Source organism: Xenopus laevis, chromosome 6S (genome assembly GCF_017654675.1).
Source record: "Xenopus laevis strain J_2021 chromosome 6S, Xenopus_laevis_v10.1, whole genome shotgun sequence".
NCBI lineage: Eukaryota > Metazoa > Chordata > Amphibia > Anura > Pipidae > Xenopus > Xenopus laevis.
The window spans coordinates 107,535,947-107,608,035 of NC_054382.1; the positions used below are offsets into that span (position 1 = coordinate 107,535,947).

At 37.2% G+C, this 72,089-nt stretch overlaps 1 protein-coding gene across 2 annotated transcripts; it reads left to right on the forward strand.

Moving 5' to 3' along the window:
- Positions 1-2,370: 2,370 nt before the first annotated feature.
- On the forward strand, positions 2,371-49,019 carry LOC108695355 (hepatocyte nuclear factor 4-gamma). Of its 2 annotated transcripts, none has more exons than XM_041567924.1 (10): positions 2,371-2,560; positions 31,231-31,402; positions 33,534-33,628; positions 35,191-35,297; positions 40,871-41,026; positions 41,824-41,911; positions 44,434-44,586; positions 45,633-45,869; positions 46,312-46,434; positions 48,709-49,019. In XM_041567924.1, exons 2-10 carry the CDS (start codon positions 31,257-31,259, stop codon positions 48,828-48,830), a joined length of 1,227 nt encoding a protein of 408 aa, XP_041423858.1. In that variant the 5' UTR covers positions 2,371-2,560; positions 31,231-31,256; the 3' UTR covers positions 48,831-49,019. The 2 variants fall into 2 exon arrangements, with proteins under 2 accessions (XP_041423858.1, XP_018079303.1); XM_018223814.2 differs by lacking the exon at positions 2,371-2,560 and adding an exon at positions 26,243-26,414.
- The last annotated feature ends 23,070 nt before the right edge of the window (positions 49,020-72,089 follow it).

The window sequence follows — 72,089 nt, forward strand, 5'->3', positions numbered from 1 at the left end:
ACACATATATTTTGTCCAAATGCATTAAAGTCAATGGGTGTCCAAATAATTTCGACGAACAATAATTTTTATGCGTGTAACGAATCCATTACCTGGTGGTCTAGTGGGGGGATGGCAGGGACCCCCGCCGCGTTGCACTGTTGTTAGGCCGCAGGCGTCACTTCTAGTGATGGGCGAATTTATTCGCCAGGCGCGAATTCGTGGCGAATTTGCGCGTTTCGCCGCCAGCGAATAAATTCGCGAAACGCCCGCGAAAATTCGCGGCAAAAACGGGCGCCGGCGTCGGAAAAATGGGCGCCGGCGTCAAAAACGGGCGCCGGCGTCAAAAACGAGACGCCGGCGCCGTTTCGCGAATTTTGCGAATTTTTCTGCGAAGCGAAACGGCGCAAATTCGCCCATCACTAGTCACTTCCTAGGCCGCAGGCGCCGGTTTCATATGAGGCGCGCATCGCGCCTCTGTGTAATTAAAAGGCGCAGGCGTGTGACGTCAACACGCATTGGCGCAAATTTCAAATACTATTTAAAGCACAGTGGGGCTTGTGATCGTTGCCCGTTATAGGATCTTGTTCCTGGTGCTTTGTGCTTTTGAGCTTCTATATTATGATTCTGATACCCGTTTTGACTCCTGCCTGGCTTTGACCATTCTACTCTCTGTATCCTGACCCTTGCCTGTTTACAAACTCCGATTCAGCTTAACCCTCTGATTGACTTCCTAGTTTGACCCTTGCCTGCCTGACTACGAATACTCTCTGCCTGCCCTGACCCGGCCTGATCTGACTACGATTCTGTCTATAAACCTTGTACCACGACATATCTAGTATAGGTCAATCTAAAAACAACTGGACTTGCTGAGTAATCAATGAAGACGTTTCACTACTCATCCGAGCAGCTTCTTCAGTTCAACTGACTGGTGTGGCAAATTCTCGTCATATAAACTCTTCCACTAATCCATTTACAATGGCACATTGTAACTCTTCAAAGAGGTGACATCTGAAGAAATTTATAGAGGTGTTGATTCTGTGTAGTTGTGATAGGATTATCCAATGTGTCATGCAACTCCTAGATACAGGTGTTACTTGTGAGAGTTGCATGAATGGATGTGTGAAGTGTTCTGAATCCGCCGGGGTACAGATGTTAGAACAGCATTGTATGTAGCAGACAGGTGGTGTCGAAGGCCCCCACCTCTGTTCAGAGATGGTCTCTCCACCTTGACATGAATCGCCTCTTTCACGCCTCGTTCAAACCAGCGGTCTTCTTTATCCAAGATTTGGACCTTGCTGTCTTCAAAGGAGTGTCCCTTGTCTTTTGTGCGTAGAAAGACAGCTGAGTTTTGCCCTGTAGAGTTCTCCCTCCTGTGCTGAGCCATTCGCTTGGAGAGCAGTTGTTTTGTCTCCCCAATGTATAGATCTGTGCACTCCTCGCTACACTGGACTCCGTATACCACATTGCTTTGTTTTTCTTTTGGTGTTCGGATGAGTAGTGAAACGTCTTCATTGATTACTCAACAAGTCCAGTTGTTTTTAGATTGACCTATACTAGATATACTATAACCTGGATGAATGAAAATCTTCATAGTCATCTTGTACCACGACCTTCTGCCCAAAGACTTGCTTAAAGTTGTGCCCCTTTGTCTGCCCAGAACCCCTCGCCTAGCATCTCTCGTTTTAAGACCTGGCGGCATCTGAGTAGCTGAGGGCTTCTCCCGAAGCCAAAGGTGGCTGCTACAGGCAGAAGCACGAGCCGAGATCAGGGTGCTTGGAATCGGTCCTGGGTTTAGGGTGCCGACCGTTACAGTGCGACTATTCTGATGCGCGCCCGAATCTTTTTGACATGGCAGATTTTTCGCCAATTAATTTTTGCTGAAGTTTCGCAAAACGCGGAAATTCACCGCAAACTCACGCCTGCTGAATTTATTCTGCCATCACTACTAGAAAATCATTTTATATTAAATAACCCCAATAGGCTGTTTCTGCAGTAAATTAAAATTAAAAAAAATTAAAAAGTAAATTTAGTACATATGGTAACTTAAGTCTAGTTTAATAAGTATTTATTTTGGGTTCAACCTTTCCCAAGAATAAAAGCTATTGCTGTAAGTGCAAACCTTACCTTGCAATAGGACAGGCTTTCTAGCTTGGTATGCAGTAAAACACATGTAAACAATAGTAAAAGTGATTTAAATCACATACTTATGCTTGAAAATAAGCACTTTTTCCCTCCCCTCCCTTTGTGTGAGGGACAAGAAAAGCTTTCTCCAGTAAAAATACTATGACAAACAGGTAGCTTTCAGTTTTCAGTCTGGTTTACTACAGTAGTTACTGTTTAACATCCCCACCCACGTTTTTAGTTTGTTTAGTAAATCGATCTGATGGAAGGCAGCCCTGTCGCCACTGAGCAAAGCTAATATTCTATAGCATATGGCTGAGACTCCTCCAGTGAATTGAAAAATATAGAAATCCCGACTGGGAAAAGTTGTCTCCTGAAACAAGGACTTGAATTTGGACTCTGTAATCAGAGGAATGAAGTTGTGGTGATCTCATATTACCGGATCAGATCTAAGAGGGTAAGTGCCGTACAAGCAGTGCTATAGTGGTGTGTAGAGACCAAGCCAAATGCATACGTTCTAGGAAAATCCCACGATTTATAAAGTGGAGGGGGAAGAATATGCCATGGGTAATGTATTTAAACAAGCACTTTCCAAGAACAGTTTCAGGCAGTTCTATTTTCTGGGGGGGTCATGTGACACCCTGTCACTGAGCGTGAATTTCAGATTTCAGTCTGGTAGATTCGTTATGAGTAGTGTGAGATGTGGGGAGGGGAATATCATTAGTGTTATTTATTGTCATGAGCTTACACCACACTGTGCCTACTTAATTAAATAATGGCAGATGTGTTTTGTGATAGCATTTCTATTATGTCATAGAAATATTACAGCTATGCTATTATGTTTATTGTTATTTTTGTCTAACGTGCAGTGGGTTTGTTAACATATTGTAATGAAAACACATTGGCTGTGAAATATATTTTGTCAGGGAGAAGCTCAATTTTCCCAAAAGTATTAGTGAGGCAGTGACATTAAATCTCCATTGTAGCTTATAAGACTTAACTGGAACTTTGTAGATATAAAATATTAATTAGATTTATAAGCCATACAGTTTTATAAACCATACCATTATTCATTGATATAATTAAAGTATTTAAATAAATAAATAAATATATAAATATTTAATAAAAACGAATTTTGGGGTAATTTTTTGAAGGGCCACAAAATTTTGCAAGACATGCAGCCCCCAATTATCACCTGTATGCATGCAGGTCATTGCACACACAAGGCAGATTTCATTTAGAAGTTGCTGGTAAGGTATGGGATCTGTTATCCAGAATGCTTGGGACTTGGGTTTTTCAGATAATGGAGTTTTCTATCATTTGTAACACTAGACCTTAAAGGCATACTGTCATAAGAAAAAAATGTTTTTTTTTCAAAACACAATAGTTAATAGTGTTGCTCCAGCAGAATTCTGCACTGAAATCAATTTCTCAAAAGAGCAAACTGATTTTTTTTTATATTTAATTTTGAAATCTGACATGGGGTTAGACATATTGTCAGTTTCTCAGCTGCCCCATATCATGTGACGTGCTGTAATAAATTTGAGTCACTCTTTACTACTGTACTCAGGGGCGTAACTACCGGGGGAGGAGGGGGTGCAAATGGGCCAGGGCCTGCACCGGCTGGAGTCGGCTGCAGCGGCAGAGAAAAATCGAGCGGACGAGGGTGGGGGCGGGCCCGTCTGCACGGCCCGCACAAGGGCCCGCCCCCACCAAGTTATGTTACTGACTGTACTGCAAGTTGGAATGATATCACCCCCCTCCCTCCCCCCTCCCACCAGAAGCCTAACAACAGAACAATGGGAAGGTAACCAGATAGCGGCTCCGTAACACAAGATAACAGCTGCCTGGTAGATCTAAGAACAGCACTCAATAGTAAAATCCAGGTCCCACTGCAACACATTCAGTTACATTGAGTAGGAGAAATAACAGCCTGCCAGAAAGCAGTTCCATCCTAAAGTGCTGGTTCTTTCTGAAAGCACAAGACCAGGCAAAATGACTTGAGATGCACTTACACACAAATTATTACAATTAAAAAAAATACACTTGCTGGTTCAGGAATTAAATTTTATATTGTAGAGTGAATTATTTGCAGTGTAAACAGTATAATTTAGAAATAAAAACTACATCACAAGTAGAAGTTACTGCTTTATTATTACAGAGAAAAAGGAAATCATTTTGATAAAAATGCAGTCTATGGGAGATGACCTTTCCTTGATTTGGAGATTTCTGATAACAGGTTTCTGGATCATGGATCCCATACCTATATGTCCATGGTTGAAATCTGCCAACCCCCATGCATTGATTAATCTAATTTATTTTTGCCAATGCACACACGGGGCAGTTGCTGACTGGATCTACTTAATCTCTGATGGCAGAAAAAAGACTCACCTGTCATAAGCCTAATGGGGGAATGTAATAAAAGTTGGTAAAATGAAAAGTTTGCCTTTGCTTGAATTTAATATAGCTTTTGTGACCCCACAATCTGTTTAGTGCCAACTTCCGACTGTGGAAGAAAGATTGCAAATGTTATAGTTTGCTCCAGTGCACAGTGTATGCAATAAAACTTCTTACTGAAAAAGTCGTTATGTTTGCTCTAAAAGATTACGCCACCTTCAAGCACTTCTTAAAAGTGCGCATTTAAAATTTGCAATGCAATAACAGTCTAAGGAAGAATATTATGAAATGCTAATTTATATCCATATTTTTTTGCAAATTGATTTTCTCTTTTTCCTAAGGGTGCTTGTGCAAGCTGTCATAATGCAAATACAGGTATAGAGCCCGTTATCCGGATAATTTTAAAAATGATTTGCTTTTTCATTGTACTGTAAATAATAAAACAGTACCTTGTACTTCATCCCAACTAAGATATAATTATTCTTTATTAGAGGCAAAACAATCCTATTGGGTTTAAATGATTTGAAATATTTTATTTGGTTTTCACAATAAACCATAAAAATCAATATGATAACAAATAGTATGCAGAATAAGAAGATTAATACAATGACATATTATACAGAATGTATAACTTACAATGAAGTAAAATGTAAAATAAAATAGAAACGAACAAGAACTAACTATTACTAACTAAGCCAGTGGACGCATAGACATTCTTAAAAGAAAAATAAGAAAGAAAAAGCCCATTGTCTTGGGAATGTCAGATAACCCACCCATGAACATTTTACAATTGAAGAAACTGAGATATTTGACTTCTGGTATTGGAGTCACAGAACTCAAAGTAAGGAGACCATATAGGTCTAAATGTTTCTTTGGAATTATTTCCTTTAGTTTTTACTAATAAAGCTTCCTGCCAACTAAGCTGGTTCATATAAGCCATTGTGTCTGTCAATGAGGGAGACTCATTTTGTAGCCAACAGTTAAATAAAGCCTTTCTGGAGGCAGCCAAAAATAAAATTGTCAATATTTTATTTTCTTGGGACTTAAATTCTATATTAAAATTTGAAGAGAGCCTACTATCATCTAAAAGCAACAAAGCAAAACATGGAGATAATTTAATTTTTATTTTCAGATTAATGTTTAGAAAACTGGTAACTTCCTTCCAAAATATACTGATCTTTGTCCTATTGGGTTTAATTCATATTTAAAAGATTTTTTAGGAGACTTAAGTTATGATGATCCAAATAACGGAAAGATCCCTTATCAAGAAATGCCCAGGTCCAGAGTATACTGAATAATAGACCCTATACCTATATTGTATAATGAATGCATGTTAAATGTGCTAAAACATGGATTTACTGTAGATGCAGGTGGGTACAAGCAGGTCCGGACTGAGAATTAAAATAGGCCCTGGAATTTCAGGATCACTGAGGCCCAAACAGCCCACATAGAGGCCCAAACAGCCCCCACCAGCCCACTAAATACTGACTTTCTATGGGACCTTATAGCAGCCCCTCTGGCATTTGCCAGAACCCACAGATTGGCAGTCTGGGCCTGTGTACAAGCATGCAGCATAAAATGAATCAGTTAGGACATGTGATCTCAAAAACATAACAACAGCACATAGCTTGTGTGTAAGATCCCTTTCTGCTCAAAAATCATTTGAGCCTACTATTTCCAGCAGTGTATTTGGGATTATTTGGGGTGTAGAGGACAGCAATATTAGACAATTGTCATCCATCATGGCATATTAAGTACAAAGTATAAGGCTCCCTAGTATCTGCATCCCATTGTTTTCCTGGCAGCCTAGCTAAAAAAGCAGCTAGAAATGTTGTACATTATGTTTTGTGCTTCTGTACCAGCCCAAGGCAACCACAGCCCTTTAGCAGTAAAGATACAAAGATGCCCCAGTAGTTCCACATCTTCTTTTCTGTTGATTCACTGCAAATGCTCTGTGCTGCTCTCACTTACTGAGCTTAGGGACTGACTCACAATAAACTGTATTTACAGAATAGAAATGTCACAGTATAAGGCTGATTAGTCCCAGCAATTTTGAGAGGGACAGACCCGCTTTGACAGCTCAACCCGCAGTCCTGCTTTTGAACTGGAAAGTGCCAATTTCTCTGCACTGAACAGCCAAAAAAGATACAATGTTACTTAATTGGCTCTTGGCAGAGAGCCCAGAATAGATACGTTAGATACTTTTGTAACAGTTTTGTCCATTGTCCCTCCTTTTTTGAAAATGAGGGCCATTTGTTGCCAACTCTTCTTATGACTTGTAGAAGTACTTTTAAATAGTACAAGAAGTAGTTTTAAACAGTACAAGACAGCAGTGCCTTTAACCCTTAAAAATTAATAATTCTCATCCAAATAGAAAGGAAATTAATAAAACAAATCTAAGCAATACATATATTAGTGATATAGTAGTCATATTTATATAGCGATATAAGTAATAAGAAAATGCGTGTGTGTTAGCAATCTGCTACGGAGGAACTGTAAAATATATAAATAATGGCTAGGGACAGGTGGTAATGTCAATCAAAAAGAAGGAAGGGAGGATGGCTGGGAACAAAGGCACACCTTCTCCCATATATTTAACCATAAGCAATTTAGTTCACCAATATGACAGCTGCTATTTATGGATGTTGTGATCATTTGTTCTTTGTTCAGTTAAGACAAAAGAAGCATTCAGATTTATTTTGTTTCTCTATTACAGCCAGTTCAACTGCAGCTCTTTTAGTTACTTCCTTGCCTAGCATGTAGCCCTGCCCCTTTTATTTTCTGAGCACTCCTTCTCTCCCAGACTATGAAGACCTCAAAGAGGTGTCTACTGCAAATGCCTGATTAATTTCCATTGGAGCAGGACAATAAACATGTCCATTAGCAAATCAATCATGCATGCGCAATAGATACCACTTAGAGGTCTTCATAGTTAGAGAAAGAAGCAATGCTAAAAAAGCAAAAGGGAAAGGCACTTCATGCAGGGGCGATTCTAGCCATTATGCCGCCTGAGGCGGCTTTCTTTTGCCGCCCCTGCCCCTCCTCACGTCACTCACGTTTAAAGCACCGGAGAGGGCAGAGCAGTCCATGTCGCTTAGTGCAGAGAGTGCAATTACATGTTGAATTCTGCTCTTAGTTACCAGGAACGGCATTTTTGCTGCCCCAGGCAACCGGGGGGTGCTGCCGCCTGAAGCGAGTAGGTCAACTTGCCTCATTGGTAGAGAGCCCCTGGCTTCATGCTAGAAAGTAACTAAAAGAGTATCAGTTGAACTGGCTGTTACAAAGAAACAAAATAAAAATCTGAATGCAGGGAGAAAGGTATGTTATTTTGGTGGCTGTTTAGAGTACTTTTAGGAAATTTTAAAATAAAAGACTTACTTATCCTTTAAAAGCAAAGGATTTACTAGGAGGAACATTCCTTTTTTTGCAGGGATATAATTCCCGGTTAGGCAATTCTTGCATCTTTAGCATTTCCCTAGGCTATTCTGGTGTAGCTAAAACAGGAAATATCATGTATATATTATTAATATAGATTTTTATGCAATAAATGTGAATTGATTTGTTTCAGACCAATTTTTGTGTTCATTAATCTTGGAGGCATTCAAACAAACTTATATTGGCTTTCTGTTGCAAATTAATTACATGCATTATTTTAGAATAGTATTCATATCAGCAGTAACCTCTTCTAGGAAAGTTTAGCATAAGAAAAGGTCATTGATGTTCTACTTCTTATAATTTTATTCTAAGGTATTTACACACTATATTTATTTTGAATATAGGACACATCTAAGCAATATTTTCTTTATTAAAACTCTATTTAAAGGGGTATATGTCTTAGAAATCTAACTTCCAACGTAAGAATATATATTCGAAGGATTCCATTCAAAGAGCCTGTAGTGACATAAGCAATCTAAGGCACATGACAATATATTAAATAAACAGGAACAAAACCACTGGTTGTATCCAGATGGAACAGAAACTGGTGTCTGTCAGTTCCCGGAGATCATAAAATTTTAAAGATTATATACTTTTTAAAAGGTAGCTATTACCCCTGTAAAAAAGTAGTGGCTGGTGGTGTAACAATCTAAAGGGAAGAACATTTTCTATGAGGGAATCCCTAGAACACACATAGTCATGCAGTGTCCTTCATTCTCTCCAGTCTGCTGCTGTATGTCAATAGCCTAGTTCAGTGTAACCTCTCTCTAGGCCTCTATAGAAATATACACTTTTTACATGCCCAATTATAACAGAAAAGGTGTAAGTGGAAACCTGTTTGATGAAATGTTTGAGAAACAAGAAACCGCTGGGTAAGATATCTTCATAGGGCATCTCTGTTCACCTGTAGTGTCTGTTTCTTGTAACACCAATAACTTTAATGAACAAAATAATGCCCTCTAATTAGTCCACACCAACTGCTTGTTGGAATCTGCTTCCACCTCTTCCATTCTCCGTGTAACTTTTTTTTAAAGATTTTTATTTTTTTGCTTTTCAAGGGAAGGGGATACAAGGGGAGAAACAAAAAACAAGACAAAATATAACATGGTTCACTCATACAGTTAAGTAGTACATATCATATTTCAGTGTCACAAAATAACATCATATAGTTCCTGTCTTGTCAAGGAAGGCCCTACTCTGGGATCTCCACCAAGTGTACATCTAACCATGGGCTCCATATTTTATCGAATTTGGCTGGGCAGCCCGGGCCACTTAAGTGAGTTTAATAGAGGGTAGCACTTTATTTACAAATTTGACCCATACATTCAAAATTGGAGCATCTTTCCCCATCCAGCTCATAATCACCACCTTTTTCGCATAATATAACAGTATCCTCATGAGTGAATGGGTTCTATTCAGGGGGAGCAGATCCTCAACTAGTCCCAGCAGACAGACTTCAGGGGAGCACACTTGGGGTAGGTTCAAGTTATCTGCTAAGTATTTAATAACCTTCCCCCAGAATCTGTGTACTGGGGGGCAATTCCACACCAAATGTAGAAAGTCCACCCCTGCTTTTGCCCGCACAATGGGCAGTTACCTACAGTTTGTCCTCCCATCTAGGGATGTAGCGAACCGCCGAGTATGTGTTCGCGAACGCCGTTCGCGAACACCTGCAAAAAATGCGAACAGTTCGCGAACTGTTCGCGAACTTCGAACATTCCGAAAATCGTTCGATTCGAACGATCGTAGGATTTTTAATCGTTCGATCGAATGATTTTCGTTCGAATCGACCGAAAATCGTTCGTTTTTAGCGATCGAATGGTCGAACGATTTTGACACGAACGCCTATTGGCGAACGTCGCGCGACGTTCGCGAACTTGCGGCGGACGCGAACAGCCGATGTTCGCGCGAACAAGTTCGCCGCAGAACAGTTCGCTACATCCCTACTCCCATCCTCTGAATTTTTGCTGGAGTAATATATAATTGGTGAGCAAACTTAAATTGAACCAATCTGTCTCTCAAAGATATTAAGTCGCTATACAGTGAGTCTGTGGTTTCAACCCATTGCTCCTCACTTAGAGCTTGGAGAAATTGTTGCCATCGTCTTTGAGCCTTGTTAAAGGGAGGGGGAATAGTGCATGATATAGCCTTGCTGATATAGCCTTGCTGTTAATTTAGTTGACTCCGGATTATGTAGGATTTGTTCCACTAGGGGGGTAGCATATGTTATAACTAAAGAGGTGAATTGAGCTCTGAAAGTGTGACAAAGTTGTAAATATCTGTATAGTTGTAATTGTGGGCTTTCAAGCTTTAGTTTAAGCTGTTGATAGGTAGGAAAAGATTGATCTACCAGGACATCTCCCAGAAACTTAAGGCCCCTTAGTGGCCAATATGAAAAGTCTTGGAGGGCTCTGAGGTGCGGTAGGTTAGAATTCCTCCAAAGAGGTAAAAAGGGGGAGAGTGTTGGCGGCACATGTCCAGAGATTGTGCAAGCAGTTCTCCAGGCTCTAAAGGGGGTGGTCAATGTAGAGGGGCAACCTTCGTAATCTCTTAGTTTCCTATATGGCACGTTCTTACAGCCTCCAGCAAGCCCACTCTGCTGGCGAATAGTAGAAGGGTAGGATCATCTACATCACTTTGTAACCAGGTGTGTATGTGGTGCATTTGACTTGTCAAGAAATAGTAACGTAGATGGGGCAGTGCAAGACCTCCTTTATGGATAGGGGCTGTGAGGGAGTGCCATGCTATGTGTGGGGACTTATTGGCCCAGAGCAAGGGAATGGAGGATTGAGTTGAACCTTCGGAATAGGATTTCTGGAATCCACACAAGGGAGTTATGCAATTTATAGAGCAGTTTAGGTAGATAAATCATCTTGTACAAACTCACTTTGCCCCAATATGTAATAGGGAGCTTAGACCATACTGCTGTTGCTACCTTAAATTGTTCAATAACTGGGTCTAGGTTATTAGCCATATATGCGGAGAGGTCAGGTAAGATAACAATGCCTAGGTACTTGAATTTGGTTACCCATTGGATGCCCGCAGTATCAATTGGGACTTGGGGTGATGGATCTAGACCTGTGTAACTTTTTAAATAATTTTTCTTTATCAACACGGTCATATAGACAACACTATACAATTCAGTTCTAAGCTGACCCTTGTGGAGAAAAGCATTTCCTGGCTCTAAGCCATCTACTAGTTGGCACCTCCAAAAATGTTCACACCCCAGTTGGAAACCTAATACAAATGTTAATAGAAAAGGAATGTGCAAATAGAGTGCCCTAAACTTACAGTACCGAATATTATATCTAACAGGGAAGCAACACTTTTTCTTTTTTTACATCTACATCCTTGTGTCACTTCACAAACTATAATACTCACATTGGGCCAGTGTAGCCGTCATTCACTCCAATTTCCATTTACCTAATACATATAAAAGGTGCAAGATTATGATATTACAATAGCAAGAATAACTTGAATGTGTGATAGTTCTTTAATATTCAGATACAGATCTGTCAGTACAATAGTCTTTAGACATTTTCTGAACATTAAAATAAGAATGTTTCTACTGCAAAGCAATTTGCTTGATAAAACATCATAATAAGGTGGTGGCAATATACTACATGGCATTTAGTATAGAGTTATTTTTTTTTATTGTTTTGATTGAACTAAGAGTTAATCTGTTGCTTTTATTGTAGTATAGGTCAGCACAATTTTAGGGATGGCATGTCACCCAGCTGCATTCCCTTTTGTTCCAGAGCACTGGAGAAAGTACATGCAGTTGATTTAATAGCTATTTTAATCTCCCACTCACCAATTCCCCAGTGTTATGGGGCCTAAGAAGGAGAGCCTGCATGTGCAAGTGGGGTGATGTGCGGGCTATGGATGGTGAGGGTGACAGTGGCTCTGGCCTAGGGGATCACATTTGTAAATCCAGGCCCGATCAGCCAAATATCTCCCACCATAAGATGGACATGGTGGTGAAAGATCTACTCATTTAGTGACCACACCAAACATGCAGATGTTTACACGTATGGCCGGCCAATGCCAAAGAAGTAGGTCTGAGTTAAACAGGATGCCACCAGTACGTCATAAATCAGATTCACAGTGGCAGAATCATATTGGAATCAGATAATCAGCTTACCCAACTAACAACACTCATGTTAGGTTATGGCAGCCCATGTGTTTGTTGTATCCACATCATTCAGCCTCTTTAATGGACTCAACATGGAATGCCAAGAATGTTCTCTTAAGATTTACTTGCTGGATATGAACTTCTACTATTGTGTAGGCATTGGCATTTTCAGAGAATGGTCTGCCTGTCTTTTTCTATTTTTTTTTAAATTAACTGTAGTCTTCAGATTAGTATTTTGGTCTGCAGCTATCAAGTATGACATTTGAATTGTTATCTAGTTTCTGGAGTCCCACTGACTCTTGTAACCAACAACTTATTAGAATACTGCGTTGGATGGTATATAGGGACTAAAGAAATATATATATATAAAAATTACATTGGTGTCTAGCATTGGTGTCTATTTTCCTCCATTGTATGTAACATTAGACATAAAACTGGAATCACACTGGAAGGTGTACATTCAAAACATCTAACACCCTGGTAGCTCCTGACTGGAGGAATTTGTATTCAATATGCAAGCTTTTCAGAATAAATATTATTGTACTAGAGTAATGAAAAGACGTAGACAAATTTTAATATTATGCCCTTATGCCCCACTAATATATAGACTACCTCACCCACACGGGTCATGTCATGTCATGGGAAAACGTGTTTTTTTCAAAATGCATCTGTTAATAGTGCTGCTCCAGCAGACTTTGGCACTAAAATCCATTTTTCAAAAGAGCAAACAGATGATTTTTTTATATTTTATTTTGGAATCTGACATGGGGCTAGACATATTGTTTCCCAGGTGTTCCCAGTCATGTGACTTGTACTCTGATAAACGTCAGTCACTGTTTACTGCAAGATAATCCCTTTAAATAGTGGTTATTTCATGATGATCAATATGATAGGTACAAACTGTAATGTGATTGCCTTGGTATTAGATGGAACTATAGAGGAATTCTGAATATGGCACACAACAATGATACTTTGCTACTCCTCATTTTATGCCACTGCTATTTAAGGGATAATATAGTTTGAACAGCAAATATAATAGATATGCACTGTGCACTAATAACTATATGCTACTGATAAATTAAAAAGTGACTTTTTAGAATGACTTCCGAAAACAGTGGGGATCATTTATGACGTGAAGGACATGGGGAAAAAAAATTGTATGGTCTGCCATGTTTTCTGCACTTTGTATATTGCCCTGAAGTATGGAATGCTGCTTGTGTTTAGTAGCACTGTATTAAGAGGAGTGAGCAGGAAGGAAGCATGTAGTTGTCTGTTTTCCTGCCTTGTAGATTGTACATAATTTGTATGTACACCCATGGGCACAGGCTTCTACAGGGTCCTGTACTTACCACTTACAATTTTTTTATCTGGCATGAGATGCAGAGTGCAGTACTATACAGGTATGGGGCCTGTTATCCAGAATGCTCTGGATCTGGGGCTTTCCAGATAATGGATCTTTCCATAATTTGGATATTCATACCTTAAGTCTACCATAAAATTCACCCAGTAGGTTGGTTCTGCTTCCAATAAGGATTAATTATATGTTAGTTGGGATCAAGTTCAAGGGACTGTTTTATTATAACAGAGAAAAAGGAAATCTTTTTAAAAAATTTGGATTATTTGCATAAAATGAAGTCTATGGGAGACAGCCTTTCTGTAATTTGGAGCTTTCTGGATAACGGACTCCATACCTGTGCATCCAAAGTTAATGAGCACTAAGATGTGCACTTTTGCACTCTCCTTAGTGCTACTTTTGCATGCCCCTTAGTGCTTCTAGGAAGTAGTCTTTGACAAAATAAGGGTAATGAAATCTATATCATACAGCAGATGAATATATAGGAAGCCTTAAGTCCTATGGGGGAATGTAATAAACGTTAACAGAAACAAATATTTACAATATGAAATATTATTCATTTGTGCAAACACTTTTTCATTCAAGAGAATCTGATATAGCTTTCGTGAACACAGAAAGTATTTAGCGACCCCCATTATCAGTGGAAGACAGACTGTGAATATTATGGTCTGACCTATTGTGCAGTGCACAGTATGGAGTAAACTAATTACTGAAAAGTAGTCATATTTGAGACAAAAGAATACGCCACAATTGCACTATTCACAATTAAAGTTAAGAATGTGAAATTTTTTATTTTTTTTCCAGGTTATGACTTATACATTTACTTTTATATCTATTACTTCATTCAGTCTAAACTAGATGCAATATATTTTTCCTACCCCTTTTCCAAGTGCCACTGGATATGGTGTAGATAATGACAGGACTAGCATTCCAATGACATTCAAAAGAGAAGACAACAGTTAGTAGAAGAAATGGGTAGAACACAGTGAAATAATTGTTTTGTAGAGGTAAAGAAAGTAGTGTCCATAAAGGGTTGAAGGAAAAGGAAACCACCTGGACAGGCAGTGGTCAGAAGACAAAGGATCAGGAACTTGACCAAAAGACCATGTTAAAAGGAGACAAAAATGTTGATATTCTTTTTGTCAAAAACCTCAATCTTTTAAATGGCTGTGAATTAATTTAATGTTTTAGATCTTTATCAGATCTTGTTAAATCCTTTGACATACTAAATATTTCTATCCAGTACAAAAATATTTTTAAGGACCAGAAGTCCCATTTTTATTGCACTGTTGTTTAAAATATATGAGAGAAACAGGTACCTAAGATTATATTTTTTTACTTGGATAGGGATCCCAAAAATAGCAGTTCATAATGTGTCAACATATGGCTAATAACATACACCTATTAGTGTCCTTTTTAGGAAAGGCTCATCCACGGAACTGCTGGTTGAGGAACACTTTGAATATAACTTTGGAAGATTATGATTAGATAGATACTAAAGGCCAGATTCAATTCATTGAGAAAAAAGTTATCTCATGATTTATTATATGAAAACTAATGGACCAGATTCAATTCCAGGAGAAAAAACTTTTCTTCAAATTAATTTTCGGTTTTTCCCATAAAATTCAATAGAGTATTTGTCACGGTTCGCACCCTAAATTCAGAAGCGATGTGCCATTGCGCACTGACATAAGCACTCCAGCGCACATGCGCCCTAGTACTGCGACTTTCAGGAAGAAGAGGATACCGCTCTCGGCGGTGTCCCCGCCGAGGGGGCGGCAGGCGTCCCTGCCGTCCCCCCAATAGACCACCATGGTATTTTGTTACAGTATTCACGTGATAAATGGTGAGAAAATTGAATTGCATCTTAGATAGAAATGAGCGAATCTGTCCCTTTTGGCTTTGCAAAAAAATTCATGAAACTGTGAAAATAAATTCAAAAAAAGGCAAAAAAAGGCAAAAAATTTGCGAAAAGGATTAAAGACAATATGCGTCAAATTTTTTTTGAAGTGAGACAATGATTTTACTTCATCCCCAGAAAGCCAGATAATGAGATACTTAGGGGCCCATTTACTTAGCTTCGAATTTCGAATGTTTTTTTGGCTACTTCGACCATCGAATGGGCTACTTCGACCTTCGACTAAGACTTCGAACGATTCAAACTAAAAATCGTTTGACTATTCGACCATTCGATAGTCGAAGTACTGTCTCTTTAAGAAAAAACTTCGAGTTCGCCACCTAAAAGCTACCGAAGTCAATGTTAGCCTATGGTGAAGGTCCACATAGGCTTAGCAATCTTTTTTAGGTCGAAGAAAAATCGTTCGATTGATGGACTAAAATCCTTCAAATCGAACGATTCAAAGGATTTAATTGTTCCATCGAACTAATAGCGCTAAATCCTTCGACTTCGATATTCAAAGTTGAAGGATTTAACTTCGACAGTCGAATATCAAGGGTTAATTAACCCTCGATATTCGACCTTAAGTAAATTTGCCCCTTAATCTGTAATATTCAGTGTAGTTAAAATGGTGATGTTTATTAGTCAACCATGCCAACACTTATTAAAAACATATTAAAAACACATTAAAAACCCTAATGGGGGGATGCAATAAAAGTCACAAACAGCAAAATAATTTGCACCAATAAGAATAAAAATTTACATTTCACAATGTAATCTTCTTTTCTGTTACTGCATTGCGAATTTTAATTGCTCATTGTGAATTTTAATTGCCCATTATGAATTTTAATTGTGCATTGCCCACTTTTAAGAAGTGCTTCAAGATGTCATAATCTTTTGGAGCAAACATAACAACTTTTTCAATAATAAATTTTATTACATTCATTGTGCGTTGACGCAAACTTTAACATTTGCAAACCTTCTTCCACTGTCGGAAGAGGTCGCTAAAAAGTCCCCAGGTTTGAAAAAAACTACATTAAATTTGCACAAAGGAAAGTGTTTTTTGCACTCCCCCATTTGACTCTTGTAAGAAGATGGGTCCCTCCCTCCTGTGGTACAAGCAATTGTATTACAAAGTAATAATGTTATCACGATACTGTTAATAATAACTGTTGTTAATATAACTAAAGAGTCCACCAAAAATTAATATAATATCTGCAAAATATTGTCACTCCTACTTGTAAGCTTGATATATGTTGAAAGGGTTTGAAGGAGAGACACATCAGCTGCAGACTAATTATGTTTACACCATTGTAATTAAGCTTGCTTCCAGAACGGTTAGGGGCAGATTCATTAGGGGTCGAATTTCGAAGTTAAAAATACTTCGAAATTCGACCCTCGAATTGAAATCCTTCGACTTCGAATATCGAAGTCGAAGGATTTAGCGCTAATCCTGCGATCGTTCGATCGAAGGATTTTTCGTTCGATCGAACGATTAAATCCTTTGAATCGAACGATTCGAACGATTTTAATCCAACGATCGAAGGAAAATCCTTTGATCAAAAAAAGGTTAGCAAACCTATGGGGACCTTCCCCATAGGCTAACATTGACTTCGGTAGGTTTTATCTGCCGAAGTAGGGGGTCGAAGTTTTTTTTAAAGGGAAAGTACTTCGACTATCGAATGGTCGAATAGTCGAACGATTTTTACTTCGATTCGTTCGATTTCGTTCGAATTCGAACGAATTTAACCAATTCGATGGTCGAAGTACCCAAAAAATACTTCGAAATTCGAATTTTTTTCATTCGAATCCTTCACTCGAAGTTAGTGAATCTGCCCCTTAGTGTTTTGCCTTGGCGACTTTTTTTTCCAAATGCCATTTTTTTTCTTATGGTGACTTTTTTGTCTCTGTAACAATTTTGACGCGGTGACATTTTTGCAGCGAATCAATGTGTGGCGAAAAAATTGCTCATCGCTAATCTCAGATTGAATATGGTCCATGAGTTTTTATGTGATAAACTTTTTTCATGATTACATGTGGCTACACGCGTCAGGTGTTTGTTTCTTCATGTGAAATAAAGTATCGTTGAATTTTACCGCTTCCAAGAAGTCTGTGAAGTGCACGTCCACAGTGGAACATTGGTGATAAACTTTTTTCTCACTGAAAGGTGAAATAGAAATCTCTCAGTTTAAGAAGAAGAATGCTGCACTATAATCTCAAGTACCCCCTTGAGGAGACAATCAGAAATCTAGTTATACGCAAGAAACGGAATAAAGGGTCTCAAATGCTGCCTTGTCACTACAATTAGGTCCAGGCTCAGTGCTTTTTTCACAAATGGCAGTGTTAGCCGTTTAGTGTTTAGGGGCCTATGCCTTTAGTTATTACCTCTAAGTTGCGGACAGGTTTGGAGAATGGGTTCACTGTGGGCATCAGTCCAGGAAAGTGGTTATGATTGGTTGTCGGACTTCACTTACCTGGGATGTCAGGTAGCCCTGAAAGGTTGGTGGTGCTTTTTTATGGCAAGCATGCCTTAAAGGCGGTATTTTAATACATTAGAGTTTATAAGTTATGTATGTATTTATTTACACTGTTATGTTAAATGTTAGTAAGAGCTGCGGCCTTTTCATTCCCAAACTGGTTGTAATTGTTTGTCTCCTGGGGGTGGAGGTGGTGTCGTGATTGCTATTGGGGGGTATTTGCTAATGTCTGACATTTTGATGCTGGACATGTCATAGCGAAATATTCAAAACGAAAATAAATAAATTGTCTGGGAATTACAAACTGTAGTAGTGCAAATGGGACACAAGGTGGCTTCGGTGTGGCTTGATGCAACTTACATAAGAGAGACGTTTTTGTTTTCAGTGAGAAATTATAGATATAGCTTTTTTTAAGTCATGCCAGAATGCTGCTGATTTGCACCATACCTGTGTGTAGTTTATATAGTATATCAAACATTTTCGTTAACTTTGTATGAAAACTTTTTATTTTTCTGAACATTTCGGGGCCGATTCACTAACTTCGAGTGAAGGATTCAAAGTAAAAAAACTTCGAATTTCGAAGTGTTTTTTGGCTACTTCGACCATCGAATGGGCTACTACGACCTTCGACTACGACTACGACTTCGAATCCAACTATTCAAACTAAAAATCGTTTGACCATTCAATAGTCGAAGTATTGTCTCTTTAAGAAAAAACTTCGACCCCCTAGTTCGCCATCTAAAAGCTACCGAACTCAATGTTAGCCTATGGGGAAGATCCCCATAGGCTTTCCTAAGTTTTTTTGATCGAAGGATAACCCTCGATATTCGACCCTTTGCGAATCAGCCCCTTCCTGTAGAAATCAAAAAGTAATTTCCAAATCTTACATCCTAGTTTGACAAAAAACTAAAGTAATGCACATCACACCAGTGTAAGAAAAATTAATGGTGCTCAAAGCCAAAAAATAATAATGGTACTGCCAGAAAAAAATATATAAGGAAAAAATAGAGCAAACAGTCAATAAACAGAGGGGGGCATACTCACAGCTCACCCCAGTCCCAGGGTGCAAGTCCACAGTAATATTCCAATAAGTGTGAGTTCCTCCAAAAATAATAATGAACCAATAGATTAAAAAAATACAAAATTTTTATTAGGACACATCAGACAGAGACCTAACGTGTTTCGTGCCTGTTGGGGTACTTACTCATAGGCTTATGAGTTATAGCCTATGAGTAAGTGCCCCAATAGGCACGAAACACTTTAGGTCTCTGTCCGATATGTCCTAATAAATATTTTGTATTTTTTTAATCTGTTGGTTCATTATTATTTTTGGAGGAACTCACACTTATTGGAATATTACACATCACACCAGTCTTCTCACTCATGTCTTTGTTATCATCTTTATGTATCGATGCAACTGTATTTAATAAAAGCATCATTATATCATTTATGAAAATGCTTCAGATAAAGAGAGGCACAGGTGGTGGGTATGTGGCCACAAATTGACTAAGTATGCTGCATTAAAATAGGCCCTGGACTTTCTGGATTGTTTAAGAAAAATCTAGAAACTAATTGAAAGTCCTGCTGCGAAGATATTGTAAATGATATAAAACTTTACTGACATACGGGGGGGAATGTAATTAAAGTCGCAAAGAGCAAAACAATTCGCACTAATAAGACTAAAAATCCACATCTCGCCATGCAATATTGTTCCTTAAACTGCTATTGAATTGCGAATTATAATTAATTGCAATTAATAATCTTAAGAAGTGCTTGAAGGTGTTGTAATCGGTTGGAGCAAACATAACAACTTTTTCAGTAAGAAGTTTTATTACATATAGGGGGCCAATTCATCAAGGGTCGAATATCGAGGGTTAATTAACCCTCGATATTCAACTGGGAATTAAAATCCTTCAACTTCGAATATCGAAGTCGAAGGATTTTAGCGCAAATAATTCGATCGAACGTTCGAAGGATTATTCCTTCAATCGAACGATTAAATCCTTCGAATCGAACGATTCGAAGGATTTTAATCCAACGATCGAAGGAATATATTTCGATCAAAAAAACTTAGGAAAGCCTATGGGGACCTTCCCCCCCCTGCCCCATACTGTGCATTGGCACAAACTATAAAATTCGCAAATGATCTTCCACTGTCGGAAGTGGTCGCCAAACAGTTTCCGCAATAGCTATATTAAATTTGCGCAAAACAAAAGTTGTTCTTATAATGACATTATTGAGTCAGCCTAAAGTTTCAGCTTGTGAATAGCAGCAATGATCCAGGACTTCAAACTTGTCACAGGGGGTCACCATCTTGGAAAGTGTCTGTGACACTCACATGCTCAGTGGGCTCTGAGCAGCTGTTGAGAAGCTAAGCTTAGGGCTCGTCACTAATTATCCAGCAGAAAATGAGGTTGGTCTGTAATATAAGCTGATGCTACAGGACTTATTATTTAATTCTGATGATTATTGCACTGGTTTCTGTGCTGTCATTTAGTAATTATCTGTATTAATCACTAATCAGCCTTATAGTGTGACATTTATATTCTATGTGTACTGTATATTGTGAGTGGGTCCCTAAGCTCAGTAAGTGACAGCAGGGAAGAGCATGTGCAGTGAATCAGCAGAAAAGAAGATGGGGAGCTACTGGGGCATCTTCAGAGACACAGATCTTTACATAATGTACAACATTTCTAGCTACTTCTTAAGCTTTAGTTCCCCTTTAAAGTCCTTCATTCCTCTGCACCTCACTATGGGGTAGATTTATCAAAGAGTGATGCTCTAAAAGGAACGGAGGATTTGCCAGGGACATATATAGAGAGACAAGAGAAGAGAAAAAGGGGTATATTTATCAAAGAGTGAAGTTAATAGTGAAGTTCCGCCACTAGAGTGAAATTCCGCCACTCTCCATTCATTTCTATGGGATTTTTATAGGCGTATTTATCAAAGGGTGAACTTTCACTTTCACCCATTGATGAATACGCCTTTCAAAATCCCATAGAAATGAATTAAGAGCTGCGGAATTTCACACTAGTGGCGGAACTTCACTATTAACTTCACTCTTTGATAAATATACCCCTTTTTCTCTTCTCTTGTCTCTCTATATATTTCCCTGGCAAATCCTTTGTTCCTTTTAGAGTAACCGCTTGGTTACACCCGCCACTGCTAAAACCCTTCTATATTGCTACCTTATGCCTTATGGAATGCCATTTTGGAATTTCATCGGAGAGAATCCTCTCTCAATTTCTTCCGATCCAAACTCAAAACATCCTGTCAGCTGCTCTATGAATCAATAAAGAAGAAATCCACGGCACACAGGCTGCTGCAAGCAAGGAACCCCTTGCACGTTTAATGCGGAAGTGAGCAACGTTTCGGGGTCACGCCCCTTTGTCAAGCCGCTCTATGAACCCATGCCTTGGGCTCTAACGCCTGCAAGCATTTCCTCACAAACTGTGACAGGACTACAACACAGGAAGACAGAAGTTTCACCTCCACTAACGCTTTCTAAACAGCTTAAAAGCTCAAGGGTCAGACTGGGGGGCGCAGGGCCCCTACCGGGACACCCTTCTAAACTCTGGCCGCCTCCACAAATGCGGCGTGCGCACATGCACGCAAAAGACATGATGCGCATGCAATCTCTAGGGCAGCCGCCACGAATGCGCCATGTGTGTGCACAAAAGATGCGCCGCATTGTTAACTTTCTTTTCTGGGGGAGCAGGTCTGGGCCGGCGGGGGCCCACCTGGTTTTTTTCCCAGTGTCCCGCCTGCCCAGTCTGTATGTTGATTATACTTGTATTCAATGGTCTTAGCCATCCATTATACAGATTTATTTGTCTGTCGGATAAATGCATTGTTAAAATGTTAAGCGCTAAATAAATACAATTATATTTACAAATTACACTAGATACTATAAAAGTCTTGCAAAAAAGAAGAAGATATTTTTGCAATGGCCAAAAACACTGGCACGTAACATTGCATGGTTCCAGGTAATACCAGGTACAAAGGTCCCTGTCATTAAGAAGCAAGACTAAATAAACATACTGTAATATGATTACTTTATTGCTTTGTGTTCAGTTTACATTGTTTTATTGCCCTACTAATGGATGTAGGATTAGCTATGAAGGAGTACCGAGAATATAAAAATATGTGGCAAACACAATTGTGTCAGCAAATCCCATTGGTTGCTTGCCACGCACGACTTAACTGAATCTTTCTTTATATTTTGTTAGTTGAAACCAGTTGATTGTATTATGCTGCCTTGTAACAGGTTGTTTGCGGGATTACTGACACCTAAATATTGACAGCACCCATGAGTCTTGTAAAACAAGTCATCAGGTTTATACACGCGACAGCCCACTTTAAATAATACATCTTATATATACTGTATACGTTTTTCCCTGTTCCTATAAAAAGGAGAGCTGTGCTATGGTAAACTAGTTTTATAGGAATGGTTATGCTGTACAATGAAGCAAATGAATGTAAATAAACATGTCTTAACATAAATTAAGTAAATTGAAACTTAGGGGGTTATTTATCAAAGTCCGAATTTATCTCAATATTTTCTGCTACAAACTCTTATCAAATCCACTCTGGTTTTTTACGCTTATTTATTATTACATTTTCCCGAAAATTATCTTTGCGGGGAAAAAAAACAGATTTTTGTGATTTTTCCTGATTTTTTCATCCAATTTTCACAAATTTCATGTTTTTTCTTGGAATTTTCACCCGAAAACTTTGGGGTATTGCTCGAAACTCAGAACACATCAAAAAATCATTGGTACTTTTCCCATTGACTTATATGCAACCTCGACTCGGCCTTGTGTTTTTATATGGTCATGAAACTCCTCGGTAACTTATAATATCCTTATACTGTATTTTACAAGAGGGGGTACTTTATTCACTATATAATACACAAAAGCCATGAATATCCTGTAAATTATATCCTTATAAACGGTGAGTAGTGATGTCATCTGTTATAAACGGTGAGTAGTGATGTCATTTCTGTCACATGACTCACTAAAATTTGTGTATTATAATAAATAAAGTACCCCCAGTTGTAAAATATGAGGATATTAGAAGTTACCTCGGAGTTCCATGACCTGTATAAAAACACTCGGCCTTCGGCCTCGTGTTTTTATATGGTCATGAAACTCCTCGGTAACTAATAATATCCTTATATTTTACAAGAGGGGGTACTTTATTCACTATATATATATTGTCCTTTTACATCTCTTGCCTTGAACCACCATTTTGTGATGGTCTGTGTGCTGTCTCAGAGATCACCTGACCAGAAATACTGCAACTCTAACTGTAACAGGAAGAAGTGGGGAAGCAAAAGACAGAACTCTGTTTTTTAATTGGCCCATGTGTGGTTTGCTTGGATTGTTTGTGTGCACCATGAATCCTATGATCCCAGGGGGCGGCCCTTATTTTTTAAAATGGCAATTTTCTATTTAGGATTATCCAATGGCACTACTAAAAAAGTATATTATTTTGAAAATGGTTTATATACAGGAAGCAGGGTTTTACACCTGAGCTGTTTTATGCAATATCTTTTTATAGAGACCTACATTGTTTGGGAGGTATCGTTACAGATGTGTACAAACATGCCTTAGGGCTGTCCATTGGGAAATAAAAGAAATACACATTGCTTACAGTACTTAAGACAATAGAATGAAATATTTGTAATCTAGCAGGAAGGAAACAGGACTTCTGCATAGTCTTCAAATGCCCAAGCACTTAAGTAATATTGAATTACTCACCATGTACTGCAAGTTCATTATAATAGAGCTGATATATATTATCCATTATCCAATATACTAGCTATAAAATCAATGATGTTTTTTTTTTAAAGAAACAAAGGACCATTGAAACATGTTGCATCAGCAAGCCCCCCCTTTTTATTACAGTGGTGTTGGCTTGTGTTCTGTTCTTCACTATGATTTCTTGACATGATTAGATCTAATGAAAAACAGAACAAGTTTAATAGTCTTATAGATAAGATAGAAAAAAAGCTCTTGTTCTAATCTGTAGCTGATAACAGTGGTCATTTTGTGAAGTATACAACAGAATTGCTTTCATATTTGTTTCAAAGAAAAAAAAATATATATAAATATATACTCTAGCGACTAAATGCTTAGTGTAACTCACAGCAACTATGCAGGTTAGATTTCCTCGTCCTACAAGGACCTGGGAGAAACTAAGCATAACATTTTAACCAACAATGGGCCAGATTCAATTCAAAAAGGGTTTATCATGTGAAAACTCATGCACGAGATTCAATTTGAGATGCAATTTAATTCAGAAAAACATCTATGTTGGGCTGATGGATTGAGAATGGCTTGGAGGCAGGTTTTGGTTGCAAAACAAAACAGGCATACTGTCTGCCAGTCCACATGTCATAGAGGCTACCAAGTAGCCAATTACAGGCCTTATTTTGCACCCCATGAACATTTTGGATGCATGGGTTGCTCCACAGCTATTTTTACATTTGAATGTGGCTCATGGGTAAACAAAAAATTGGGGACCCCCCAGTTTAGATGATGGGCTTGATAAAAAGGAGAGATTTAAAATTTAGTAATTGTGGAAGTGTCTAATGCAGTGATTCACAAAGATTTGGTTTGGCCCAGTTTGAAGGCCAATTTAGAGGAAATTTAATTTGGGTGAATATTTGTATAATCTCTGTGAATATGCCTTGAACTACAAGAAAGCGACCACAATGTCATGAGCTAAGGGGGTGTCGACCAAATGTTTGACTACAAAGTGGTACCTGAAACCAAAGAGTTTGTAGATCTCTAGTAAAATGGAATGGGGTCAAAGTTTCAGAGAATGGGTGTCTGGTAGTTTAAAGAAATAGTAAGTGAGAAGGAGTGGTGATTATGCCTGGGGCATACTTGGTAATTAAATATGCGATGTATAGAATTGTGGCAAGAAATAGAATGTTTGCAGAATGGGCAGCTACTTGCAGAGCTGCAGAGACCTCTTTATGTATCAGACAATAGCAACTTGCAACAAAATGCTTTTACATAATGTATGGCTTTCTTCACACCTTTAGGATAAAACACATTCCTATACAAAATATTACTGTTGCTTGCAATAAATACTTTATGTGCAGATGCAGTTAATAGAAATCATGTTACAAAAACGATATACTTTTTGTTCTTTGGTGACCCTTTTGGTAACCAAAACTATGAACATAAAGAACCTAAGCCCATTTACAATAAATTTCAATTAACAGCATGCTATGGATGTCCAACCAATTGCATTTCATCACCTGACTACCTCGATATCCATCACGCTGCTTGTCTGAGCCTGATTTAAGGCATCATGTTGTTGCTGGTGTGATATTTTCAAAGCTTGCTAACGAAATATAAGCCCGCGCTATCATCAGTTCTCGGTTTATGGAATAAAATACTAGGATTTTTAGGAATGACTTATCATTTGTACCCTCACTTTATGCCAAATTGCACCCATGAAGTGTTTCACACTACTACGTAGTCTGAATCGTGTTCTACATGTACATAAACTTTAGTGTTCCATTGAATTTTGAACAGGAAAAAAAAACTAAAAAAAAAAACATTTTCATAAAAAAAATTGATTTTCACCTAAGAAAACCTAATAGGGGATTTCAAAAAACCTAATAGGGGTTTCCCAATCCAGTAGGGTAGTATGGGTTGCTACACATTTGCAACCACTTGTATGGTATCCATTGTTCTATGGTATGGTAAATATTGTGGATGATTGGTATTTGTACGTTTACCTTTTCCCTTCAGGCTTAACAACTGTATGAGTAGATATTCAGAAACCAGTTTATGTTGTTTTTTTGTCTTGATTGAAATTGCTCCTCTAAAAAAACCATACCAACTTAACACAGGTAATACTGCACATTACTTCCCACTAGTGCCACCCTATGATCCACAAGAGAGACTAAAATCAGAGAATGTCTTATTGTTTTCAAGTGATCATCCTTTCCATTTGTTGTAAGCTCTTTGTCTGTATAACAGCGGGAAGAGAGAAAAATTTTCCTAGTATAAAATATGGCTATATGTCAAAAATAACTAAATTGTTTCAATGTTAGAAAATTATATCACAAAAAATAGGCATCAAAGATTTGGTTTCTAGAGAAGTTATCACGTTTACTCTTAATAAATAATAAGAACTTGTTATTTCTTTGCCAAGGTGATAAAATTCACAGAATTAAGATAATATGAACCTTATCATACAGAATTAGCTGTTTTGCATCTATTAAACATTTCTATTTACAAAAACAATATAACCCACAGAATGAGTGATAAGAGCATTCACCGTGCATTCCAAGACTATCACAAGAATTACCTCAGAGTACCATAAAAATTAAGGCAAAAGGAGAATTGAGAAGAACTCTTCAAGTCCCTCCCACAACTGAGATTTAGTTACAGGGATTTATCAATCACACACAGCTCACAAAACTCAACTGTGTGCACTGCATGGCCGGCCTGAATTGTCTAGTTTCATGTTAAGGAATGAAACTTTGCACAACAGTAATGGAGATGGAGATGGCCAACTACGGTGAAGTTTTAGATCCAACCTACACATCTCTGGAATTCGAAAACATGCAGCTTTTTTACAATGACAGTGGTAAGTTTAAAGGCGGTAATTGTTTTTTACGAGGTGCTCATTATTTCACGGCACCATATATGAACACACAATTGTACAATAATATTTGGATAACATTTTTACATAATATATTTCTCTACTTAGGTTAAAACGCTTCAAGAATTCCTTGTTTAGCTTGAACTTTGCCATAAATGAACAGCGTGAATTGATTTGGCAGAAAACCGATGCAGAAGCATCGACTTATTCATTGTAATTGTAACATTACTATTCAGCCATTGCTGCCTGCATCGTACTATCCAAAGTATTTAAAGTGTTGATTAGACAGTTAAAGATATAAAAAGAATTGTAGTGATTTATAACATTGTACAAATTGGACATTGAGTGCTCTATAACAGTGAATAAGCAGTGTAAAGTGTACATGTAGAAAAGGGTGTTGTTAACACATTTATCCCTCTGCAGGCTAATGGTTAGCTATCCAGCCTACTAAATATTTGTCTTGTGTAACTTTTTAACTATTAGTTAAATTTTAGAGGTTTGTTCTACGTGCACTCCTTGAATGATAAGAGATTATTCTCGGTACATGACAAGAATTGGAATGTTTTGCTTTTTTGTGACAGTGTTATCATTTGTGTATCATATTAGTTTAACAAGGTTTATTGAGTGATTAGGTTCCTCTGAGGGACAGCTTCAGCCTACCCAAGAAGCAGTCAGCAAAGTCCTTCCCACAATCTCTTAACATAAAAAAATGGCAGAGGATGAGCAGATTTAAAGTTCTAACACAGATGGAGGGCTTTGGTGTTACAATTAGGGTTGCCCCCTTTGTGCATTTTATGAGCCAGGCAGGGTGCTGGGCCATTACATCTCCGGGGCGGGTCAGTTATGTTGCTGGTGGGCATGATACGTCATGTGGGCGGGGGTATGGTATGATGATCAGCAATTGGCTGATCACCATGTCAAGAAGGGACGATCCTGTCCAGACTGTCTTGACCTGGGCAGTCCTTCTGAAAAGGGCTGTCCGGGTCAAATCCGGACCGATGGCAACCCTAGGTACAATGCTTCAAATGAGAATGTTGATGGATGTTCCTTCTTTTGTTTTTCTTTTCAGAAGAGGAGGCATCTCTATATATTTTATTCTGCATTTGTTCTGTCAGTAGGATTAATGAACACAGGTATTAAATTGCACAAGTGTAGTTACTGATCAGGCATCTGTTCATCTTCAAACATAGTAGACAGATCAAAACTAATAGCTGATTGGTTGCTGCTATTGTCTAAAAGTCACTAACCTCTTGTGTGGCTTCCAGTGCATTATTCCCTCATAATTATTAATAGTAATTAATGATATTATTGGGGTGGGTGGCATATAGTGATGAGACAACTGATTTCATTTCCATTTACCATGTTTCAACCAATTCAATAATTGATTTAGGTTGTACTTAAGCTAAAATAGTTCATACCAGAGTACAACAAGCTAACCCAATAAACTAAACCAATAAAACAAAGTCTGCAGGGTTGGGAGAAAACCGGTGGGCCCCGGTCCTGTGCAGATTGTGTGATGCAGCATGGCAATCATATGCACCGGCGGCAGCAATAAAAATTTTGGACGCGCATCCTAGAAGTCGCTTGTGGCAAAATCGCCGCATGTCAACACTATTCATCCATAGACACCCATTGACGGTAACACCGGTGTCAAAATTGACGCAAGTAACTTTTCGGACAATCGTCAAAAATTGACGCTGGCGTCAATTTTTGAGTTTCACTAATTCTAATTCGTCTTTTTGCAAATTTTGCGGGAAATTCATGAATTTTTCGGTGAAGCAAAACGGGAGAAATTTGCCCATCACTAATCCTAAATTCAATTCATACAGACTTCTTCTTGTATATAAATAAACAACCCATACACATCATAGCTTTGACAAATATTAAGAAGGTTATTAATAGAATCTGAGTTTGCCTTTTTTTCTTGATCTTGATGATGGTAAATAGTCGGAATTTGTTAACGAAAAAGAAACTAGAAAAGTTGCCATAAAAACATCAGTTAAAGCTGGAGAGATTCATAGAAGTCAAAGGGACTATTCTTAAAAATGTCCCCGTTTTCCCAGTTCATTTAAACATGTGAATTTTTCAGTCTCATGAAAAACGAATGAAATGTGATACTCACTGGCATGTGGCTTTTTTTTTCATGAAAAAATGTGAACTCAACTATTCCATTCAAGCAATTTCTTAAATAAGCTAGTGTTTGGGGAAAAAAATGTGTCTGCAGGTTTTCTCAAGCTTGCATTTTTTCTCTATCACGAATAAAAGTAAATAGGCCCCTTAGGGGCTCATTTACAATCAAATTAAATTTTTTCCACAAATCTCAAAATTCGTGTTTTTCCTATATTTCTAAAAAGCTCAAAAAATTGGAGATTTCATAAGTGTAAAAAACACAAATACCTCTATGGCAAAACTTTGCCAACTAAAAGTTGTTGAGGTGCTATAGAAGTCAGTGGGAGCTGGGCTGATCGTATTCAAATCAATTCAGTCTTTTAGATGTTTTCAGATTTTTTTTATGCAAGGAATTGTCTAAAGCACTTGAATTTTAGAGGTTTAAATGTATTCATATTTCTTTTGCACATCGTTCAGTGCTTTTTTTTCATTCCTCCTTTTTATGTTTGGAACTTTTAATAAATTCAATTACAGTTGTGGTTTTAGAGTTTGTGAGTTTAGTCGTGGTTTCAAAAACCTATAAAACCAGTAAAATCTGTCCTTTGACACATAAGCCTCCACGTGTTGCTAGAGTCATCATTAAGTCATCAGTGAGTCATCAAGTAAGGATGAGTGAATCATGGTAAAAATCTCAATGTATTTTGCTTCACAGGAAAATGATCTAAAAAATTGTAAGAAAAAATCTACATTGATTGCAACATAACTGTGTTTTGTGATTAGTCAACAGAACTTACACCATAAGTAAAGTTCCACAAACAAATAACTGCAAAGGCTTAGGGGGCAAATTCACTAAGCGCCGAAGTGCCGAACGCTAGCGTTAATTCGCTAGCGTTTGGCATTTTCGTTACTGCGCAAATTCACTAACGAACGCTGGCGTAGTTTCGCTAGTGTTACTTCGCACCCTTACGCCAGGCGAATTTTCGCTAGCGACGTAACTACGCAAATTCACTAACTTGCGCAGTGTACTGAACGCTACCTTTTACGCTAGACTTCCTTCGCCACCTCAGACCTGGCGAAGCACAATAGAGTAGATAGGGATTGTTTAAAAAAAAAAGTCAATTTTTTTTCTAAGTCCCAAAAAACGCTGGCGTGTTTTCTACATGATGGGTGATAGGCTGAAAAAAGATCGAAAAATTTTTTGGGGCTCCCCTCCTTCCCCCCTACATTTCCTGACTCATGGCAACTTACCTAGACAGTGGGCACATGTGTAGGGCAAAATAAAATTTGCTGATTTGAAGGTTTTCTAGGCATTTGTAGTGCTGATACGTATTCATCCATTGAAATTTGAATTTCGCGCCGTATGCAAATTAGCCTTCGCTAGCGTAACTTCGCTTTACATAGCGAATCAACACTAGCGCAACTTCGCAACCTTACGCTACCCTTGAGCGCAACTTCGGATTTTAGTGAATTTGCGGAGTGCTGGCGAAACTACGCCTGGCGAAGTGCGGCGAAGTCCGGCGAAGTAGTGAATTTGCCCCTTAGTATCTCCTTCCTCTCAAATATCGAAACCAAAAATGCTCAATATCTTGCATTCAAATACATTGTTTATTTAATATCACAATCAGCTCTGCCTTATATCATTACAACACTTAGGGGCATATTTATCAAGGGTCGACTTTCGAATTGAAAAAACTTTGAAATTCGAATTCAAAAAGACCAACCGAAATTAAGTTGAAGGGTTTTTTTTGGTTGAATAGTTCCCTTTTTTGATCTAATAGGTCTGTATTCGGCCGAATTTGAATCATACGAATTGAAGGAATAGCGCATTATATCGAATTCCATTCAAAGTTTTTCCCCAAAAAAAGCTTTCAAAGTCCACCAATTGACTCCAAGTAGATTCTAGGAGGTCCCCCATAGGCTAAAACAGCAATTCGGCAGGTTTTAGATGGCGAATGGTCGAAGTCTAATTTTTAAAGAGACAGTAAATGATAAATTTCGATATTCAAATTTTTGAATTTTTTTCAAATTCAAATCAAATTACGGTCAGTACACAAAAAGTACACAAAAATAGCTTAAAATTTGAATTTTTTTCATTCAAAAATTCACCTCGACCTTTGATAAATCTGCCCCTTGGTGTAATATTGTTCATTAGACTAAGCTCAATGAATCAAGAGTAACGCAGGCAGGAAAATTCATACAATGGACAAAAAAGTTGACAAATATTCTCACATATATGACAGAAAATATACATGATAATGGCTCTAGCGTCATCAGCATGAGAAACATCCTGTAAGTACAGTACCTATGAAAAATATTTTGTCCTCTAAAGCATCAGCTTTTGCCTGTACAGGTATGGGATCCGTTATCCGGAAACCTGTTATCCAGAAAGCTCCAAATTAATTAATTAATTAATTAATTAATTAATTAATTAATTAATTAAATAAAACAGTACCTTGTACTTGATCCCAACTAAGATGTAATTAATGCTTATTGGAAGCAAAACCAGGCTATTGGGCTTATTTAATGTTTACATGATTTTCCAGCAGACTTAAGGTATGAAGATCCAAATTCTGGACATATTCGTTATCTGGAAAACCCCAAATCCGAAGCATTCTGGATAACAGGTTCCATACCTGTACTGTAACTGCGCCCTTAGTCCACCATGATAATTTGCTTTCTCCTTCTCTTGTAGATAGTTCTCCAGAAGAATCAACCAACATGAATTCACTAGACAATGGGATCAACAGCATGTGTGCAATATGCGGTGACAGAGCTACTGGCAAGCATTATGGTGCATCAAGTTGTGATGGCTGCAAAGGATTCTTCAGACGAAGCATTAGGAAATGCCATGTTTATACTTGCAGGTATATTGTGTGGGACTAACTTTAGGACATTCGATCCTATCATTCTTCAATATAATATAAAACCTGTTTGGATATTGTCCCACCAACATTCAGGGGAGCAGTGTTATCGGTTTTGCATAATGAATAATGAAACTGAAAAAGCAGCTGAAGATGACTCAGCAAGTCATGTGGCTTTAGACTTATCACTACTAGATATATACAAGGATTTATTACAAACTATAAAACTAAGTAATTGAAAACATTACCATCAGGCAGTGCCTGAGTCCAAGGAAAGCAAGTGAACTGTATACTACTGAATCTTAGCATGCCAAATGTAGTCCCAGCCACAATATTTCTCTCTCTCTCTTTCTGTCTCTGTCTCTCTTTTCTATTATACAGTATATTTGATAATATGTTTGAATCCTCTCCAATTTGAAAAAAATCCTTCCTGACTCCAAGATGGCAATGGGACTAGTCCCTGGATCAACTTGTACTATGAGCTATCTCTCATAACCCAGTATTCCCTTGTTTGCTAAAACGCAATCCAACCTCTTAAAGCTATCTAATGTATCAGTCATCATTCCGAATATTTAGCCGGAAGCTTCTTTCTTCTAATCGGAATGGTTGCTCTCATGTCAGCTGAAAAGCTACTAAGCTACCTACCTATTGGTAAATAAAGCATCAGAGAGATTATTACATGATCCCCTTATATATTTATACAGTAGATAGTTATAACACCCCTCTTCTCCAGTATAAGCAACCCCAACTTGGCCAGTCTTTCCTCATAGCTGCAATTTTCCATACCTTTTACCAGCTTAGTTGCCCTTCTCTGTACCCTCTCTAATACAATAATGTCCTGTTTGAGTGATGGAGACCAAAACTGTACGGCATATTCTAGATGTGGCCTTACCAGTGCTCTGTACAGTGGAAGAATAACTCCCTCCTCTCGTGAATCTATGCCCCTTTTAATACAGCTCAAGACCTTATTTGCTGTTGATGCTGCTGACTGGCATTGCTTACTACAGTGTATTACAAGTTTATTTTCGACAAGGACTACAAGGTCCTTTTCCATAATGGATTTGCCTAGTGGTATAAGTGGCCTGGATATTGCTACATCCCAGGTGCATGACTTTACATTCAATGAATGAATCTCATTTATCACTTAGCTGCTTAATTGCCAGTTTGTCGAGATCCTGCTGCAAGGATGCCACATCCTGGATGGAATTAATTGGGCTGAATAGTTTTGTGTCATCTTATAACACTGATACATTACTTACAATATCATCCCCATAGTCATTAATGAACAAGTTAAAAGTGAACCCAATATCGAGCCCTGAGGGACCCCACTAAGAACCTTACTCCAAGCAGAGAATTTACCATTAACAACGCCCTCTGTACCAAACATTAGATATTGTGCATTCAAAAAAGCACTCCCATGAGGGATATTACAATATCTGTCCCTACTTGTTTACCCTTCTACCCCCCAACACAAACTCGTAGACACAAAAACATTTATACAACGCATTTTATACAAAAGTTATCCACAACATGTATGTGTAACAATTAGCCATGAAGGCTGCATAACATTTGTCAAAACTTACCAAATACAATTATATTAATATAAACATTTCCCCTGGGACAACTCATTAGCAAGCCTCCTCAAACATCTGAATGTTTTCTCCCCAAGCCTAGTCCTCCCAAAAAAAAAACTGCCCTTCATCTTTCTCCCCTTTTTGGCTACCCAGAGCCCCAGCCCTTAGCCCCAGAGCTGTGACTAATGCAATATACCCATCTCACCTAAGGGCGGGAGGGTGTGCCACTCTACACTTTACCCTGCTGTCTACGAGGTAATGACCCAACCCCTTCCTGTTCCCTGCTTATATCCCCATCCCTTACTTCCTGATCACAACTGCTATCATCCCCACCTGGTTAACCTTCCTGGTTCTTATTAAATTCCCCAGTCATAGCCCCTTTTCGATCCAACTGTCCTAGTCTCGCTCCTTGGGGGGAGGGGTCTCTCAACTGTTAAAAAAAATGGGCTTATTCATGATCATTGTATTTCACAATATTTTATGGGTTTACAATGCATTGAATACATACTCAACCACATTTGCAGAATAATCTCAATAATTATTTGCCTTGCATTTACTAGGTTTAGTCGGCAGTGCATAGTCGACAAAGACAAAAGAAACCAGTGCAGATATTGTCGTCTAAAAAAATGTTTCAGAGCTGGAATGAAGAAAGAAGGTACTTTTTGTTTTTACTTCAATTATGTGTGAAAAAAATGTATTAGAAAATAATGTTTAGGGGAAAGGTGATGAATTATATGACTTTTACTGATATTTTTATTGTTGGAAATTATCTAGCAAAATTAGTAGTCACATTGTTCTCAATTTTTATTATTAGCTGGAAGCTGAATACCTTCCCCCAAATGTAATATTTGGCGTTATCGCAGCACGCATTCGCACTTTTGCGAGTATATTTGCGCTAAGCGGAATGCAATATTTTTCGCACAGATATATTACATAAGCACAAAACAGTAGCAAACACAAAAATAAGATGAGTTGCAGTGAAATGTTTTCACTGGAAAAAAACTAATAACCATATACCATTACCACATAAAAAAAAAATGCTGACATATATCTTTACCACATATAACTTGACCACATTTTTAAATTACATGAAGAATAGCGAAAAAACGTACGCAATGCGAATGGTGGAATTGCTCCACGAATATCTTTCTGCAAAAGTTGTACATACACCTTCTTCTCACAACACTGATAGCAAAGTCACGTGAACACAATTACACTGAGATTAGATTGCGAATAACATTTGCACTGAACAGCAACTACAGACACGTCTCGTTAAAAAACCAAGCGAAATATAAGCAATTTGCGATAAGAAGTTTTATTACATTGATAGCGCAACAGTGCAATAGAGCACAATAACAAAAGTTCGCAAAGTGGAGGGAAACGGCGGAAACAGTCGCAAATGTAGCAGAACAGTCGCAAAGCGAATTATTACACACCCACGCACGCAAACTACTCGCAATTTGCTTTGCGAACAGTTTATGCGATTGCATTACATATAACATACCTCCGCTTGTATCTTTAATCATTTGTGAAAATTTAAAAAAGGTCATGACTCCATCTAGTGGTCATATTAAATACAACATGTTTTTATTCTGCATTTGCTTACTAATCATGTTTATCATGTTGACATAGACGAGTATTAGGAATATGGAAACTTGAAAGGTGTCTGCATATAAAGACGATATTTCATAGTGTAGTTCTGCATAACAAAGACTATTGAAATGTTTTATACGTATACTAACACTAAAACGTATACTAATTTGCAAATGGAAATCAGGGGAAGAAGGGAAAAGAGAACCACACAATTTTTTCAATCCCTTGTTTTTGTGACGAAATCACGTGATTTTAAGGATTCGTATTCAGTTCGGTCAGACGAAATATCAAACTAAATTAGGGCTGCTAAACCTTTAGGCTTTAATACATTAAATACAATATTTTGAGCCATACTCTTCTTTGAACTTTAGTTCACCTTTGTGCCCGTTGTGGTATAGACTGCAATCCGTTGTGGCTAACTCTTACTCAGTTTGGCTATATATGGGAGTCTTGTGAGTGTTAATTATTTTCTCAAAGTCTTGAAAATTAGGTCCAATTTATTAACATTAATCACTTCTTGTTTTGCGTTGTGCTTGTGCGTGTTGGTTAGTCATTTACATGTACATTAACTTTAAGGTGAATAAACACAAACCAAGGACATAAGGGTTTATATTTTTATTGCAGCAGTTCAAAACGAGAGAGATCGGATAAGCACTCGAAAAACCGCGTTTGAAGGAAGCATCAATACCTCCATTAACGCACTGTCACAAGCAGAAGTTCTCTCTCGGCAGGTACAGAACAATTTAGACTTGTGTGCCGTGGGTAATAATGCATTATAAAAGAAACAGATGGACAGACAGACAGCTGGATTGACAGGTTTAGGGAAAGAGGTTGAATATAGTTCTGCTTTAATATAATTAATGTCATATAAAATGTGATAACTGAAGAACAATGTCAGAGCTATTGTAATGTCAGCAAACTTCTAAAATTGTATTTGGCATTCTCAGAAAAGCAGCATGAAGAAATCCAAGGGTCAGCCTAACAAGGAAAATGCATTTACATTCCTTAAGAGCTCTGTACTTTACTTGCATTGTTTATATTCATTTGTAAGATATTTTACATTTCTCGCAACAAAGTTCTTCTTGAGAACTGACATGGCAAGGACTGAAGTTTAATCAAGTGGCTATGATGAGAAACTGCTTTAAAAAAAGAAACTATTAAAGAAACTATTTTAAATGATTAAGCTGAGGCAGAGCTGTCAGAGATGTATCTTTCTCTGGTACACAAGGCATCAGACCTGCCACCTGTTAAGTTTTGACCCAAGCAGTACTATTTATTAGGGCTGTGTCTAGCGATGAGCACATTTTTTCACCATGTATGGTTTCTCTGCAAATTTCTGAGTTCCGAAGCCGCTGAAAAGTTCTGCAGAATGGCGCCAAAAATTTCCCATGCAGTCATTTTTGTGTGCAACAAAATGCAGCATTTGCGACTAAAAATATTGCCTGGTAGACAAAACTGACAAAAAAGTCGCCAATAGAAAAATGTCACAGGAATAAAAAATTTGCAGAGACAAAAATGGCGCCCATAGACTTTAATGTGTTCCACAAATTCGTTTGTGAATATTCTTGTAGCTTTCGCGGGACAGATTCGCTCATCACTAGTTGTGTCACAATTGTCTTTTCCAGTTTTAGCCTTGTGAAACCCAAACAAATATCCAAACAATGACCTGGTTAATAACCACCTCTGATGTTGAGATCCCACCCCCACAAGGCAAAAACACACCACCAAATGCGATGACATCACTCCCATATGTCACTGTTCTGCCTCCGGTGTCATCATCCTACCCTCTTGTTAAGTTTTTGTTGAGGTCAAAGGTGGCAACCCTATTTACACCCCTTCCATCAGATTAAAATGAAAGTCTGCTTGTGGACTAGGTCTTTCACCCTAGGCATGGACCCTAAGGGGTGGAGTCATGACATGGGGGGGCAGTGCTGCTTGGGGGCAGGCCATTAATATTTGGTTGCATGGTTATGATGTCACACGCCACATAATACTGTGAAATTTGCCCTGTTTTACAAAACTGTGCCAACAGGGAAGTAGCCTTTACACTGAACAGCCCCCTAGACAACTAAGTTGTTGTAAAAAAATGGACAGGTGGTGACACTAGGGTGCAACAAGGGTGTGACCACAACATTCAGAAAAAAAGTAAACAAAAGGGGAGGGCGTTTTTTGGTAGCCCTATGCACAAATTGTTTCAATGCCCTAAATACATTTTTATTGGTGAATGCAGGGGAATGTGGGAATGCAATAATCTAGTTTTTGCTTCCCTTCTCAGAAAACATAATCAACACCTCCTACTTTCACTTTCATTTAGAGTGCATTATTTGGCTTCTGGACCACAATGCCCTGGTCAGTTTCGAGTGTAATTGTATTGCTTTTTTCCCATAAAGCACTGTTTTTCTCAGAATTCCATCACTTTTTTCCACCACTTTTTTCGGCATTGCACCTAATGCTACTGCTGTGTCATAGTAACATAGTAACATAGTAAGTTAGGTTGAAAAAAGACACACGTCCATCAAGTTCAACCTTTTGACTTTTTTTTAACCTGCCTAACTGCCAGTTGATCCAGAGGAAGGCAAAAACCCCATCTGAAGCCTCTCCAATTTGCCTCAGAGGGGGAAAAAATTCCTTCCTGACTCCAAAATGGCAATCAGACTAGTCCCTGGATCAACTTGTACTATGAGCTATCTCCCATAACCCTGTATTCCCTCACTTGCTTAAAAGTCATCCAACCCCTTCTTAAAGCTATCTAATGTATCAGCCTGTACAGCTGATTCAGGGAGAGAATTCTACATCTTCACAGCTCTCACTGTAAAAAACCCCTTCCGAATATTTAGGCGGAACCTCTTTTCTTCTAAACGGAATGAGTGACCTTGTGTCAGCTGGAAAGACCTACTGGTAAATAAAGCATTAGAGAGATTGTTATATGATCCCCTTATATATTTATAGATAGTTATCATATCTCCCCTTAAGCGCCTCTTCTCCAGCGTGAACATCCCCAATTTGGCCAGTCTTTCCTCATAGCTAAGATTTTCCATACCTTTTACCAGCTTAGTTGCCCTTCTCTGTACCCTCTCTAATACAATAATGTCCTGTTAGAGTGATGGAGACCAAAACTGTACGGCATATTCTAGATGGGGCCTTACCAGTGCTCTATAAAGTAGAAGAATGAACGCTTCCTGCTGTGACTCTATGCCCCTTTTAATACAACTCAAGACTTTATTTGCCCTTGATGCTACTGACTGGCATTGCTTGCTACAGCTTATACAGTTTATTATCTACAAGGATTCCAAAGTCCTCTTCCATAATGGATTTGCCTAGTGTCCAGACATGGCACTAGCTTTAGGGTTACCCCGGCCACATCAATAGGTGCAGCAGTGCTTGATTCAGAACAAGAGGCAGAAGGCCTGAATGACGCCTGAGCACAACTATATGGAAGTGCAAAGAACACATTTGTACGCAAGAACCTTTAAAGAATGAGGGTTAATGTGCACCTGACTTTGGAGAACTTTGCTGAAGCACAATTGTGGTTGCAGTTGTAACTCTGTCTTTAAAGGAGATGGAAATTTTTGTAATACTTGAGGGTGCTCAGGGCCGGATTTCTGCTAAATGCGCCCGGAGGCCGGCTTCCTCTGTCACCGCCCCCTCCCTTTCCCTTTCTTTTTATCTCCAACCAGAGCACTGGTACAGGGGGCGCATAGTCCCTAGAGTTCCGGCTCTTGAAGTGCGGCTAGGTGGCATGCAGCCCCTGAGCTTGTGCCGCCCTAGGCCCGGGCCTTTGTGGCCTTTCCGCAAATGCGGGCCTGAGAGTGCTAAAAGTTAGGCACTACCAAGTGATTGTATCTCCTTACCTGACACTCCGGGCTGGTGCTCCTATTAGCAGAAATCTGCACCGGCCCAGGGTTCTGCACCACGGAGTGATCCTCTTCCTGCTTCTTCCTTCAGCTCGCAGTAGAGCGAAAAGCTGAACATTAACGAATGTTCATCTGCCACTGGAACTTTGAAAAAAAAAAAAAACAAGTGAAGAAGAAAATTGCTCCTTGGTGCTCGCTGGCAGAACAACGGTGCAATTTTCTGCTCATAGGAGCACCGGCCTGGGGTGTCAGGTAAGTAAATACAACCAACTGAACGTGGCACCCCCAAGTGTAAATTACTTTTCTTCTTCTTTAAATGGGTAGATAAGCATATTCCTGTTTGAATCTGTAAGTTGTCATATGAGACAGCACTGATCCTCCCTGTTATCTGATCTATTGGCTCCCTGGCCCTGAAATAAGCTAGTAGAGAAACAGTACAGGGGTTATTTACTAAATTCTGAATGCCAAAAACCTGAAAAAAATTGTGTTTTTGTTTAGTATAAAATCTGTAATTTTAGTGACAAATAAAAACATAAATTTTTCGGGATTTATTATACCCTGATGATTGAAAAAGTCTGAAAATCCGGCATCTTAGACCTGCTGAGGCTGCATATAAGTCAATGGGAGAAATTCCAAAGATTTTTTGATCTGTGCTGGGTTTCGTGCAATAATCCGAAGTTTTCAGGGTTTTCGGGCAAAAATCAGAAAAAGTGTATTAATAAATAAGGCGAAAAAACCTGTGTACAGTTTATTTCAGAAAAAACGGAGACAAATTCTGACTTTGATAAATACTGTAACCCCCTTAATGTGCCGTAGGTCAAATAGCAGTGAACAAAGAACTCCATGTGCCACAGTCATAACAGCTTAAGAAAAAAACCACAAAATACAATATCAGTATATATAGTCAAAATGATTTCATATCAAAGGAAATACCCAATATATTATGGAACCTCCTGATTTGAAGGATTATAAAAACAAGGCAACAAAAAAAAAGAAATTTGCTGATCAAACATAAATTACAAGATAATATTAGAGAGACGGTGGTATTGTTTCTTTAAATGTATTGACTTTTCTGTCAAGGCCTAGATAAAGTGAGATTCATATCTACCCCTCTTCAAACATCCTGCAGTGAATGTTGTAAAAGCATATCTAATGATATTTGAGTTCCTAACAAACAAGATCATGTTAGAGGCATTCTGGGAATAAACTCACCTGGAATAAAGAAGTGCCATGCTTTATAACAGTGGCATGCAAATTAACCATGGGAAATCAAGGACATTCATTTAAAAGTCGGTCATTTGATGTTCTTAATCTTTACTAAAAATAACTGAAACTGTATTGCTGATATTATTGATACCAGTTTGTACTTATAGATGAACACTGTGGGGCAGATTTACTAAAGGGCAAAGAAAATTCATCAGAAATCTCATCCACAGGGAAATCACCAATTTACTAACAGGTGTAGAGGACAATTCACTAGCGAAAGAGACTGTTGTTAGTGCAATTTTGTGCCCTATTGGCAGGTGCATTTTCGCTCAGGCCAACAGTCGTTACTCTGCAAATATTCGAATTTTACAGAACGTTACCTCTTTCGCCAGAGTTTCCTTCACCAATTTAGACCAGGCAAACTGATAAGATGACGCTACATCCTCCTCAATCTTATGTCAATGACATCATATCCTGTATGCAGAAAAGTCATAAAAGTTGTAAAAAACACGGGCGAATATTCACCCTTTAGTGAATGTGCTTCTGTGTTTGAACCATTTATCTCCTGGCCATGTGCTGTCTTAGGGGCCCATTTACTTAGCTCGAGTCAAGGAATAGAGGAAAAAAACTTTGAATTTCAAATGTTTTTTTTGGCTACTTCAACCATCGAATGGGCTACTTCGACCTTCGACTTTGATCCGAATAATTCGAACTAAAAATTGTTCGACTATTCGACCATTCGATAGTCGAAGTACTGTCTTTTTAAAAAATACTTTGACCCCCTAGTTTGCCACCTAAAACCTACAGAGGCCAATGGGGGGGAGCTTCCCCATAGGCTTCCCAACAATTTTCTGATTGAAGGTACAATCGTTCGATTCGAAGGATTTAATCGTTCGATCGAACGATTATTCCTTCGATCGTTCGATCGTAGGAATTGCGCTAAATCCTTTGACTTCGATATTCGAAGTCGAAGGATTTCAATTCGGCAGTCGAATATCGAGGGTTAATTAACCCTCGAAATTCGACCATAGGTAAATTTGCCCGTTAGAGTTTGGATAAAGTTGTCTCTAGTCTAAATTTCAATTTTATACTAAAAAAAGACAAATTTTAGTATTGTCAAGCTATTTTCACAATTACAGCCTTAACATTTATATGCACTTCATAAAGTTTTAATTTTAAGTTAACATTTTCTTATTCATTGTATTTTTGATTCTATTCTTTCATTTAATTTTTAACATAAATAGATCACTGCCTCAAGTCCAGCTGCAAATACAGAAATAAATACTAAGAAAATTGCCAGTATTAGTGATATCTGTGAGTCCATGAAAGAGCAACTGCTGGTCTTGGTTGAGTGGGCAAAATATATCCCTGCCTTTTGTGAGCTGCCTTTGGATGATCAGGTAAAATGTCAAATTATGCAATTATGTTGAAATATTTGTCAGTTCCACCAAACTTGTTCAATTGTAATAGTTATTTTGGGTGCACTCAAACCTAATTCTCAAACTTGCATGAAAAAACCTCACTAATGTAGGGGCTTGAAAAAGCAGGTTTGTGGGTGCTGCTCCCAAGTCCTGCAAGTATTTCTTGGTTGGTGCATGTAGACATGTCTAGGGTGACAATTTATTATTATTGTTGTGATCCATGCCCTAAAACTGAACTTTCCCAATAAAGATCATGGTGCTAATTTATCATGCATCAAATGGGGAATCCTACAAAATTCCTATACCATTCCTAGCTAATCAACAAAAGTTTCTAAATATGTATAGAATTCAACGGATTTGATCAGAATCATTATTTATCATTGTCTGAGCCTTCAGGAATGTGTCCCCTTAGGCCTCCAAAATAATAAATGGTCTCAGACATACAGTATAATTCCATAAGGCTATGGACAATGTTTCTTTACATTTGACTAGAGTCGGCCTGACATTTTTTTTGTCAGATTAGGTATAATTAATTGCAGTTATTATTATGGATTGATCTGAATAACAAAAGCCAATCAATCTACATTCAAGACACTGATCACTGGATGAAACTGCACTAGCTGTGTCTTTGTGCATATATTTTACCAGTCCCCAAGGCACATATTTAAATTGCACTGTTATGGTCCATTCATTCACATGTTCATAACTTGGAAATATGCATACAATATATGTAATGTTATTTATTTTCTTATTTATATATATATATTCTTACGAAGGTTGCCTTATTGAGAGCACATGCAGGTGAACAACTCTTATTGGGGGTGACTAAACGATCAATGGTGTTCAAAGATATTTTACTTTTAGGTAAGTGCATTTTTTGTTTCTAAAGCAGTGGAATACCAATTACCACAAAACATACAATAGCATTGCTTATTTGGAGCAATTAATGCATGTGGTTAATTCATAAAGAATATTCAAGCCTTACATAATGTTACATTATGTATTTCACCCTTCAAGGATGACGGCTAAACAAAAAGTTTACAAAAGGAGGGGAGAGAATTATATAAAAAGCAATTACAACTGCCAATATTAATATATCTGGGAAATGATGGGTCAGATATATCAATATATGAATTATTCGCAGCACAAATATTGAATTCAAATTCAATATTTATAAAGTGAAAATAAATTGAAAACATAAAAATCATGTAATAGTTTGTGTAGGATTTTGGTGGGGTTTGTATTAACAAAATTCAAGCCATTTTTCAATTCAAGTTTTTAAGCTTAACTCAAATTTAAATCAAGTTGGTTTTTAATAAACAAGTACATATTTGAGATTTTCAAGTTTTTTTGAACAAGAAAAAATCTTGAAAATTAGAATTTTGATAAATTGGCCTCAAACATTTGGGGGTCACCATTTTTTTCTGGTGACTTTTATAGGGGAAACACCATTTTTTCTGAGGGAAAAAGTAACTCAAATTTTTTGTGATTGATTAAACCCAGATGGTGTTAAAAGTCTGAAAACAAAGGTTCTCCATCTCAAACCTGCTGAGATCATGTAGAAATTGATGGCAGATGTCCTGTTTATAATTGGAAAATATCATGATCGGCTATGGGTTTCATACAATAAACTGAAGATTTTGTGGGTTTTCTGGCAGTAAAACGAAAAAGTCCGAGTTTTTGGGGCACAAAATACAAAAATTTTTACAATTTGGATACTTTTACAATTTTATCAAGTCTTTTCCCGCACCAGATTTTATTGTGAAAATTTTGTGATAAATACTGTAAAAAAGTTAGTGTGAATTTGGTTGGAGTGGATTTAACAAAATAGTGAGACATTTTTGGACTTTATGCATAGTGCTACTAAAAAAGCCCACCCCCTTTAAACTAAATAGGGATTGTTTGTCAATATATTCAAACTTGCCAACTGCACCATAAAAGTTACCCCTGGTCTGGCCAGTCCTACTCTCACTTTCTTCTATTTCATTTAGAATTACAGTATTTTATAAAGCAATTTTATAGGGACTGATTTTTACTAGTAAAGTGGGTGGTTTCTAAAGAAAATACCTTTTTATTGGACACCACAGAGATCACCTGACAGAAGTTTTATATATATACTGTATATAAATATACACACATAAAAGGAAAAAGTGCACAAGACAAATCACATGTGGGACTGTCCACCCATATAGAATGTGTAAGACAATAATCAAAGCATAACTTGTGCCATTTTCCCTTTTTTCTTAGCCCAGTTTGCACACTAACAGGCGGATTACATCACCAAGGTTTATGCAGCTCATTAAAATTAAAAATCTGAAACATAATGTTATATAATAAGGGTAGCTTTGCAAACATTACAACTCTGTAGAACATGCACAGACAAGGCACTGCTGAGATTTGAATTCAGGATCTCCTGTCTACTAGACAGGCGCTTTAACCAACTAAGCCACAGCGCCTGTTCCTCAACAATGGATGGTAATATAATGATTGTCTGTCATCATTGTGAAATATTTCTCATTTCAAATGTTCTAGTGATTTATTCATACTTACATAGTTACATAGTTTCATAGTTACATAGTTACATAGTTAAAACGGTTTAAAAAAAGACAAAGATTATCAAGTTCAATCCCTCCAAATAAAAACCCAGCATCCATACACACACCCCTCCATACCTTCATATAAATGATATATACCAATATAATAATAATAATACCCATAGCTATACTAATTGTAGAGTTTAGTATCACAATAGCCTTCGATATTACATGTATGTCCAAAAAATCATCCAAGCCATTCTTAAAGGCATTGACAGAATCAGCCATCACAACATAACCTGGCAAGGCATTCCACAACCTCACTGTCCTGACTGTGAAGAACCCCCTACGTTGCTTCAAATGAAAGTTCTTTTCTTCTAGTCTGAAGGGATGACCTCTGGTTCAGTGGTCCTCTATATTGGTAAAAAGGTCCCCTGCTATTTGTCTATAATGTCCTCTAATGTACTTGTAAAGTGTAATCATGTCACTCGCAAACTTTTTTTGCTTTAGTAGCCACAGAATGACACTGCCCAGAATTAGACAACTTGTTATCTCTCCCTAGAGCCTTCTAAGTTAACAAAACTTCCGTCACACTTGCATTTATATTATTTTTGCCAAAGTGCATAACCTTGCATTTATTAACAGCGAACCTCATTTTCCAATTTGCTGCCCAGTTTTCCAACTTTGTCAAATCATCCTGCATGGAACCTATAGTTCTGCACAATTTAGTATCATCTGCAAAAATAGAAACAGTACTTTCAATGCCCACCTCCAGGTCATTAATAAACAAGTTAGGCAATTCATACCTGTGTTTGTCTTTCCTGTGCTAAGTGATATTTATGTTTCCTCAAGGTAACAACTATTTAATCCACCGGAATTGCTCAGAAATGGAAATCAGTCGAGTTGCCACCAGAATTTTAGATGAACTTGTCCTGCCATTTCAAGAAATCCAGATAGATGATAATGAGTATGCATGCTTAAAAGCAATTGTATTTTTTGATCCAGGTAACTATTTGCAATCATATAATGTTTATCAGAATGTGTTTATGTTCTTTTACAGGCAATTTGGGTTGAAAAAATAGTCCATGGAGTACAGCCCTTCAAAATGACTCCCAGAGCATTTACCTATAGAGACCTATTAATACACATACCTAAACTAACTGTAGATTGTAAGCTCACAATAGCATTGGATATTATTCTTGTTCAAGAAATCATCCAAGCAGCCCTTTAGTATAAATAGTAAAGTATAATAAATAAGTATAAATAGAATTTGCCATCACAACAACACCCAGCAGAGTATTCCACAACCTTACTGCCTTTACCGTTAAGAAACACCTACGCTGCTTGAATAGAAAGTTATTTTTTTCTAGTCTAAAGGGGTGGCCTTGTGTTTGTTTGTTCTTCTTTATATGCACATTAACACTTCCATATATTATTTACTGTATACAGATATACAATATATAAATGTATACAGTATATGTAATATAGGAGTATTCCTATTGTACTATGGAATGGAGCATTTTCTTTGGTCATTTAATCAGACCAGTGATTTCTGGGCAATAATGGCTCCAAGATCTAAGTTTATGTTTTGCTCTTTGCCACTATGCCGTGCTGAGGAGTTTTCCGATTCTATGAAATCTCACGTGCAATGCAAGTGGGGAGGGGGATATCATTATTTTAATAAAAATAGTTGTCAACGTTTTCGCAGATAAGATGATCCCTGAAAAAAATAGTTGTTAAGGTTGTTTCCTATAGAAGGACAAAAGCCAATTAATCAGATATAATTGTATGTCATTGTAGGAGGGATTTTTGTCAACAAAATGAAGTTGATGATCTCCTCCCAGAAAACCTTTTTTGCATTCCATGTCCAAATTAATTATGTATGGTATAGACAGGACCTTTGCACACAGGGATCTGATGTTTACTGAACAAAAGTTTTTGACATCCTTCTGGAGAAGAGAAGATACTTTACCATACCACCTTAATTTGTCAATCAAACCTACGTAATCATTTATATAATAATACATGATTTCTTTTCTTGCTCATTCTAGATGCCAAGGGACTAAGTGACCCTATAAAGATTAAGACTATGCGTTATCAAGTTCAAATCGGTTTGGAAGATTACATTAATGACAGGCAGTATGATTCAAGAGGCAGATTTGGAGAACTTCTCCTACTTTTACCCACACTACAGAGTATTACTTGGCAGATGATTGAACAGGTTCAGTTTGTTAAATTGTTTGGAATGGTTAAGATTGACAACCTTCTCCAGGAAATGTTATTAGGAGGTAAGTAAGAATACTACTAAAGTTATTATATTGAATACTGACCCTTGAAAACCAAATCATTCTGAATTGTGAATGCTAAAAATAAAAAATATTTTAGTAAGTAGTCTTACGTTTTACAGTTACAATAGTAGTCTGGCCTGGATCTTGCATGATTGTCCTGCGTCAGAAAGCACTCCTTGCCAATCCCAGTTGGGCCTACCCCACTGACTACTGCCTTAAACATTTTGGCCTCCCTTCCCTATGCCTTTTTTGCAATTTTTTAGTCTACCACTACCAATTTCCTTATTTCCTTTCAACTTTCAACAATTATTATTACATTTGTAAGATAAAAATTCACAGAAATACATTCTTTAATTGGTTCATTTTATTGCAAGAACAAGAATGTGTTAATAAACCCATTTTAATTGTGTAGGTACATAACAACATATTTTATATATCTTAGGATCAGCTAATGAAGCAAGTCATATTCATCATCAAGGGCACCCTCATTTCTCTCAAGACCCTTTGCTAGGGCAGACTCTGTTGATAAGTTCCATGTCTGCCTCTATCCACTCTGATCAGATTGGTAAGTTTCTCTATTATTATTGGTGCTGGCATAGAAAGACATAAGAGGAGTCAGTTATGACCCACATTTGACAGAACCAGAAGTGAACGCAGAGAGTTACAGTATTTAATCACAGCTTTATACAATGCACTCCATTTGATAGGATCAAGTAATTGACAAAAGCAGAACAGGGAAATAAACTGAACTGGGCTTTGCCTAGAGCATTTGGAGATTTGCAATATACTTGAAATAAAAAGTACAAGTTTTAAATGAATTATAAAGGAACAAAAGGCAGAAAACATACTTCCAATGTTTATACTGATGGCAGGAGAAATTAGTAGCCAAGAAAGAATATTCATTTTATTGGTCTAATCGTCTAATGGCAGGAAAAAATGTCTGTCACGGAAAGGTCACTCTTGCTGGAATTCACCAGACGCTGAACGGGATCTGCCTGCCACTGCCCACATAGAGCAGATTTCAAAAAATGCAAACAGGAGCATTTTCAGACTGATTAATTCCACCCCAGTGACAAATGGTATTTTATTTATTCCTGACTCTATAGACAAGGCAGCAGTGGCATTTTCTTTCCTAGGCATTTTGACAAAAACAATTAAAAACAATATGTGCCCTTTAAAAATACTTTAAACAATAGCAATAATTGAAGCTATACAATGTGGTAGCTTTAATTACTTGAGGGCACATGTACAGTATGTTTGTAAATGCAGTGAGCAAAGTGTAATTTCAATTACAATCACTTTCTTTCCCACAATGCAGAGCTTTTCCCCAGTATTCAGGCATTATTGTGGTCACATGGGGGTCTTGCACTTGGAGCAATTGTACTGTGCCTCACAATTGTATCTGAGTTGGTACATTAAAGCAACGCTGGCATCTTGTCAGAAATCAGACACAATTGTGTGAGAACAAGTCTGATGTCATTTCTGGTGTTTAGAGTGTGAGTGATGTTTGCACCTGATTCTATAGGCCATAAGTGCACTGTGACTATTGACTGGGCGCAAAGGGAACCCGGGAGCTACCGCCTGGTCAGGAAGTGACATTAGCTCTAGACTTCCCTTATGGCAATACCCTCATTTTTATATGAAGTTGAAGGGCATTTAAAGAGGTGGTTCACCTTTAAATTAACTTTTAATATATTATAGAATGACTAATTCTAAGCAACATTCCAATTGGTCTTTAATATTCATTTTTTATAGTTTTCTCCTGATGCTTTCCAGCTTTCAAATGGGGGTCACTGACCCCATCTAACAACAAATGCTCTGTAAAGCTGCAAATGTATTGTTATTGCTACTGTTTTGTACTCATCTTTATATTCAGTCCCTCTCCTATTTGTATTCCAGTCTCTTATTCAAATCAATGCATGGTTGCTAGGGTAATTTGGACCCTAGCAACCAGATTGCAGAAATGCCAAACGCGAGAGCTGCTGAGTAAAAATATAACTAACTCAAAATCCACAAAAAATAAAAAATTATAAACCAATTGCAAATTGTCTCAGAATTTCACACTAAAAGTTAACTCAAAGGGGAACAACCCCGTTAATATGTTCTTTTGACAGACAATTCTCAAAAACGTGGATGCCAGTAAAGTAAGGGTAATATATAGTTTATATGAAATACAGTGTGTGTAGGCGTGTGGGGTCATGGTCAGACAAGGGTGGTAGATCAGCAAAATAACAAAGGGGAGATTCTTAGAACATATGTCTTTTAAATGTTGTGTGTCCTGGGAATTTCAGTGAAAATGATTTGTTTAATTATAACCACAAAAAAGCATATGGGGAGAATAGCAGCTACAAAAACCCACATTGGACATGGAATAGCTTGCAAAAAAATTTGCAAAATCCTTATTGAAATTGATCTCCTACCCAATAAGAATTTGGCATTTTTGGGGGGGATACTTTCTGGTACCCGTTGTTTACAAATTTATAATTATAAAATGGGTTTATGTACAAATCATATTTGGCCATAATTACGGTTAATCCAAAAGAGGCTTATTAATAAACACATTAATATTGTACCACATCTAACCTATCATATGCTTCCCCCATTTCATATATTTTTACAGCCTGTGTCAGCCATTCATAAAGATTATAAAGAAGATACATTCACTGTAACCCTTTGTTAAAGGAGAGTATTTTTTTTTCTTGTGATGTGATTATGTTGAGTGACTGTTAGGCTACTATTAACTCCATTAGTAATTTTACACTAAAATATGCCCTTTGCCAATGAACCAATGATTTATGCCTTTACAGTAATTTTTTTTATTTTTTTTTATTTCTTTTAGCAACTCCAGAGACTCCTTTACCTTCCCCACCCCAAGGATCAGCACAGGAGCATTATAAAATATCCACAAACCATGCAACAGTTATCACACATCAGTCCATCCTAAAGCAGAAACAGTTATGAAATATATATATAAAGGACCTCTGAACATAAATGGAAATAGTCTCCAATAGCAAAACCAAGAATTGTAAGTGCATACTAAAAGGAATGCCTCCAAACATGAATATATTATCGGATTGACTTTATGGGGCACATTTACTAAGGGTCGAATATCGAGGGTTAATTAACCATCGATATTCGACCATCGAAGTAAAATCCTTCGACTTCGAATATCGAAGTCGAAGGATTTACCGCAAATACTTTGATCGATCAATCGAAGGAAAAACGATTCAAAGGATTTTAATTCATCGATCGAACAATTAGAAATTGCTTAGAAACCTTATGGGGAAGCCTTGTTAGCCTTATGGTCCCCATAGGCTAACATTTGTGCTCAGTAGGTTTAAAGTGACGAAGTAGGTAGTCAAAGTTTTTTTTTTAAAGAGACAGAACGATTCAAAAAAAAACCCTTTGAAATGCGAGTTTTTTTACTTCGAATCCTTCACTCGAGCTTAGTAAAGGTGCCCCTATGTCTTTGTTTTAGTTGTGAATACTTTAACATTTCCACAAATGTGAGTTTTTTTTGTAAGGATGAGCTAATTTTATTTACTATAATTAATATTCTGTAATGTATATTGCTCTGAAGTTTTATCTTTGTAAGATTTTTTAAGCCTAAATGTAATCAACATGTATAATGCTTAATTTATACAATCCACGTGAAGTCTGCAATTAAGCTGAACTGTAATTAATTTATGTGAATAAAGGATTTTACGATCAATAGAAATGTAAACATTATGTTACAGTTATTGTGTGTCAAGCAACAGTGCTTTCAGTTCAAGACTAAACTTTCTAGGTGGCTTAATATACAGTATAAGGGTGATACTCTGCCTTACAGATATTTAGGCTTGTGGATTTTCAGTATATTAAAATTGAAAAATATTTCTAATGTGTGCAAGTTCAAGTCTATGGGGCGTATTTACTAACTTTCTATTTATTTCACGAATCTCAAAAAAATTGTGTTTTTTTCTATATTACTTTAAAACAATGGACAAAGCTGCTCAATGCAAGAAGGCACCCTACAGTTCCAGTTCCGAACAGAAAATAAACTGGAGTAAAATTTTAATTATATGAGTAAAAACTGACCTTGAAAGAAAGTGGAAGCTGTCATACTTAGCTACTTTGTTATATACCCTATGTGGTATATTGGCAACACTACTAAAATACTTGCTAGTTAGCTGTAAGCTCCATTATATCTACAGCATATCATATAGTATTGTATCTGTAGTAGCACAAATGCTAGGAAAGACCACCATTGACTCTTTCAGCTCAAAACCTATCCACAGAAACAAGCCAGGGCCATAAATTGGAGAAGTCAGCAGGTTTTAACATTGAGCAGAATATTACGCCACTATATTTAATATAATTTGGTTAATTTATTTTGTATTATTATATTGTTGTTACATAGTCCAGCTACTACATGTCACCCTAGAGTTGGGAATCTCAATCGATGGTTCTAGAAGGTCCTTCAAGGTCATGCAAGATGATATATATATATATATATATATATATATATATATATATATATATATATATATATATATATATATATATATATATATTTAGCATGGCTAGGGTTAAGCTTCTGTTGGTAGGAGACAGGAGTACTGTAGACCAGCTAGCTGAGTAGTTGAGAATCCATCAAGGGACATGGAGGGAGTTAGTTTCCCAGCAGCACTTGACAATCAGGGCCACTGTTACAGGGTCCTTGTTTGACATTTGCTTCAACCTGGACCAGTCACCTGTGCCAAAAAGGCTCCCAAAGGACAGTCTCAGAGAGGTGGACAGAAGGGAAAGTTATACCTGCTGTGGTTCTTTTTGCTATTTTCTAAAACTACAAAAAAAATAACATGTAAATGAACAGTTAAAATAAGTTTAGTGTTATTTGGATTTACTGTACACAGAATAAGTTGAACAAGTTTACTGAACACAATTGAAAGTGAATGTAACACGTTGACTTACACAATACCCCACATTTTAACATCGTACATCCTTGCTGTACCCTTCACTTAGGGGCATATTTATCAAGGGTCGAGTTTATAAAAATTCCCACAAACTCCCATTAAATTGAAATTTGAAAAAAAAAACAATCATCATTTCTAAAAAATTTAATTTTTTTTTAATCCGGGTGAATAGGATCGACCTGAAAACTCAAATTGAATTTTTCTCCAAAAAATTTTATTTTTCAAGAGTCCACCAAACAACTCCAAATTGATTGTAGGAGGTCACCCATAGGCTAAAACACCAATTCGACAGGGTTTAGATGACAAATAGTCAAATTTGAATTCTTAAAGGGACAGTACATAACAGAAAATAAATTTCACAATTCGAATTTCACATTTTTTTTAAACTCTAATCGAATTTGGACTATTCCCTAGTCGAATTACACTAAGGGGCATATTTATCAAGGGTCGAATTTCAATTTGAAAAAACTTCAGTTCAAAAAGACCAACCGAAATTAAGTCAAAGTTTTTTTTGGTTGAATAGGTCAGTTTTTGATCGAATAGGTCCATATTCGGCCGAATTCAAATCATACGAATCAAAGTAATAGCGCATTCCATTGAATTCGAATCAAAGTTTTTCCCCCAAAAAAACTATGTATTTTCAAAGTCCACCAATTGACTCCAAATGGATTCTAGGAGGTCCCCCATAGGCTAAAACAGCAATTCGGCAAGTTTTATATGGCGAATAGTCAAAGGCGAATTTTTAAAGAGACAGTTCGATATTCGAATTTTTTAATTTTTTTCAAATTCGAATCGAATTTGGACTATTCCCTAGTCGAAGTACACAAAAAATTGCTTGAAATTCTAATTGTTTTCATTCGAAAATTCACCTCGACCTTTGATAAATAAACCCATAAGCTAAAACACCAATTCGACAGGTCTTAGATGACGAATTTTTAAAGAGACAGTACATGATAAATTTCGATATTCAAATGTTTTAATTTTTTTCAAATTCAAATCTAATTTGGACTATTTCTTAATAGCTAGAATTTTTTTTTTTCATTCAAAAATTCACCTCGAACTTTGATAAATCTGCCCCTAAAATAAACTCAAAATTTTAATTTTCAATTCAACCTTTGATAAATCTGCCCCTTACCCCTTAAGGTCTAATAAACTTGTTATGTGAAACCTGGCTGTGTACCATTATTCAGTAGCAGGAATATTGCTCTATTTCCGATCCTACCAGAAGAAACGACTTTCAAACAATGAAGGTTTTCTCATGTACTAATAATTATCTTTCATATAAAGTATGTCATAATTGCCTTTCCCTAAAGCTTAAAATGTACTGTCAATGAATCTGCAGACACATCTTTTCATATAATGATATGACTAGATCATACTTTTCCATAGAACTCCACCCACACATTATCTTAACCTTGTAATCAAACTAGACAGACTCAACTTTGCACAAGTTGCAACTTCTAGGCAGCAATTACACTGGCAAACTTTCTATGTAATATTGTTGGAAATATGTACAGTGTTTCCCTTTATAAAACCTTAATTACAAAATGACATAATTATAATGTGCTTATAAAAAAGATCAACGTTGAATTCCAGCCTTGTATTTAGATTGTCACTCCAAGTCCATTGCATCATGTGCTGATTCAGTCATTGTAACTATTGTTGCTATTCATGAAGAAAAATAAAGCATCTGTCAAACTACGCGACTACTGAAGTTACACTCCACCTGATACAAATCTGAATCACATTAAACGCTAATATATCTGACACTGCCATTGTTTCATGAAGGTTGTTCAGGATATTTAATAATACAGTCTACCTTAAATGAGATGAAGACAAGGGGGGAAAGAGTAGATGCCAAATTTTTTGCTTATATGCTAGTTAATCTTTCACCATTGACACTCTATTGATGGTAAAAATGCCCATTATCTTATGTGATTTAAATGAAATCATCCTTCATAATAATGCAAATTTCACACAAAACCCCCCCAGAAAAGGACCATACAAACGCCAAGGTTCTAATTAGTTCTGACAACTTTAAAAAAGGAAAGATGTATTTCTTAGTATGATTATTTGATAAACAGATAAGGTAAGCAGCAGATTTTATTTAAAAGGGCATTAGTAGAATTCTAAAGTCCATTTATATAAGAAAAGTTTTCATCCTTATTGTGTACTGGCTACTTAAATGTGGTCATGATATCTTATTACACTGACTGGCAATGAGAAAGACATTTATGCAACGCAAGGTAATATTTTACCCTTATAGGGACATATAGCATACATTTTCACAATGCATCAAACCATGTAAAATAATGTAAAATAGAAGAAATTGTATTTTATTTTAATACCTTTTGGATCAAAAAAGCCCTCCCCTTTTGCAACTTCCTGTCCAGGACTTTCCAGTATCTGACTCTAGAGCCACCGGCTCTTTCTGCTTAAGTTACAGAGGAGGAGGAGTGGGCATGTTTGTGATGTCACACTCAATCCTTCCCTGCGGACATCTGTTAATCCTTTCAGCTTGTTTTTCCTTCCCTGAACTGCTCCTTTCTGTCCCTCTCTGTCCTGTACCTTTCCTTCCTCCCTTCCCTGCACTATTAATTTCTCTCCCTCTCTGCCCTGTTCATTTAACCCCCTCCCTGCAGTGTTTGTTTCTCTGCCTCTCTGCCCTGTTCATTTAACTCCCTCTCTGTCCTGTTCGCCCCCATCACTGCTTTTTCTTTTCCATTGGATTCAAGAGTAAGTGCGCACACGTTGGTGAACTCCTTTGGATAGACATATGAAAGTGACTGTATAAAATATAATCCTTTATTGAAACTCGTTAAAATCACAAAATCCAAAAGTGCAAGGCAGGGGAGTGCAAGGCTCTACGCGTTTCGTGACTGCTAGGTCACTTCATCAGAAGCCAACATGTCATAATGACATGAATTATTCACCTGTTTCATCTTTCTCATCTACCTCTTGTTTAACATGTGATGCACAAGATCAGCAAAATACCCTAGAAGCCATGGATTTTTCCTTTGATGATATATGCACGATTAATGTGATGGAGGATTTATTACTTGAATCCAATCAGCATGATGATGCAGGTGATTCTATTGTGCACACGGGTTTACGGGAGAAATCCCACTTCTATCCAATAGAGAGTAGGGGCACACATGTTGATCTTTTCCATAAGTTGGTTACTAATGATTTGTGTAAGCATCATCAGAGGAGAACCCCTTGTAATAAATCGATGAATTTTACTGATGAGGAAAATAAGGCTCTAATTGAACTTAGAGAGGATAAGTCAATTGTTATAAAAAACGCCGACAAGGGGGGTTCTGTGGTCGTCCTTGATGTGGACTACTATAAGTCAGAAGCATTGCGACAATTGCATGATGCGACTACATATCGGGTTTTAGATAAGGATCCAACTACTATGTTTCATACTATACTTGTCAGGTTACTGGATTGGGCAAAATTTGAGGGAATCGTGAACGACCTTGAATATTCTTATCTAAATAAAACTAACCCATGTATTCCCATTTTCCACTGGCTTCCCAAGGTCCATAAGAGCTTGACCGAGGTTAAGGGTAGGCCTATAGTATCAGGCATTGGGTCTTTGAATGAACCCTTGTCAGAATACGCCGATCGTCTATTACTTCCAATGGTACTTAGGCTACCTAGCTATCTGAGAGACAGCACTGACTGTATCAACAAGTTACAGAAAGTGGTTTGGAAGTCTACATATAGATGGGTGACGATGGATGTCTCTGCATTGTACTCGTCCATAGACCATCAAAGGGGTACATCGGCTGTTCAATTTTGGTTGACCCATTTTGGAATGTATTCAGACAAACAGAGTGAGTTTTTGATGGAGGCTATACACTATCTTCTCAGTACCAATTATTTTATGTTCAATGGATCTTTTTATTTACAGAAAAGGGGAGCTGCAATGGGGGCGCGTTTTGCACCCTCTTATGCCAACCTTTTTATGGGTCTATGGGAGCGTCTATTCATCTATGATGTCTCTAATCCCTTTCGTGACAATATTGTAAGCTATTATCGTTTTATTGATGATTTGATTTTCATATGGGATGGAGACTCTTGCTCCGTGGATGAGTTTGTGTCTTACTCTAATAATTCGGGTTGGAATATTTCCTTCACTAGTGAAACGCATATGAATACTATGGCATTTCTAGACATTAAATTCACATCTAATTTGGAAAGAATAGATACAGATTTGTATCGTAAGCCCATTACTCGTAACACATTGCTACACGCCAATAGCAGCCATCCCAAACATGTTTTGAGAGGCATACCTTTGGGTCAGTTTCTAAGGCTTCGTAGGATATGCACGACTTGGGACTCTTTCAATTCTCAAGCCATGGACCTGTGGGATCGTTTTGTTGAAAGAGGGTATGCCATTGTGGATATAAAAAAAGCTTATGATAGAGCCGTGGGTACCAATCGCAAAGATCTCTTAAATAGCAAACCAATAGACAAGTCCAGGAAACGGGGCTCTATGAACCCCAGCCGTAATAGATCTGATGGTCCTATGAGTAGGTCCATATCCAAACAGGCAGATTTTCCTAAGATTGTGACTACCTACTCCAATGATACTCCTTTTTTGAGGAGAGTCATACGTAAACATTGGAGTGTTTTGATGCAAGATCCTATCCTTCGTGACCAGATACCATCCCAACCTGGCTTTATTTTCAAAAGAGGCAAAACAATTGGCTCATCCTTATCTCCAAGTTTATTTTTAGAAGACAAACCAATGGGCACATCAAACTGGTTGAGTGTAAAGGGCTCTTATAGGTGTGGCAGAGCACGATGTCAGGCCTGTAATGTGATGAATCCGTCAAAATCTTTTGTTTCTAGGAATAATTCACATAAACATGACATTAGATTTTATGCCAACTGTGGAACGAAAGATGTGGTGTACCTGGCCACCTGTGTTTGCGGTTTGCAGTACGTAGGTAAAACGATTAGACCAGTTCGGAAACGCATTTCTGAGCATTTGAATGGAGTAACTAAGGGTGACAAGAGTTCGGCTATAGCCAAACATTTGATAGAACAACATGGTCATTCTGGGGACCAGAAAAGGAGATATAGAGAAAGGTCTTCTGAAGAAAGAAGCCTATTGGATTTTTTCTCTTGATACGGTGACACCTAGAGGTCTCAATAGAGAATGGGAACTTAATTGTTTTATAGATTAGACATTTCATATCCCTTATTCCCCCTCTTCTTCTTCTTTTTTATTATATGCTTCTTTTTCGTTCACATTAGTTTTGTGTTTCGTCCCCCTTTTTTGTCTATTTTTTCTATTCCTTTTTGTTTATTTCCTGTTCATTTCTTGTTTATTTCTTTTTTGTTCTCTTTTTTCTTCTTTTTTGTTCATTTTTGTTTATTTTGTTTACCTTGTTTATATTTATTTATATTTTTATATTTATTTTTATTTTCATTTTGTTCCCCTTTTTTTTTTCTTCTTGTTTTTTCTCTTCGCTTATTCATTCATATCGACATTGCATTGATATTATTCTCTTTGAGTGCTCTAGACTGTTCTGTTCTATATTTATAAATAACCCTATTTTTGATATTTGATTATACATATTTATACATAACAATACTTATTTGATAATTTATTTATATGATATATTTCTATATATATGGGTAAATTTCACTATATATGTATAATCTGAGATTTATGCAATTTGTGACTATCATGCTTTTAACTAGATTGATACTCATCATCTGGTGTTTTTACTTATTGAATTAATGAATATGCATAAGTATGTCATCAGCAGGGGGCGCTGTTGGCTTCTGATGAAGTGACCTAGCAGTCACGAAACGCGTAGAGCCTTGCACTCCCCTGCCTTGCACTTTTGGATTTTGTGATTTTAATGAGTTTCAATAAAGGATTATATTTTATACAGTCACTTTCATATGTCTATCCAAAGGAGTTCACCAACGTGTGCGCACTTACTCTTGAATCTGATATATCCACGTGGCCAGAGTGGAGTGTTTGGGAACCTGGATAGCATGCTCACCTGACCTCAATTGGGACTCCGTTCGTGTACTATTCAGAGCTGTTTTTCTTTTCCATTGCCCTGCAATAATTGGGGACATAAAGAAAAGCAAACTTCTGTAGAAACAAAACATAGTCTGCTACTAAAAGTATTTTATTCTTTTCTGGGGGCAGTTAGTGTAAATACCATAGTCATTTTCTACACAGTATTATGTTGTATACAAGAAAAGCAATCAACATCTTTTCAGTTTTCCTTTGTAACATAAATTGTTCCATAACAGCTGCATTTTTACCTTGCAACTCCCTGCACCTGACCATAAATTGTTCCACAACAGCTGCATTTCCCCTTGCAACTCCCTGCACCTGGTCATAAATTGGCCCAGAATGGCTGAATTTATCCCCTTGCAACTCCCTGCAATTAAACATAAATTATCCAAGAACTGCTGCATTTATTCCCTTGCAACTTCCTGCACCTGATCAAATATTAATATGCAGGGAAACAAACCCGCAGCTGCTGTTATGGAATATCATAACAGTAAATACTAATGTACACTGTTTGTATATCTTTTATAATTTAATAGAGGCAGAGAGTTGCATAGTGTTAAACAATGTAGAATGGACTATCTTTCTGCATCATTACATGTTTTGAGGAAGGATGAGTAAAATATCTCAATTTGAAGGTTAAAAAAAGTCTCCTTTAAAACAGCATATCTACTTTTTTTCTTAAACACTACTAGATATACAGTCTTAATTAATTTTAGTCAATGGCTGCTCTATGACAGAGGATCCAAAACTAGGGGGCTAATACCCCTATTGGGGCCCAGGAGTCCAGTGGTGTAACTAGCAGCCAGCTAGCAACATTTATGTTGGCTGCAGTGGGCCTTATGTAAAATAAATTGGTTTATACAAAGAACATACAGAATTATATACATACAGACCAGTAACCAATACAAAAGGTGAGGAGTGCCCTGACAAAAGAAATTACAATCTAAAAAGAGGAGTCAAGACACAAGGTGGGTACTCAATTCAAAATGTGCTCCTTGCACTAATCATATAGAATAGTTGCCCTGGGCACTGCTTCATCCTTTCTGTCTTCCATTCCAAATCGAGTGTGGCTGCACCTATTGATGCAGGGGAACCCTGAAGCTACCACCACATCCAAACCAGGCTGCTGCTCCAGCATTATCTTCGCATACAGCGTCAGTAAACCTATCCCCAATAATAGATCTGTACATATTTATAAGAAACCTGACTGTATGCAGTGAAATTCCCCCTTCATTTACTTGCTCTGACTGCTACGGACACAAATCTGTACATGGTCACCAACTGCTCTAAAGGGAAACAAAAAAAGCTGTTTGAGTTCTGGGAAATAAGGTAGGAGGGGCTCCCCTTGCTGGTTGAAAGTATGATCCTTTCCCTGCATAGGAGCTAGGGACCATCTGAAGTTTCCTATCCACTGCAGTCAGAGCAAGTACATGAAGGGGGGAATTTCACTGCAGTCAGGTTTCTAATAAAAATGGTATATCGTTTTTAATGAAAGTATATTGGAGATAGGTTTCTTTTTCATTAAAGAAAGTAAAAATTGGCTTTTATTTTTCTTCCTTTACATTCCCTTTAAATGCGAGTGTGGTAAAGGGGGGAATAGGGAATTTGGAACTTTGTATTTAAAGGGCATCTAAAGTCTAAAATAGAATAAGGCTAGAAATGCTGTATTTTGTATACTAAATATAAACATGAACTTACTGCACTACAAGCCTAATCAAACAAATAATTTATGCTTTCAAAGTTGGCTACAGGGGGTCATCATCTTGTAACTTTGTTAAACATCTTTGCAAGACTAAGACTGTGCACATGCTCAGTGTGGTCTGGTCTGCTTAGGGATCGTCATAAACAAAGCTGCTTGAGTTCTGCATGGCTGGGAAGTAAGGCGGGGGCTCCCCCTGGTGTTCATAAGTATGATTGTTTCCCTGCTCAGCAGTTAGGGACCATCTGACAATTCCTATCCACAGCAGTAAATGAAGGGAGAATTTCACTGTATGCAGTCAGGTTTCTTAAAAAAACTGTACACATTTTTAAATTAAAGTATATTGGATATAGTTGTCTTTTTCATGAAAGAAAGTAAAAATTGTATTTTATTTTTTTGCCTTTACATGCCCTTTAAATATCCAAAAATGTATCATCATAGCTGAAGTAGCCTTATTTAAACCATATGGCTTTTGGGTAAATAATGTCATATACATGAATACTGTATATACTGTATCTTACCTACATCTACATCAATGAATATCAATATAACAAATTGGCAATGCCACTGGCTGAGGTTTTCCTTGGCTTTCAAATTTTATTGAAAACATTCAAACATTAAAGTTTTATTACACACACTGCGCACTGGCGCATACAAGTACATACCTGTACTATAAAATTCACAATATTTCTTCCACTGTCGGAAGTGGTTGCTGAACAGTTTCCAGTTGCAGAATTTTTAATTTATTGTATTTAGAAACCTCCTTATTTCAGTATGTTGAAGCTTATATTACATTTTCATGATAGTTCCCCTTTAAATTCCTGCAAAGGAAAATTTGTTTAACATTGCAAATGGTTTTTCTGTTACCGACTTTTATTACATTTCCCCATAAGGGTGGTTGTTTTTAAAGAGACCTTGCTTTTTATCACATTTTTTAATTTTAAAATAAAAGACGTTACGGTAAAAAAGAAATCCAAACAATTTTATATTTTAGGTATAGCAAATAATTATTTTTCTGTATCATTTAATGGCTGGCATGCTGTAACTTGCTTCAGAATCGATGCGCAAGGCCATGTTCATATCTTGGAAGGAAAGGGGTGGTTTATTTAATTTTGGAACTGCATGGATACTGTTTTTAAGAAGAGTGGGATTGATACAAGTTACATTAGGCTCTATCTCACCTAAGGGTGTGAATAGGGAGTGTGGAATTAATTTACAGGATACATTGTGGTCACATATTTAATTGTTAAGGGATTTCCGTCTATTCATTTGCATGTTTATACAAATTTTTAATTGAATTGGTTATTTTTGCAATTGACTATTATCTATACTATGTATATTCAGTGTCTTTTTAATGGGACCATGACATGTTTATTTCTAATTGACTGGTTAAATTAATAAAGTTTAATATATTTGATGAATTTTGACAATTAATTATTCGTTTTGTTTTTGGATTTATCGTGTGATCATATAACATGTCGAATTGCTGCAATCTGTCTCATTATATAGGTATTGTGTATGTATAAATAGGAATTGTGACTTTTTAAATTCATTCATTGGTTTGATTTATTTTTAAAAGACCAGTAACATAAACTTTTTTAAAAAAAAAAATAGTTTCTTTTTAACGAAAAAAACCCCACCAAGACAGTTTTCACTTTTAATTTGCAAAGCTTTTATTAAGAAATTACTTACAGATTCTCTGTTTCCGCTCCTCTTCAGAAACGGCGACAGGGCGACAATCCATTGTACGGCGCTAGATTTCTCCTCACTGCCTTCTATAGGAGATAGCCAGAGAGGAGAAATCGAGCGCTGCACGATGGATCATGTCGCCGTTTCGGAAGAGGAGCGCAAGCAAAGAATTGGTAAGTAGTTTCTTAAAAAAAAGCTTTGTGAATTAAAAGTGAAAACACATTTATTTAAAAAAATTTTTTATGTTACTGGTCCTTTAAACACAAGTTTAGAATTAAATATGGGTTGTCAGCAGGGGACGCCATGGCTTCTGATGAAGTGACTCGCATTAATGAGGAAACGCAGAAAGCCAAGCACTTTCCCTGCCTAGCCATGACTGTGATTTTAGCAATATTGAATAAAGTTTGGAGAATTTTTATATTGTGTTTGTTTGACCCATATGGAGTTTGCATGCAGAGGATTCAATGTATATATTTTGAAGTTTGAACAGATACTTCACACCCCTTGATGGAAAGCCTGTGACATGCCTAGGACATATTTTACTAGATTGTTTTGATGGAACAGTATAACTTTTTCTCAATCAGCAGGGTCTGTGAAATTCCGTGGACAATTTTCTCAGTATTTAACACAATTGTAAGATTGGAGGAACTCTGTGCAATACAATAACAAAGGGAAAAGCCAGAGACACAAGAACACACCAGTCAAGTATTGGAGGGCATGATGTATTTTGTTCTGTAGGAAGAGGAGGGGGGATGTAGAGTTTGGCTTTCTAGTAAGTTGATGAGCTAATCAACTCCCAGGTGAGGCTGATTAACTAGGTCACAATTTTGTTGCGAGTCAGAACATGCTGTGATTTATAGGCTGCACCGACTAAAATCCTCATTAGAACCAACAAAGCTCCCCCTTTTATTGACTTTCTTTTCATCTAGAACATCACCCAGACAAGCCTACAATTAAGCACCAGATATTAACAAAAGAAAAGATTTTGCAGAAAAGGAGCAGTGAGTAGCTACACGTTGAGCCACCAGCACGTGTCTATGGCTCATATCAGGAATAAATAACAATAGTTGGCAAAACCTTTCCCTCCTTATTCCATAGGTTCTATAATCAGGGCAAGGAAGGGCCACTTATGTCTTTATTACCATCAATACCTATAAATATTCTTTGCATAAAATTGTATTAAACTGTTCAATGATATGACCTGATTTTTGATTATGTATATTAGTTTCATTAGTTCTCAGGCTCTTAGGTTTATTTCAGTAACTGCTGCATTTATTCCATAATACTAATAAAGAAACCTATGGTTTTTATTTTTATTCTTTATACACAGTATTTATCTTATTCAGGTTTAGCACGTAGTAGGGGATAGAAACTTTTTTAAGGCTGATAGAAAGATATGGGATCCCTCACCCAGAAAAATCTGAATTACAGGGAGGCCACCTCACATAGAGGCCATTTTAATCAAATAATTCAAACATATAAAACACAATTTCCTTTTTCTCTGTATAAATAAAATAGTAGCTTGTACTTGATGGTAACTAAGCTACATTAATCCATATTGGTGGCACAACAATCCTATTGGGTTTATTTAACTTTTCAGGGATTTTTAGCAGACTTAGGATAGAACTACACAAGAGCTTTTACCTGCGATGTATCGCAGGCGTCATATCTGATGTGCCGAATCAGGTAATAGGAATGTCGGACGTTGTCACTGCATGCATATGACACGGCTGTCCGATGAAGACGCAATAAGCAGTGTTCGCATCCGACAGTCGAGCGGCAACGTCCGACATTCCTATTACTTACCTTAGTTTCATTTCAGCATGTCGGAACGGATGCTATCACAGGTAAAAGTGCTTGTGTAGTTCTACCCATAGGGTAGGACTACACTGGCGTGTTTGACGCGATCTGACGCGCAGCGTAAAACCGAAGGTGTCAAGTTGGATGCGCCGGAAATAAGGCAAAGATATATAAATGTCAGATGAAGTTGCAGCGTTGATCTGGCGCGACACAACGTCGAATGCAGACGCTGCACGCCTTTAGTAAATTTGCCCCAAAGTCGGATGGAGTCTTTTCTTCATGCGTTTATATCCGACAGTCAATATATTTCAATAAGAAAAAAAAAGTCTTTCCAACACCATCTTTGTCGGACAAAGACGCAGCATGCAGCAATCACATGCAACAGTCATGTCGTATGGGAAATTTTAGAGGTACAGTAGTTTATGCATCAGATTTTTCTATCAGTCCCATTATACTTTGACCCATGCAACTACATCTGATTTGTTGTCTGCGTTTTGTCGTTCAGATACCTTCCTACAAAATCGCTGGTGTAGTTTAGCCCTTGGAGCAGAACTACACGGGTGATTTACATGCGCTCCATCGAAGAAACGCTGGCGTTAAGTTAGATGCACTGAAAATAAGGTATAGAAATATATATATAGAAATGTCGGGTGTTGCCGCAGCGTGTATCCGTCACGACACAACTGTCGGATACAGCTGCAACATACAGTGTCTGCATCCGACAGTCGTGTTGTGATGGATGCACGCTGCGGCAACACCTGACATTTATATAATTTACCTTATTTTTGGCGCATCCGATTTGACGCCAGCGTTTCGTCGCAACGCATGTAAATTGCCCATGTAGTACTGCGCTTAAGGTATGGAAATCCAATTTATGGAAAAATCCCTTATCCAGAAAAAAGGTCCTCAACATTCATTATAACAGGTCCTATACTAGCAAAAGTCCTTAATGCATAAGTGCAATAACCTAGTAACAACCATTCAGCATTCGTTTTGATTAGTCAGCTGCATGCTGTAAATAAAAGCAAATATCAGACTGTTTGTGATTGGTAGCTGCACTGGTGCAATTTAGGACATTAGTGAAACTGTGCACAAGTTATCAACAATGTTAGTTAAAATGTGTTTTAATAAATATTTATTGGAACTGGGGGTGGGGAAGTAATTACTTGTCATTTTCTACAGAATGCCAGGACATATTTAGTTCCCTTTGCTTTTTTGACATAAAGAAATGGCCAAAAATGCCCTGTACAGTATGTTGGATGAGCGATAAATACACTTCCAAAAATTGTAGGCTGATACATAGCTTCAAAACTACCTTCTCATAAAAAAAAAAAATAGAAAAATGTCAATAAGATCTTCCCTTACTGTACAAATGCTTGCTTACACCGTTTCTAACCACTAGGTGGAGACATAACTATATTTAGCGGCACAAAGGATTTTTATTTTTTCAGACCTAAGAATAAAATGTTATCATGAATTGTTAAACACAGATGAATTTGATTAAATACAAATCCAAAATGTTTATTTATGTTTGGCACATTAACATTTTCCAAATAAGCAGAAAGAGTATTACTCACATTTTGTATATCACAGTGGAGGTTTATATGCTGGCTGTTCATAACATTCATTTTATCTATGGTTTTTTTTTTTTTTTACAAATTTCGATATCTTTAGATACACAAATATTGGCCGTGTGCCCCTGTTTTTCACGGTACTATGCAAACGGTAACAAATGAAGCTATTACATAGATTTTCTGACCTTGTAGTTAGGGTGATCTCAATTTAGTGCAGAACCAGAATATTCCCATTTAAAATATTCTAATTTTATATATTGATTTTTTTTTAAAAAAGAAATAAAAAACGACTCCACTTTATAATTATAGTTCTAAAGTAGCATTCATTCTATATTTTATTGTATTTAGAAAAGAGTTGGAAGGAGTAAGAGTTCTTAATAAAAAAACAATTCTTTACACTTCTAATAACAATTACAATAGTTAGCTAGTAGCTACTACTTGGTTAAAGTGCCATACACAGAACTCTTTAGGTCCAGCAGTTGAGTTACCTTTTAGACCTTTTAGAATTTGATTCTTGAGGCACAGGGAGAATAAGGGACAAGAACAAAGGGATAAGGAATTGACTCAGGAACCAAACCAGGGTCTTTAGTGATATTGATGTAAGTATAGTGTATAAATGTATATGATATTATTTGCCCTAAAGCTGTGGGGTATTAATAAAGCTATTTCAGCTGCGATGCAAAATATTTGGATATGTATAAATCCCAAATTCCCTCTTCCCCTTTTCCACACTCGCATTTAACTCCTAATTTCAGACTCGTCTCTGTCGCTTCAGTGGCATCAGATACATTTCCCCAGAAAGATAGAGAATATATCAACCCTAACTCAGCTACGATCCAGAAGGAATTTAGTTATATCAAGCAGTCTCATTACGTGACATTCTTCTGTTGCTTCTAGTTATATGTCCTTGTGTAAAATACCCTTTTTACTTTGTCTCCTTTCCAGAATCAAATTAAAAGTGTCCAGCGGAGAATGAATTTTCAGTTTCCTTGAAATCTCGTCCGAAAGAATAAAAGTCATCAAAAATCACAGTAAAATGGTTAATAAACCCCCTTTTCTTCTCTGCCAAAGTGTTCAGTGATACTCTGAATTTTCACGTAATTTGCAGACGGCGTCTCATAAAGCACCAGCAAAATTTATTCATTTCAAATTAAATAGATGTAGCATGGAGTAATCTTTCTCTATTAAATATGTCACTTTTTGCAATTGTTTCTTAATATCCCTCACAGCTTCTATCTGAGATTAGCACTTTTTCTTTGCTACAGTTTTACTAACCTACTGAATTATTCACTGAAGCATAACCTTCAGATATCAGGTTAGAAAGACCTTGATTACGGTAGGAAGTGAACTGTATAAACCATTTTCTTTAAAAGAAATGTCCTTACTATAGAAGACCGTATACTGAATAGGTATAGGCTGTATAAAAATTAGCTTTATAATTGATGGGGTCTGGTCAAGTGAAACATCCCTGCGTTTTGTTTACATTCATTCCCTTTCGAATAAAGTAGAAACGATTCAACGTTTGTGCATTGAGGAATAAATATACATATACTTCTTTTTCTTAAAGATCTATTTAAGGTATATAATTTGATGTGAGCTGGGAAAGATAAGTCTCCTCTGTTCCCTGCAGAATGTTTCAGCTTTGTATAAATCCTGTTAGAAACAACGAGCACAACAAATTTATATTCATTACTTGTGAGCGTTTTACACCGAAATAGTGTTGTCTAATTTCTAGAACTGTGTAATTCATAAATCATGAGCTAAACGGGAGACCCTGTTCAATTACAAGCTACTGTATAGTAAAGATATGTTTCTAAGACTCCTATTTAAGATTTATTTGCTGCCCAGGTTGCTTTATTACTTTCAGTGCCACTTCATTCATATACAGGTATGGGATTCGTTATCCAGAAACCCGTTATCCTGTAAGGCCGTCTCCCATAGACTCCATTATAATAAATTAATCCAAATTTTAAAAAAAATGTTTTCCTTTTTCTCTGTAATAATAAAACAGTACATTGTACTTGATCCCAACTGAAATATAATTAATCCTTGTTGGAAGCAAAACCAGCCTATTGGGTTTATTTAGGGGGTTATTCATTGAAGTCAGAATTTTTCTCAATATTTTCTGCTATAAACTCCGATCAAATCCGCTGGAGTTTTTATGCTTATTTTTTTTTTTACACTTTCCCGAAAATTTGCTTTGCTGGAAAAAAAATCTGGTTTTCACGAATTTTTCGGATTCTTAATCGGCTTTTCAAGTTTTTTCAGATTTTTCACCCGAAAACTCTGATTTATTATGCTTTTTGCTCGAAAACTTTGAGGTATTGCACAAAACCCAGCGCACATCAAAACTCATTGGGACTTCTTGACTTATATGCAACCTCGACAGGTCTGAGATGCCGGATTTTCTGATTCAGACTTTTCCATCCTCTGGGTTTAATCAATTCCAAAGAATTCGTGAATTTTTAAAAGTCCGATTTTATAAAAAAATATGCAAATCTTTCACGATTTTTGCATTCAGAGTTTAATAAATAACCTCCTTAATGTTTCCATATTTTTCGAATAGCCTGAATGTATGAAGATCCAAATTACGGAAAGATCTGTTATCCGGAAAGTCCCAGGTCCCGAGCATAAATTATTGTTCTGTAAGAATAATAAAATAAATGAATGAAGTGACACTAAAAGTAATAAAGCAACCTGGGCAGCAAATAAATATTGAAAATAAGTCTTAGAAACAAACATATCTCTACTATATAGATAGATAGATAGATAGATAGATAGATAGATAGATAGATAGATAGATAATAGAAAAGAGATACATGATAGATAGATAGATGATAGATAGATAGATAGATAGATAGATAGAGAGAGAGAGAAAGAGAGAGAGAGAGAGAGAGAGAGAGAGAGAGAGAGAGAGAGAGAGAGAGAGAGAGAGAGAGAGAGAGAGAGAGAGAGAGAGAGAGAGACCTGTAGTTACATAAACCCAACTTAGGTACAACTCACACTTAAAAACTTGCCTTTTATTAGCATTTAGCTTTCTGGTGTGTGTTGTCTACTGCAGAGCACAGAAAGGTAAAAATAAATACTATGTTAAGACAAACATCTAAGTTGTATTTAATATGTAAATGTATATGTTTCAACTATCATATAAATTCAACTTAAGAACAAACTTACAGACCCTATCTCGTACGTAACCCGGGGGCTGCCTGTACATCTATATTTATAAGCCCAAAGCAGTCTTGGTGGAAGTGCTAAATTAAAACCAATTTACTCTCTTGCACGGTTATTAATCATTGGGAAATCCTCAGTTTTATAATAACACATTGTGACATTGTGGAAGGGCCATTTCTGCTCGTTGGCGTGGGTTTACTTGTCTGATTTTCATCGTTAGATATGAGAAGTAATTACCAATATCCTTAAGACACATAATGGGCTTCAGTTCAACACTTTTCAGACCAAAATGTACTCCCGAATCTTCCAGCAAACAAAAAGATTTGGATGATTATTTTGTCCTTCCTAAGCAATTTTCAGAAACCGATATCTTCAGAAATGTATCATCTTTTTACTACAATCTGACAATGGGGTTTTCTTTACAAAAAGTGAAACTGATGTATCTGTGTTTGTGTTTGAACGGATTAATATTTAATACAGTTTTTTAGCTTGATAAAATATACGTCGAATGCAGAGGGATCAGGTGTTGCCTTATGAGGTTCCTTCTGAGTAAAGCGACCAATCATTTACTATAATGAGCATGAATTTCTTAAAGCCTCATCCATTAGGCCATCAGACACATTAAATCCATTCTTGACCATTCATTACCAATAAGTATCACAGCCTACGTATTGCATGCACATGTACATTTATTCCAGAAAGGTTCCATTAAAAAAAAAAACAAAAGAAATTTTTATAATAAATGCATATATTTTAGTAAGAACACAATATGTTATGGGAGCAATCACTTTGCATCTCAGTCAGTAAGTGAAAATGTTTAAGTGAAATGATTTTCTTGTGTATGTGAGGAGGCCCATTCCTCTTAATTAAGCTCATGTAGAAAAATCCCATGCTTTTTAAATTTTAATGGACTTCAGACAAGAGCCCTCACCCCCTTGCCATTACAGAAGGGTGGTAAGTAGTATGCATGACTTAACACCGCACTGGGAGATTATCTCAAGCTTTAAGGAAACATTCATTGGCAGCCCCACAAGGGGCATGTTGTTCTTGTTTATTCAAAATGTTTAGTAACTGTGTAGGATCTGTCTTTTCTACTCATTAAATGAAGAAAGAAATGCACAAGATCAAAACATTTCTTCTCAGTTGCTCAGAGTATACTGACCAGAATATTAGGGTTGCCATTTAACAGTTTATTTAGTAATTTCCATCTTGTAATTTTTATCATGTTTCATGAAATCATTTCAACAAGGATTGCTGCCGGTAACCCATTTGCCTCTTATGTGTGCATCCTTCTTAAGGAAAATGTCTATTTACATCTGTGATCCCCTGCTGAGTAATATATATAATAATAATAAGATGCATATACTAATGCAAGTGCACAGCGTTAACCCTACAATTTAGCATTTCCCTCTAGAATTCCAGTATAACAAGCGGCACTGACTAAATAACATGCATCACAACTTGTAAGTTTTGCCAAAGCGGAAAATTATTTACATCTGATTTGGAAAAAATGCATTTTGTTTGTGATTTGAAGGATGTGCTATTGCAAGTGGTACTATATACAGGTATGGGACCTGTTAGCCTGAATTTATGGGACCGGGGGATTTCCGGATAATGGATCTTTCCATTATTAGAATCTTTATACCTAAAGTTTACTTGAAAATCATGTAAAAATTTGGGGGGTTATTTACTAAAATCCAAAAATGTCTCATTATTTTATTAAAACCACTTTGACCAAACTCCCATCCACATTTTTACCTTATTTATCAATAAATTAACTTGAAAAAATCTGGAAAGGGAAACGACTCGATAAAATCGTGAAAATATGTAAAAATTTGGGGGGTTATTTACTAAAATCCAAAAATGTCTCATTATTTTATTAAAACCACTTTGCCCAAACTCCCATCCACATTTTTACCTTATTTATCAATAAATTAACTTGAAAAAATCTGGAAAGGGAAACGACTCGATAAAATCGTGAAAATATCCGAATTTGACACCAGGGGGCAAATTTACTTAAGGTCGAATATCGAGGGTTAATTAACCCTCGATATTCAACTGTTGAAGTTAAATCCTTCGACTTCGAATATCGAAGTCGAAGGATTTATCGCTATTCGTTCGATCAAAAGAAAAATCGTTCGATTGAACGATTAAATCCTTCGATTCGTTCGATTTGAAGGATTTTAATCCATTGATCGAACGATTTTTCTTTGACCTAAAAAAGCTACCTAAGCCTATGGGGACCTTCCCCATAATCTAACATTGACTTCGGTAGCTTTTAGGTGGTGAACTAGGGGGTCAAAGTTTTTTCTTAAAGAGACAGTAATTTGACTATTGAATGGTGGAATAGTCGAGAGATTTTTAGTTCGAAATGTTCGATTTGAAGTCGAAGTCGTAGTTGAAGGTCGAAGTAGCCCATTTGATGGTTGAAGTAGCCAAAAAAACCATTCCAAATTCGAAGTTGTTTTTATTCATTCCTTCACTTGTGCTAAGTAAATGGGCCCCCAGAAAACTTTGACTTTTTTGGATTATTGCCGGAAAACCTTCGATTATTTTACGAAACCCAGCGCAGATCATATCTTCCAATTGCAAATAGGACATCTGCCATTGACTTCTACATGACCTCAGAAGGTTTGAGATGGAGTACTTTTTTATGCTAATTTTTAAAAAGAATTATTGTGTGGGAGCACCTGCCATCATATAGAAAAGTACAAGTGGTGTGCAGGGTCAAATGTAATGAACATACGTGAAGGAAAGAAAAGAATGACCCCTAATGCTGCACCTTCTCACCTAGTGGTCCATGATTCTCTATCAAATGGATAAAATGTAACTTTTATTTCTATTATAAAAACAGTGGATGTCCAGAATGAAATAATTAAAATCATTGTAGGTAGTAGCATCGATGGGAACATGCTAGTGGGGACAAACAGTAAGCAGCTCCCGGGTATGCTGTTTTGAGGATCGGTATTAAGCCTGTCTGGCCGTGGGTGAGTCACTGGGCTTTTGTAGCAGCAACCGTCTGGCAATGCTAATGGAAAGCTGCCCAGCATTTTATCTCATGGGTGTGTTTCACATGGCAGGCTCCCCCCACCAGCTTGATATCCTCCCCATCTGATTCCCTTCCCCAATTTTAGCGAGAGTTCAGAAGCCCTGCCTACAGAAACTAAAAAAAGATTGAGCGCCTGACCTTCGTTTTGCCTGGTATCACCGAGCTTTGTCAAAGGCCTTTGTTCCCACTAGCGTGTTCCCATCGAGGCTACTACCTACAATAAATTTGATTATTTCATTCAAGACATCAGCTGTTTTTATAATAGCAATAAAAGTTAAGTTTTATCCATTTGAGAATCATGGACCACTAAGTGGGAAGGTGCATTCTTTTGTTTTCTCTTCTTATATTCTGACTTTTAGCAGCCTTAAGTTTTTTCCCTCCTTTAAAAAAATTAGACTTTAATAAATAACCCCTAAATAAACCCAACTGGCTGGTGTTCCTTCCAATAAGGGTTAATTCAATTTATTAGTTTGGATCAAGCACAAGGTACTGTTTTATTATTACAGAGGAAAAAGGAATCAATTTGGATTATGTGGATAAAACGGAGTCTATGAGAGACGGTCTTTCCATAGTTCGGAGCTCTTTGGATAACAGATCCCATACCTGTGCACTGTTTATGTGCAAATCAGATGCATACATATGTAGGTGCAACAAGTAAATGGAACCCTGCAGATATCACTGTCGCAAGGTACTTTGTAATTTGTAACAAAAAGGAAAGAAAAAGAAGCATTTTGACATAAAACATTCAGTTTTGAGTACCTTTGTTTGCTTTGCACTTAGCACTTGTATCTGTGTTTGAAGATGAACCATTCTGTCATCCCAAAAGATCCACTGACACCTTTTAACAATTGGACAGTCTGAGGGACCTGGTCTGCAAGACAGTATGAGGTCTGTTTAGCCTGATATCTTGAGATGCATGATTAGAAGTTGGAGGGTCTAGTGATAGTAAGCAGTACTAAGGGGTGCTTCACCAATGAGGCAAGTTGAGGCTGTCGCCTCAGGCGGCAGCGCCCCACTAGGTACCAGGGGCAGCAAAAATGCTGCTCCTGGTACTTTAAGAGTGAATTTCCAGGGAAGGGGGGCAGCAGCAAATGCTGCTGCCTCAGGCGGCGGAGGGGCCAGGATCGCCCCTGGCAGTACTAAGTGCCTCCCTCACCATCCACAAAAGATTTTTCAATTTAACTTACAGGAGAGTTCAACCCATAACTAAAAAAAAACCCTACCCTACATAGACCCCACTCCCTCCTCCCCCCCAGCCTAGCTGCCCCACCCGGGGAAACGCCACCTAACTTTTTACTTACCCATTGCCGCACTGCAGCCATCTTCAGGGTCTCCAGTAAGCTGAGACTGAAGCAGTTGGAGCAATTTACGGTTTGCGACAACTGCACATGCGCCAAAATGGATGGAAATTGCAGAAGCCCCGGAAGAAGACACAAAGACGCAGAAGATGGCTGCGGTGAACTGCGACACCTGAATCTGCACGAGGGGTAAGTAAAAAAATAGGGGCATTTTTTCCCGGGGGGTGTAGGGGGGTAGGGTTTTTTTTAGTTATGGGTCGAATTCTCCTTTAAGGAATATTCTGGTAATACCATCAATAATTTGCCAAGGTTATTATCATTGTCTGCAAGTGTTTGGTGAATTCATAGCAGCAAATTTCTGGCCCTTCAATGCAGCTGTATACAATGACAAAATTGGAGATGCAAGGTTATTATACAGTATATATTTCTCATATTTTACATACTAGGGAACATATTGCCTTTAGGATCTGTGGGATCCCACAGTATTTCCATATGGCAACATTTGAAAAGAATGCACAAGTTTTGCTCCTTTTAATACAATAAGGGGCAGATTTATCAAAGGTCATGGTGAATTTTCGAATGAAAAGAAATTCGAATTTCAAGCTATTTTTTTTGTACTTCGACCAGGGAATAGACAAATTCGATTTAAATTTGAGAAAAAATTCGAAAATTCAAATATCGACATTTATTATGTACTGTCTCTTTAAAAATTTGACTTTGACCAATCGCCATCTAAAACCTGCCGAATTGCTGTTTTAGACTATGGGGGACCTCATAGAACCTATTTGGAGTCAATTGGTGGACTTTGAAAAATCAAAGTATTTTTTGGGAAAAACTTTGAATCAAATTCGATCAAATGCGATATTCCTTCGATTAGTACGAGTTTAATTTGGCCTATTCGATCAAAAACGGACCTATTAGACAAAAAAA

Bases quoted from the DNA above. Each gene is read 5' to 3' on its own strand.
- LOC108695355 (XM_018223814.2), top strand. From the start codon at position 26,300: ATGAAACTTTGCACAACAGTAATGGAGATGGAGATGGCCAACTACGGT. The intron at 41,912-44,433 runs GTAAGTGCATTT...TGTTTCCTCAAG, and splicing joins CAAAGATATTTTACTTTTAG to GTAACAACTATTTAATCCAC. The intron at 45,870-46,311 runs GTAAGTAAGAAT...TATATATCTTAG, and splicing joins CCAGGAAATGTTATTAGGAG to GATCAGCTAATGAAGCAAGT.